At 42.2% G+C, this 72,089-nt stretch overlaps 2 long non-coding RNA genes across 2 annotated transcripts; both read right to left on the bottom strand.

Annotated features, from left to right (window-relative positions):
* Positions 1 to 11,984: 11,984 nt before the first annotated feature.
* LOC141110348 (uncharacterized) lies at positions 11,985 to 20,748 on the bottom strand. Its single transcript, XR_012236278.1, has 4 exons — positions 20,598 to 20,748; positions 15,324 to 15,379; positions 15,175 to 15,216; positions 11,985 to 12,274 (listed from the first exon to the last, which is right to left on the bottom strand). It is a non-coding gene; the product is annotated as an uncharacterized lncRNA (long non-coding RNA).
* Positions 20,749 to 31,060: 10,312 nt separating this feature from the next.
* On the bottom strand, positions 31,061 to 38,028 carry LOC141109795 (uncharacterized). The gene is made up of 3 exons (XR_012236197.1): positions 37,897 to 38,028; positions 34,113 to 34,190; positions 31,061 to 31,716 (listed from the first exon to the last, which is right to left on the bottom strand). It is a non-coding gene; the product is annotated as an uncharacterized lncRNA (long non-coding RNA).
* Positions 38,029 to 72,089: the final 34,061 nt, after the last annotated feature.

Consider the following 72,089-nt stretch of genomic DNA (forward strand, 5'->3'; position numbering starts at 1 on the left):
TCCGGTAAGTGGCGAAGACGACTCCCACCCCCGATAAAAGTGATCTGGCAGCGAATCCGCCTCAGAGACCACTTTTATCAGAAAGAGGACCGTTCACCGTTTAAAAATATACCGGGGTTATGGCAGCTATCTGCTGCCATAACCCCGGTATTCTACATCAAAGTACTGATGTATAACGATGGCGGGCGGTCCCCAAGTTGTTATAGGTGAAGTACAGCCAAAGCTCATTTGCCTCTACTTCTCCTGTGAATCACAGGAGTGCAGTTCGTTCTGCACTCCTGTGACCCTTTTTTAGCAGACAGCGGGCTAAAGCTAACTGATGTCATAGAGCCAATCCAAGCTCAGGAAAGATCACGACCATATGGTCGGGATCCGCCCACATGCCGAGAGCCTGAGCCAGCCATTTCCCCTCCACAGCCCAGCGATCCAGTAAGGCCCATTTCACACTGGGGCGGTTTGCAGGCGTTATTGCACTAAAAATACCGCCTGCAAACCGCCCCTAAACAGCCTCCGCTGTTTGTTCAATGTGAAGCGGTGCGCTGGCAGGAGAAGAAAAAATCTCCTGTCAGCCGCATCTTTGGAGCGGTGAAGGAGCGGTGTATTCACCGCTCCTAAACCGCTCCTGCCCATTGAAATCAATGGGACAGCGCGGCTATACCGCGGCAATGCCGCGGCAATGCCACGGCTATAGCCGCGCTATACGAGTGGATTTAACCCTTTTTCGGCCGCCAGCGGGGGGTTAAAACTGCACCGCTAGTGGCCGAATACCGCAGTAAAACAGCGCTAAAAATAGCGCTATTTTACAGCCGACGCCCCCTACCGCCCCAGTGTGAAAGGGGCCTTTGTGCTGGTGGCAGAGCAGAGAGCCGGTGACTGACAGTCACCAGCTCGCTGCTAAAGGATCGCTCGGTTCTCAGCCTTAGAGCCAGCGGGGGGGACAGATGCAGCATCCACCTACACTTCTCTTTTAATGACTCTTCTCCTTACTCATTTCTCTGCTCTCCCCTCCTGCCTTTATGTTCCTTACACTGCAGCACAACTGACAGGCTGCTTCTTCCTCTATTACTTTGCGCTTTGCTACAGAAGGATTTCAATAGGCAAATACCAACACACATTCAGGTATTTACACTGCTTGCATTTAAACGTACCAGCAGACCTGCATTGTAAGTGAAGACACCAAGAGCCCACCCACAACTCAGAGAGTCATAGAGAAGAGAGGAGCAAGGTAAACAGTAAAAAAAAAACTATTTTTTAACGTACTCAAGCAAAAAATAGCATTTAACCTTTGCAGTGGGGAGGGGAGGGGGAGGGGGCTACTGCAAGGATAACTTTTGATTTTACGTGGAGTTCAGTATAAAATACTTATTTAATTGCTCACTCACCCAAAGTGACAACAAGAAGTATGTTGGTGGTTCTCATCTTTCTGCCTTTAGGTATCTAAAAAAAAAAAAACATAAAAATGAAATATTAAATCTGTTTCCAGAAACAGGTGTAAGTTATCCCTTTGCTAAATCTTGCCTGTTGCTGGAATTCTCCTGCTTCTGTTGCTCTTCTCTCTGTTGGCTGTCATTCAGTGTCATTATTATATAATGATAATATATAGTACATACATACTGTACATACATACAGCAGAATTAACACAGTTATAAAAAAACTTATCATTGAACAGTGACGGCCTGTCCATACGGGGCGCCCCCCCAATCCATACGCCTGGCCCCTAATCTACATGCAAGGTGCCAGATGCACGTTTTTCAATGTTTTATTATTTTTTTATTTTTTATTAGAGCCTGAGGCTCTAATTGGCTTAATAAAATGGTGGGCTCGGGACGCCTGGCCCCTAATCTAGATGCAGGGCACCAGACGCATTTATTTCAATGTTTTTTTTTTTTTATTAGAGCCTGAGGATCCAAATGCCTTAATAAAAGGGTGGGCTCGGGACGCGGAGCCCTGCCTTCCCATCCACCTCCCACACAGGGGGGGGGGAAGCTGGTGGCGCTGGTTTTCCGCACCCCCCCCCCCCAAAATATTGAGCACCAGCTGTCACTGTCATTGAAACTTTATATATTCAATCCAACCTAATGGAACTTTCCTATCATTCTGTACTCTGTTGACTGCAATTCAGTAATAAATATATATAATTATTCTGTACATTATAATTCTTTACTTGTCATGTAGCAGTCTTAAAGTGGTTGTAAAGGCCCAAGGCTTTTTACCTTCATGTAGCAGCCCCCCAGCCCCAGCCCCCCTAATACTTACCCAAGCCCCAGCTTGATCCAGCAATGTGCATGAGAGCAGTGGCTCTCCCAGGTCTCTTCCTCCTCATTGGCTCCTGCTACTGTCATTCACAGCCAGTGAGCCAATAAGGAGGGAGCTGAGGTGGGGCAGAGCCAGACTCCATGTGTGAATGGACACACAGAGCAGCGGCTCGGGAGCAAGCCTAGCAGACAACGGTCATGAATGAAATCCATTCATTACATCATTGTTTACTACTGTGTGTGATCTTTGATTGGTCACCAGCGATCACATGGGTACCTGGGCCAATCACAGTACCCTGTATCATGTGATAGGTGTGGCCAATCACAGCCAGAGCCAGATTTAGACCTTGGGGGGTCTGGGGCACTTCAGGTTTGGGGGGGCTTATACGCAGAGTTGGTTTACATTCTCAATGACAGTCACACATTTTTAAAATGCATGACACAACATAATTCTGAGGTCACACATGTCCACACACACACACACACACAGTCATAGTGGTCTATGTGTGGTTTGTGTAAGCTGTCAAAATTCATTTTTGAAAAATGATAATAACAACATACAGTACCAGTCAATAATTTTACTGAATATTACTTCCCAAGATACATTTAATAAAAGAAAATATTATTATTATTATTATACAGGTTTTATATAGCGCCAACAGTTTGCGCAGCGCTTTACAATATGAGGATACCACTTTTATTATACATTTTATATCGTTTTTTTTATTATCATTTAGTTTTTATCATTTCATATTTTTTTTATATTGTTTTATATATTTTTTGAATAGAGGTGGTGCCTTCTGTCAGGGGGTCCCAGAGCAATTGTTCCTTTTGTCCCCTTTTAAATCCAGCCCTGATCACAGCATCACAATAGTAAACAAAGAGCCATGAATGAAAGCCATTCAAATGATTGCTTGTTACAGTGATCATCACTGTAACAAGCAATCACTGAAAAAAAAAATCCCTGATCACCCCTACCAGAGTAGTAATGAAATACTCTGATGAGAGTATGTAAAAAAGAGAAATTGCAAAAAAGAAAAAAAAAGTAAAAATAAAATGAATACATTTAATATTTATTTTTAATGTATTTATTTTTTACATACTGTCACCAGTCAGAATCCCTGATCACCCCCCACACAAGTCATATGATGACACTGTACTGTACTAGTAACAGTATGTAAAAACAAAAGTGAAAAAAAAAATTTGTTTAATCTCTACATTTTCCAAAAAAAGTGACAAAAATTACAACTCAAAAAACTTGCCAAGCCTCTTACTAAATACCTTGGACTGTCTACTTTCCAAAAAGGACTTCTGAGGGGTGTTTGTACTGTTCTGGCATTTTAGAGCCTCAAGAAATGGGATCGGTTGCCAGTACATCAGGACTGATCGATTTTCATATATATATATATATATATATATATATATATATATATATATATATATATATATATAATTTGTAATTATAATAATAATTTGTGTACTCTATAACTTTTCTACCTACTAAATCATATACACTGAGTTATGTTATCTCAGAAACTTAGGCCCCGTACACACACGATCTGATTTTCCGACGGGAAATGTTGGATGTGAGCTTGTTGGCGGTAAGTCCGACCGTGTGTACGCTCCAGCAGACATTTGTTGTCGGACTTTCCACCAACAAATGTTGACTAGCATGTTTTCAAATTTTCTGCCAACAAATGTTTGTTGTCGGATTTTCCGATCGTGTGTACACAAGTCCGTCGGACAAAAGTCCAAAGTACAAACACGCATGCTCGGAATCACGCATCACTATTGTACTTCCTTTTTATCGGCTCGCCGTACGTCTTGTACGTCAATACGTTCGTAGTTGTTGGCCAACATTTGTGTGACCGTGTGTATGCAAGACAAGTTGGAGCCAACACCCTTCGGACAAAATTCCACAGTTTTGTTGTCGGAAAGTCCGATCGTGTGTATGAGGCTTAAGACTTTGTTTTTTTTTTCCCCCAAAATGTTTGGTCTTTTTTCATTTATCTAACAGAAAATAAAACCCCCCGTGGTGATTCAATACCACCAAAAGAAAGCTTTATTTGTGTGGGGAAAAAAAGATCTAAATGTAAATAAATTTGGGTACAGCGTTGCATGACCGAGTAATCGCCAGTTAGAGTAGCGCAATGCTGAATATCAGAAATGCCCTGGTTATGAAGGGAGTAAAATCTAATTAAGGTCAAGTGGATAAAAACAATAAAAAGCAGTCAGAAAGCTGACAAAATCATAGAATTCTATTAGAAGCTGTTTCAAGAAACTTTTTAACTTAAAAAGTGAAAAATCTGATGCAGTGATGCTGTGTGGAGTCATTTTTTAAAATGACAATCTGCTACATCTTGTTACAAATTACTGATTTTCTTTTGTAAATATTTACTATAAATAAACTCAGTGAAAACTCTCAGACTTTAATAGAACTGATAGAACAGAATTCTAGTCTGGAAATTTCTTTGACATGTTACTTTGTTTCCAGTAATTACAAAATAAGATCTCCCCCATAAAGAAAATATCTATATTGTCATAGAGAACAATGGAAAGGTAATAGAAGAATGTCTCATATTGAGGGAAGGGTTTGTACCTGAAGGTGAGTGTGTACTTACAGTCACCAAGTGGTGTTCTCTCTGTCCCTCTAGGTAGGAAAATGACAAACTCAGTATTTATGTGATTTTATATTAGGTATGGGGGGGGGGGGGGTAGAGGGATCCAGTCCAATTGGGGTGAGATGGATTATTTGCAAGTTCATTGGGCAATTTCTAGCCTGAAGAGGTGGAGTATAAAATAATATATTTATAAAATGTAACCCATTACTATCTATCTATCTACTCCATATTTATCATTTACCTATATTTCTATCTATCCCAGCTAAGGGGATGTATATTACCTAAAACTGAATTGCTGATGGAAGTAGTAAAAAGTATATCCGCTACAAAATATCTATCCTTCTATCTATGTCATCTATCTATCTATCTATCTATCTATCTATCTATCTATCTATCTATCTATCCCATTTTATCTATCTATCTATCTATCTATCTATCTATCTATCTATCTATCTATCTATCTATCTATCTATCTATCTATCTATCTCTCTATCAATCTATCCCATATCTATCTATCTATCTATCTATCTATCTATCTATCTATCTATCTATCTATCTATCTATCTATCTATCTATCTATCTATCTATCTATCTATCTATCTATCTGTCTATCTGTCTATCTGTCTGTCTGTCTGTCTGTCTGTCTGTCTGTCTGTCTGTCTGTCTGTCTGTCTGTCTATCTGTCTATCTATCTATCTATCTATCTATCTATCTATCTATCTATCTATCTATCTATCTATCCCATCTTTATCTATCTATCTATCTATCTATATTTCTATCTATCACAGCTAAGGGGATGTATATTACCTAAAACTGAATTGCTGATGGAAGTAGTAAAAAGTATATCAGCTACAAAATATCTATCCTTCTATCTATCTATCTATCCCATCTTTATCTCTCTATCTATCTATCTATCTATCTATCTATCTATCTATCTATCTATCTATCTATCTATCTATCTATCTATCTATCTATCTATCTATCTATCTATCTATCTATCCCATCCTTATTATCTATCTATCTATTTATCTATCTATCTATCTATCTATCTGCGTTTCATCATACATGACGTCACCAGGGGACTAGCCAGTCCCCTGATGATCGTGTCTATATTCCTATATAAAAGAAAAATTGCAGCTCAAAAAGCTCCAAACCTGTTAAAGACACCCGCCCTATTACGATCCTGCAGGTGCTGGCTCTGCTCAAATTTGGAAGAAAGGAAAACATCCTGGACTGCCGTATACTGCTAAAAGCATCTTTATTTAAATGATAAAAATCCAAAGACAGTCACATCTTGTGCATAGAAGACAGGGAAAACCAGCTAACGCATTTCATATCATGGACAGATGCTTAGTCATAGCTATGGTTAAACCCTGGGGCGACCCCACTTTCCAAATTCCGGCAGCTCACCTCCTCATAGAAGGTTAGTAGATTGGTGTGGCAAGAATGATTTTTCATAAATCCATGCTGACTTCTGCTAACGATACCGTTTTCCTTACTAAATTCTTGTATTTAGTCCCTTATCACTCCCTCCAAAAACTTGCATACTATTGATGTTAGGCTAACTGGTCTGTAGTTCCCAGGGATGTATCTTGGTCCTTTTTTAAATATTGGTGCTACATTGGCTTTTCTCCAATTAGCTGGTACCATTCCAGTCAGTAGACTGTCAGTAAAAATTAGGAACAATGGTCTGGCAATTACATGACTGAGTTCCTTAAGGAACCTTGGGTCCAAGCCAACTGGTCCCGGTGATTTATTAATGTTAAGTTTTTCAAGTCTATTCCTAATTCTATCCTCTGTTAGCCATGAGGGTGCTTCCTGTGTTGTGTCATGAGAATAAACCTCACAGTTTTGGTTACTGAAGCCCCCCGTTTCCCTTGTGAAGACTGAGGAGAAGAATACATTCAAAACCTTTACCATCTCACATCCTTTGTAACCAGATTCCCTTCATCATTCTTTATGGGGCCAATATGATCTGTCCTCCCTCTTTTACTATTTATGTACTTAAAGAATTTCTTGGGATTTTCTTTTACTCTCCTCCACTATGCGCCTTTAGTGTTCTACCTTAGCCACCCTGATTGCACACTTACAATTCTTATTGCATTCTTTGTACACTTGGAATGCTGACGATGATCCCTCAGCCTTGTATTTTTTTAAGGCCTTCTTTTTTGTTTTTATATGCATTTGTACATTGGAGTTAAGCCACCTAGGACTTTTGTTAGTTCTTTTAAATGTATTACCCATTGGGATGCACTACCTAATACCCTTATTTAATATGCCCCTAAAGCAAACCCATTTTTCCTCTGTGTTCATTGTTCCTAGTATTGTATCCCATTTAATATCTAGCAAGGAGCGTAGTTTATGGAAGTTGGCTCTTTTGAAATTCAATGTCTTTGCACTCCCCTTATGTTTCCTATTTGTGTCATTTATACTGAAACTAAGTGACCTGTGATCATTTTTACCTAAATTGCCCCGTATTTCCACATCACATATTTACCAGAGATTGACTTGCTTTGAAGCATCTGCCTGTTCCCATGGTGTATGGTGATACTGTGGATTATAATTGTGAATGCACAATTTTCTCTTAATAAAGCAGCTTGCTATTTACATACTATATTATAGCTTGTGCTTTCTGCTTTGGTCTGCTCTGGATAATTTCTGATGATGATTGGTACTGGAACCTATTTACTGGAGGCAGTATTTGTATAAAGTACCATTTTAAACCTAATGGTAAATAAGATCAATAAGATCTGGTAAGAGGCTTAATAATTGGCTCTTACATGATTGGAGGTGCTGGAGTACACACTGGAAGTTCCCTCGTTCACTCTGGAGTGGGACCACTTGAGTTTGCCATTTCTGGACACTGTTTTTTATATGTAGTATAATTTATTATAATTTAATTGGTTAGAGATTGGTTACTATTCACAGAATGGTCAGTGTATGGGCGATTTGCACTTTATATGTTTTTTTTGTATCATTGTCATTTTTGAGTACATTTTTTTCACGATCATTTATGTTATTTGGAGTCATACAGACATAATGTGTAACACAGTATATGAGCATAGTGCTACACTTTTTGATTTTTGAATTTTGGTATCACAAATTTTGCAGATTTTAACTGATTGCAAAACCCCTAAAGTGGTTCTAAAGCCTGAAGTTGTTTACCTTAATGCATTTTCCCCATTAAGGTAAACAACCTTCACAGTGTGCAACTCCCCCTCCAGCCTCCCCTTACCTGAGCTCGATCACGATCCAGCAATGTGCACGAGAGCAACGGCTCTTGGCGCTTTCTCTCCTCATTGGTCAAAGAGGCAACAGCTATTGGCCACTGGCTCCTGCTGCTGTCAATCACAGCCATTAAGGAGGGACTGAGGGTGGGGCTGAGCCATGCTCTCTGTCTCAATGGACACACAGAGTCTGCTCAGGAGTGAGCATGCACGAGTGCCCCTCATAGCAAACTGAGGCACTCGGCAGAGGGGAGGAGTGGAGAGCGCCAGCGAGGAACCCCAGAAGAAGAGGATTAGGGCTGCTAGGTGCAAAACCATTGCACAGAGCAGGTAAGTGTAACATGTGGTTCTAAAGGCTCAAGGTTTTTTACCTTCATGCATTGTATGCATGAAGGTAAAAAACCATCTGGGTGCAGCTCCCCATCTCCCCCTTATACTTTCCTGACCCCGATCCCGATTCAGCAATGTGCATGAGAGACATGACTCTCTGGGGTCTTGCTCTTCTCATTGGCTCACACAGCAGAGGGAGCCATTGGCTTTTGCTGCTGTCAATCACAGCCAGTGAGCCAATGGGGAGAGAGTGGGGGAGGGGCCAAGCCACACTCTGTGTCTGAATGGACAATGTCCAAGCAAGCCTGCTTGAGTGCCCCCAATAGCAAAAGGTTTGCTAGTGGAGAACTCAATGGGGGGAGGAGCCAGGACTGCTGACAGGGTACCCAAAAAGAAGAGAATTGAGGTTGCTCTGTGCAAAATCAATACACAGAGCAGGTAAGTATAACATGTTTTTTTTTTTTTTTTTTTTTTTTTAATCTTGCCTTTAGAAACACTTTAATATCACTTTAATTTAACCCTAACCTGAGCAATCTACATGGTGAAATTTTAAGATAACATTAATTACATATTATTGAAAGCAAAAACGGTAATTTTGCCTCAAGGTCAGGATCACCCCGCTCATGCCTTTTTTAACCTCCCTGGCAGTTTTCCCGAGTGGGTTAAATTTTAGTACCATTAGCGGTAACCCCGAGCCACACTCAGGATTACATTGCAGGATCCTGGTGCAGTGTACTTACCTTGTCCCCAGGATCCTGCAATGTCCCCCCCGCTGTGTCTGCGGGCTCTGTCCTACGCCCCGATGTCCTGTTTGCCAGGCTCCGCTCCCTGCGAGCGTCGCGACGCACGGGGGTGGAGCCCCGTGGCAAATTAAAAAAATTGAAAATTCATAACACATACAGTACACTGTAATCTTAACAGATTACATTACTGTATGAAATTATTGCACATCCCTTTCACATCCCTATTGCTTTGTCCAATGCCCTGCATGCAGTTTTATATGATATATACTGTTCCTTCTGCCTGGAAACTTGAGATTGTCCATAGCACCTAAAAAGTGTTCCTTTACATCAAAAGTGGTTTTAAACCAGCTAGAAAACAGCGATAGTAAATTAGAACACTTGCAAAATTGAGCGCTAGTGAATCGTGGGGAAATTTATTTTATTATTATTATATTATTATTTTTTATAATTATTTATGGTTATTTATTATATTATCATTTATGGTTTTATGTTTCAAACTTCATCATACCCAGGATATCTGCTAGACTAGACAGATTTAAGTGTTATTGCTAAGAATTACAGACCTACAATATAAAACGCCAAATTTCCATGCAAAATAATTGTACCATTTTGAGATGCAAAAATCTGACATAATCATACCGCCAGGGAGGTTAATAATAATAATAATAATAATATTAATAATAATTATGTAGCTGTGTTAAGTCTTCAGTTTCCATCTCAGACATCATGGACTATTCCAGACAGAAGAAGTCATATTTTATACAAAGTAAAAAGATTTATTTTTAATCAAAATTCAGCTGTCCAGATATCAGATATGCTTTGTATGCGATTGTGTAATGAGAAGGGTGGCTGGGACCTGTTCCTAGATAAACTCTCTCAGAGTCAGGTCATGATAACCCGACCTTTAAACATTTGCCACAAACTAATCATGATTTATATCATTTTACTGATGCAAGCAATAAATGTTAAGATGACAGTACACTGATAATAATGTGATTTGTTTTTCATGCTTCCCAAGTGATAGTCTGTAGGGACAATGATGTCGATATACTTCACTGACAAAGTTTCAGCTCTATACAATCACATAGGTACAGTTGTCCTCATAAGTTTACATACCCTGGCAGAATTTATGATTTCTTGCCCATTTTTCAGAGAATATGAATGATAACACAAAAACTTTTCTCTCACTCATGGTTAGTGTTTGGCTGAAGCCATTTATTATCAATCAACTGTGTTTACTCTTTTTAAATCATAATGGCAACAGAAACTACCCAAATGACCATTATCAAAAGTTCACATATCCTGGTGATTTTGGCCTGATAACATGCACACAAGTTGACACAAAGGGGTTTGAATGGCTATTAAAGGTAGCCATCCCCACCTGTGATCTGTTGGCTTGTAATTGGTGTGTGTGTGTAAAAGATCAATGAGTTTCTGGACTCCTGACAGACCCTTGCATCTTTCATCCAGTGCTGCACTGACGTTTCTGGATTCTGAGTCATGGGGAAAGCAAAAGAATTGTAAAAAGACGGGGAAAGCAAAAGAAAGGATCTGCGGGAAAAGGTAGTTGAACTGTAAAGAACAGGAAAGGGATATAAAAAGATATCCAAGAAATGGAGAATGCCAATCAGCAGTGTTCAAATTCTAATCAAGAAGTGGAAAATGAGGGGTTCTGTTGAAACCAAATCTTGATCAGGTAGACCAACTAAAATTTCAGCCACAACTGCCAGGAAAATTGTTTGAGATGCAAAGAAAAACCTCACAAATAACTTCAGGTGAAATACAGGACTCTCTGAAAACATGTGGTGTGGCTCTTTCAAGATGTACAATAAGGAGGCAGTTGAAGAAAGATGGGCTGCATGGTCGAGTCACCAAAAGAAAGCCACTACTGCGCAAATGCCACAAAGTATCCCGCTTACAATACGCCAAACAGCACAGAGACAAGCCTCAAACCTTCTGGCACAAAGTCATTTGGAGTCATGAGACCAAAATTTAGCTTTTTGGCCACAACCATAAACACTACATTTGGAGAGGAGTCAACAAGGCTATGATGAAGGTACACCATTCCTACTGTGAAACACGGAGGTGGATCACTGATGTTTTGGGGATGTGTGAGCTACAAAGGCACAGGAAGTTTGGTCAAAATTGTTTCCAAGATGAATGCAGTAAGTTATCAAAAAATACTGGAGGAACATTTGCATTCATCAGCCAGGAAGCTGCACATGGGACGTACTTGGACATTCCAACATGACAATGATCCAAAACACAAGGCCAAATAGACCTGTCATTGGCTACAGCAGAATAAAGTGAAGGTTCTGGAGTGTCCATCTCAGTCGCCTGACCACAATATTATTAAGCCACTCTGGGGAGATCTCAAACGTGCCGTTCATGCAAGACAGCCTAAGAATTTACAGGAACTGGAGGCTTTTTGCCAAGAGGAATGGGCAGCTTTACCATCTAAGAAGATAAAGAGCCTCATCCACAAATACCACAAAAGACTTCAAGCTGTCATTGATGTTAAAGGGGCAATACACGGTATTAAGAACTGGGGTATGTAAACTTTTGATCATGGTTATTTGGGTAGTTTCTGTTGCCATTATGATTTTAAAAAGAGTAAACACAGCTGATTGATAATAAATGGCTTCAGCCAAACACTAACCATGAGTGAAAGAAAAGTTTTTGTGTTATCATTCATAATCTCTGAAAAATGGCCAAGAAATCATAAATTCTGCCAGGGTATGTAAACTTATGAGCACAGCTATATATGTCTATATTTTTGCCCTACAAAAAAACATAGGAAGAAATAAATCTGATGACAGGTCCACTTTAATGGGTATTGTGCTTGGAGATCATGAAGAGATTCACCATTAGTATCACAGAGGATTACGGTCTAGTGTGGGCATAGATCCGCTTGCATTGCTTCCGCAGAACACAAACGCGGGACTTCTCATTTAGAAACACGAAGGGATGGCGGCAGAAACATCCGGACTCGCATACCAGCCCACAGAACGGTGGAGGGTAATCTATGTTGTGACAGTTCCTTGGACAAGTACTTCCACACTCCTTCCACACCTGGTGCAGTAAAGGGCATCGTTTATCTGCAAGAAAAAGTGTAAATTTAGCTCTACAATTTGAGTATAAGCTCTTAGGTCTTGTTGACCACATGGCGATGGTGATCAATGGCGTTGCAACTGGCAAACATTGGGAGCCTTCGGCACGAGCGGAGCTTTTCTTTTTTTTTTCGAGTCAGCGGTATCGTTGGGTGTCATGATTGATGATGAATCAACACCAGTGGACATTGTTTTTTTTTTTTTTTTTATATAGTAAAGGACATGTCAAAAACTGTCTCTGTGTTTTTATTTCTCTTTGACACTTTTTTGGTGAATGAGTAGGGGTACAATGTACCTCTACTCATTCACATGGGGGGGGCTGGGATCTGCAGGCCCCCTTGTTAAAGGGGGCTTCCAGATTCCGATAAGCCCCCCCGCCCTCAGACACCCACAACCACCAGCCAGGGTTGTGGGGTAGAGGCCCTTGTCCCCATGAACATAGGGACAAGGTGCTTTGGCCCTACACTTGTGGCTGTAGGGGGGAGGTAAAAAATAGATGATGGCGGTCTATGACATAGCAAGGGGGCGGTGCCACGTGGCCCCGCTCTTTAGTTATTTAAGAACTGTCAGACGGCAGAGCTGGCAGGCGCTGAGAGCCTTCAGCGCAAGCGGAGCTTTTTTTTTTTCTTTTTCGAGTCTGGCAGTGTGGTGGGCATCGTGATTGATGATGGGACAGCAAATTGACACTGTTATGCAAGCTGTACACTCACTACTTTACATTGTAGCAAAGTGTCATTTCTTCAGTGTTGTCACTTGAAAAGATAGAAGAAAATATTTACAAAAATGTGAGGGGTGTACTCACTTTTGTGAGATACTCTATGTGAACTGGCTCCAAAGAAAGCCAGTTTGGTTCACATGTTATTTAAATCAAATGCGGTTCAAAACACATCCAATTTGCATATACAGTATGTGAATGAAGCCTTAATAAAGCGCAGTGTTATGTGCTACTACACTATGGCTTGTGCTCTCTGTGTTCTATCTTGGTCTGTTGTGGTGGATACCTTCTGATGACAAGTAGCACTGGAACCCAGGTCTTATTGGAGGAAGTATCTGGATGGACCATTTTAACCTAATGGTCAATAAGATCAAGAGTGTAAGCCCTTAGGCCTTGTCTGTAGGGGGGGGGGAATAAGTGGTTAACCACCTCAATACAGTGCATTTTCGCCCCCTTCCTGCCCAAGCCATTTTTCAGCTTTCAGCGCTGTCACATTTTGAATGACAATTGCGCGGTCATACAACACTGTACCCAAATAAAATTGTTATCATTTTTTCCCCACAAATAGATCTTTCTTTTGGTGGTATTTGATCACCTCTGCGGTTTTTATTTTTTGCGCTATAAACAAAAAAAGAGTGACAAGTTTACAAAAAAACACAATAATTTTTACCTTTTGCGATAATAAATATCCAATTTTTTTTTTAATTTAAAACACATTTTTTCTCAGTTTAGGCCGATATGTATTCTTGTACATATTTTTGGTAAAAAAAATCGCAATAAGCGTATATAGATTGGTTTGCGCAAAAGTTATAGTGTCTACAAAATAGGGGATAGATTTATAACATTTTTATTTTTTTATATTTTTTTACTAGTAATGGCGGCGATCTGCGATTTTTATTGTGACTGCGATATTGCGGCGGACATATCGGACACTTTTGACACATATTTGGGGCCATTCACATTTATACAGCGATCCGTGCTATAAAAATGCATTGATTACTGTATAAATGTGACAGGCAGGGAAGGGGTTAACACTAGGTGGTGATCAAGGGGTTAACTGTGTTGCTAGGGAGTGATTCTAACTGTAGGGGGCGGGGACTCACTAGGGGAGGAGACCGATCGGTGTTCCTCTGTACTGGGAACACACCATCGGTCTCCTCTCCTCTGACAGGACCGTGGATCTGTGTGTTTACACACACAGATCCACGGTCCTGCTGTGTTACCGGTAATCGCGGGTGCCCGGCGGACATCGCGGCCGCCGGGCGCGCGCACTGGGTGCCCAGTGACACGGCGGGCGCGCGCGATCACCGTCGGCGCCGTGCGTGCGCCCCCTGGTGGGCTGGGAAAGCAAGGCCGTCATATGACGCCTGCCCGCCACGAGAGCTGCGCCGCCTGGCCGCCAATTGACGGCCGGCGGTCAGCAAGCAGTTAAGGAAGAGGTTTTACTGCCACCCCTCTTCCCCTGGCTGCTCACCTTAAACTAACATGGGCAGCACAGTGGTGTAGTGGCACCTACCTGCCTGGAGTTTGCATGTTCTCCTTGTGCCTGCGTGGTGTTTCCTCCAGGTACTCCGGTTTCCTCCCACACTCTAAAGACATGCTGTTAAGTTAATTGGCTTCTGACCAAAATTGGCCTTGGTGTAAGGGTGTGAGTTGGGGACCTTGGATTGTGGACACCTTGGGGGTGGGGACCGGTGTGGGTGTGTGTGAAGCGCTGCGTAGATTGATGGCGCTACATGGGTACATTAAATATATATTAAAAAAATAATAATATAGTGGATGGGCATCTTGATGGGGACAATTGTGGGCGCTCACTCAGGTTGAACCGGATGGACTGGTGTCTTCATTCAACCTTACTAACCATGTAACATGCCAGCCAGGCCAGGGTGCCCCACATGCCATGGCGACATTTTTACCCCATGTCGCATAGGCAGGCAGTACCACCACCAAATGTGACCCATTAAAGTAAATCAAGTCAACCACACAGAAGCACACAGTTGTGCCATGGTGCTGTGAGATTTCAAGGGTTAAAACAAGCATCCAAGAGCTTACATTTCGCCTCCCAGCCGCTTGTCACCTGCCCTAAGAAAAAGTGGCACCGTAAATGTAACCAAGCTCTTTAGGCATATGTAAAGCCAAAACTGCTGACATAGCAGTTTAGTAAGTAACTTACCTGTGTGTATTCTGTTACCCTGGACAAGCAGAGCGTTCAGCACTACAGATTAACATAGATATAAAATAAAGTTAAGTAATGAAATACATGCTGGAATCAGAGTATCATAAAACAAGTTTTTACATCAAAGTACATAAAAAACAAAATACCCAGAATAAGGAGAAAGGTCGTGCACACCCGCAGCATCTTCTCACTGCCTCCTAACCTGAAATGAAGAAGAAAACAATAATAAATTAGGGATGAGCGACATTTCCCTGATGCAGTGTAGTCAATGGATATGGCAAAATCAGGGTGTTTTTTGAGGGGACAATGAACCTTCAACGGCTCCTGAGGGTCACAGACGTGTCCTGGATCTTTTATCAAAAAAAAGCCCTCATTAGCCCTATTTTTCTTTTGAAAAGAAAAACAACCACCACACTCCACCGCAAAACAGCTTCTTGTGACCGGAACCAATGCTCTGGCTCAGGTGACTCCACACTGTTACAATCACTCTTACAATCTTACTATTACAGTATATCTTTTTATTTTGTTGTTGTTGTTTAAAATAAAAAAAGTAAAAATAATGTTAAAATTAAAAATAAAGCTACTGTATATTACACTAACACGTTACGTCTAAACCTGATTAAACTACAGTGAAACCTTGATTAACGAGTAATGCGGTTAATGAGTGTTTTGAAAGATGAGCAACTTTTTTTTTTTAATTCTGACTCGGTTTGTGAGTGTTGTCTCGCAAAATGAGCAGAATTCAAGCTAATTGTGGCGTGCAGTACCACATATGGCCAGAGGTGCGGGGGCGCCGGTGACCCTAGGAGCGGTTCGGAGCCATTCGGAAATACTCAGAATCACTCGGAAGTACTCGGAAACACTCAGAAATACTCAGTTCCCGAGTGTCTCAGAGCCTTTCCAAGGGTCTCTGAGTTCAGCCGAGCTGTCCCCGAGCATTTCTGAGGCTCTCTGGCGCCCCCCACCTCTGGCCACATGCGGTATTGCATGCAATAGAAGTCAATGCAAAACAAATTATCTTCGTTTCCATTGACTTCTATGTGGAAAATCGCTTTGATATGCGAGTGCTTTGTATTACAAACATTCTCCTGGAACGGATTATGCTCATAATCCAAGGTTCCACTGTATCATACCATTAGAGTGGAACCTCGGTTTGCAAGTAACGCAGTTAACAAGCGTTTTGCAAAACGAGCACTGTATTTCTAAAAATCCTAACTCAGTTTGCGAGTGTTGTCTCGCAAAATGAGCAGGATTCAGGCCAAAGGCGGTGTGCAGTACTGCTTTTGGCCTGAGGTGGGGGGCGCCGGAGCCGAACAGCGCCGATCGTCGGTGTTCGGAAATGCACAGAAAGGTCTGAGAACAGTTTGGCTGACCTCGGTAAACCTCAGAAAGGCTCGTGAACGGAGTCTTTCCGAGGTTTGCCGCGATCAGTTGAAGTGTGCTCGGGCTTTTTCGGCCGTTTCCGAGGCTCTCCGGCGCCCCCGTCTCTGGCCACATGCGGTATTGCATCCCATTGAAGTCAATGCGGAACTAATTATTGTCATTTCCATTGACTTCGATGGGAAAACTCGCTTTGATATGCGAGTGCTTTGGATTACGAGCATACTCCTGGAACAGATTATGCTCGTAATGCGAGGTTCCACTGTATATCACTATTTTTGTTTCCATAAACAAAGAAGACAGTAAAAAATCATTTAAAACTGTAAATAAAAAAAGAAATGTGCACAAATAGTGATCGATGGCAAAATATGAAAAATAATAGAATAGAAAAACAAATAGAGAAAAAAACAAATACAAAAGAATGCTAAATTAAATAAACTAAACAACTAGAAATGCATAAATAAAGAAAAAAAAAACTGTACATATATATATATATATATCACATGAAAAGATTTAATAAAAAATTTACAAAAATGTGAGGGGTGTACTCACTTATGTGATATACTGTATATGTGTATATATATATATATATATATATATATATATATATATATATATATATATATATGTATACACACATATACAGTATATCACATAAGTGAGTACACCCCTCACAATCACGCTAGGTCTTATTTTCAGGGAAACAGGGTATATATATCCCTAAAAATAAGACCTAGCGTGATTGTCAGTGATGGCTGCAATATAAGCCCTACCCCCCAAATAAGCCCTACTCTGTTTCCCTGAAAATAAGCCCTACCCTGAAAATAAGACCTACAAGGACCTTAACTAGGGCTTATTTGGGCAGGGTTGTAACCTTGTCAGGTTTTTTTTTTGCCATCTACATTCCATTGGAGAGATTTCTCTTCATTTCCCATCCCATAGACAAAACAGGAAGTGAGCGGAAACCCCTCCAAAGTGAGGGAATCCCTGGGGTTGTCACCAAAATGAGTGTCCCATTGGAAGATTTCTGCTCTATTCCAGTTCTGGTAACAACTCAAAATTTGAGATTTTCTTTCATTTTCGATGAATCGATGATACCGGTAAACAGGACAAAGAGGGTGAATCTCCTTAACGGGGGCACAGACAGCAATAAAAGCTTAACAGGGGTTCTAATCCCTCTCCACTCTATCCAAAATGTAAAAAAAATGTTTTGCCTTGAGGCTCCTTTCACATGGGCAAACCAATCAGGTCCAGCAGTCAGTTTTTCAGGCGGACCTGATCGGACCCTACAGTTTCTTCTATGGAGTGGCGGATGTCAGCGGACAACACGCCGCCATCCGATCCTGGCCGCCAAAAATAGATGGATGGGGGACCTATTCCCCATCCGTCTGGTGGATCAAATCCGATGGCATTGGATGGAAACGAACAGGCAGTGCGTTTCCATCCGACTGCCCCATAGGCAAGAACTGGTTGTGTCCATGTCCGCTCTGCATAGCAGAGCAGACACAGACCGGCCATACGCCTGCTCAGTGAGGATTAGCAGAGAGATCCCCCGCTGAGCAACTGGATCCAGCTTCGCAGAGTCACCCATGTGAAAGAGGCCTTATTATAATTTCATTTCTTTTACATAATTACATAGTTAGGTTAAAAAAAGACACAAGTCCATCTAATTCAACCATAAAAATAAATAAATTAATTAAAAAATAATATCAAACAATCCCATTTACCCAATCCTATACCCACAGTTGATCCAGAGGAAGGCAAACAACCCCATTTTATTTTGATTGAAAACCACAGAAAACCCCACAAGATCTTGATACAAAAAAGAAAACTGCATACTATGATATTTCCTGATTATTAATTAATCATATTTATAAGCAACTTATACAATGTAATGCGGAAAATGTCTGATGGAGGCTACACACCGTCGGATTTTACGACGGAAAATGTTCAATGGGAGCTTGTTGTTGGAAATTCTGACTGTGTGTAGACTCCATCGGACATTTTCCATTGGAATTTCCGTCACACAAAATTTGAGATCTGGATCTCAAATTTCGGACAACAAAATCCATTGTCGGAAATTCCGATCGTGTGTACACAATTGTGACGCACAAAGTTCCACGCATGCTCGGAATCAAGCAGAAGAGCCTCACTGGCTATTGAACTTCATTTTTCTCCGCTCGTCGTACGTGTTGTACGTCACCGCGTTCTTGACGTTCGGAATTTCCGACAAGATTTGTGTGACCGTGTGTATGCAAGACAAGTTCGAGCCAACATCCGTCGGAAAAAAAACATGGATTTTGTTGTCGGAATGTCCGATCGTGTGTACGCGGCATAAGAATAATTGTAAGCTCTCCGGAGCAGGGCAATCCCAAACTTCTTGTACTGAATTGTATTGTAACTGGACTGTCTCCCTTTGTATTGTAAAGTGCTGTGCAAACTGTTGACGCTACAGAAATTCTGTATAACCGCTTTGCGACCGCCTCATGTAGGAGTATAGCAACAGAGTGGCTCTCCTGCACCAGATCACGTACCTAGAGTTAAAGTTTTGGACCAATTTTTGGAGATCCTGGTGTGCTGGTGATATTACTTCCTTAGATCACGTACCTAGCACCTGGCACTTCTGGGTAGATGACAAGCATATTTTTTAGCACTGATCACTGTATTAGTGTCACTGGTTCCCACAAAAGTGTCTAAAGTGTCAGATTGTCCACCGCAATATCACAGTCCCTCTATAAGTCGCTGATCGCTGCCAATACTAGTATAAAAAAATTCCAGGATATATCCCGTCGTTTTTAGACTCTATAACTTTTGCGCAAACCAATTAATATACGATTATTGGGATTTTTTTTACCAAAAATAGGTGGCCTAAATTTATGAAGAATTTTAATCTTTTTTTAAAAAAATTATTGGATATGTTTTATAGCAGAATGTAAAAAAATATTTTTTTTTGTTTGTTTTTTTTAATTGTCTGTCTTTTTTTGTTAAATCAAGAAATGAGGGTCTGAAGGTAACAGGCCTCGGGACTTTAAAGGTGTTGTATATATTATATATTGTTTAGGAATATCAATTCACCAAATGACATTGAATAAAACATATAAATTTTATTACAAATATTTAAAAAAATGAAACAAACTTGAATTAAAAATTAAATTATTCCACTGAGATATGATGCTTCCTCAGGAGACTTTGGGTGTGGCATCTATTATGCTATAAATAACAAAAGATTTGATAAACGCTCAAGTTAAAACATGAGCGTTTATCAAATCTTTTGTAACCTATAGCATACATGTGCATTTATCAAATCTTTTGTTATTTATAGCATAATAGATGCCACACCCAAAGTCTCCTGAGGAAGCTCTGCCGAGCGAAACATGTTGAGAAAGTGGTATTATCTATGCATCATATCTCAGTGGAATAATTGAATTTTTAATTCAAATTTGTCTCATTTTTTTTTTAATATTTGTAATAAAATGTATATGTTTTATTCAATGTCATTTGGTGAATTGATATTCCTAAACAATATATAATATATACAATATCTTAAAAGTCCAGAGGCCTATTGCATCCAGCCCCTTATTTCTTCATTTATTCTATTAATTGGGATGTGATGTTCTTTTTTTGATTCCTCTTTTCCATTTTTTTGTCTTTTTTTGTTGTTGTTTATAGTCAAAAAAGACCAGAGGTGATCAAATACCACCAAAAGAAAGCTCTATCTGGGAAAAAAGACATAAATTTAATTTGTGTACAGTGACGCATGACCGCTCAATTGTCTGGTCGGGGGGGGATCTACTGGAAGGAAAAAATAGTAATGGTAAATAATAATAATAAACAAGAAACCTCCTTTTGTGCCATAATCAGCTAAAGACAAACATTTCTAAATTGTCATCAAAGCTGCAACAAACATGATACATTGTAGAAATATCACAAAATAATTCCAAAGCAAATGTTGCTAATCTGATTGCTACAATTGTTTCCACAAACATCCTAAATCATTATAACTTCCAATGCCCCAAAAAACAAACATTTTGGTTACTTACACTCTTCTCCGTGTCAGTGTGGTATACACACCAGTCTGAATGCGGATGGCGGATGGGTTGCCAGTGGACAATAAATTGGTAATAATGTTTTTTCACGAAACAGGAAGAACAAGAACGGATTGAGCGTTTGGTTCATTATCACCAAATAAGGATATCATAAAATGAGCCATAGGGAAGGGTGGCATTAATTACATGGAGTAATACTTCCAAGGTAGGAATTCCTTCTGAGTCATATCACAGAGTGTGACCCAGATTTGTTGTTGCGTTTTGAACCGCGCCTGATTTACATGACATGAACCAAACTGGCTTTCTATGGAGCCAGTTCACATACGGTATCTCACAAAAGTGAGTACACCCCTCACATTTTTGTATATATTTTATTCTATCTTTTCATGTGACAACACTGAAGAAAAGACACTTTGCTACAATGTAAAGTAGTGAGTGTACAGCTTGTATAACAGTGTAAATTTGCTGTCCCCTCAAAATAACTCAACACACAGCCATTAATGTCTAAACCGCTGGCAACAAAAGTCAGTACACCCTTAAGTGAAAATGTCCAAATTGGGCCCAATCAGCCATTTTCCCTCCCCGGTGTCATGCGACTCGTTAGTGTTACAAGGTCTCAGGTGTGAATGGGGAGCAGGTGTGTTAAATTTGGTGTTATCGCTTTCACTCTTTCATACTGGTCACTGAAAAATCAACATGGCACCTCATGGCAGAGAACTCTCTGAGGATAAAAGTAAAAATTTCCAAATTGGGCCCAAAGTGTCAATATTTTGTGTGGTCACCATTATTTTCCAGCACTGCCTTAACCCTCTTGGACATGGAGTTCACCAGAGCTTCACAGGTTGCCACTGGAGTCCTCTTGCACTCCTCCATGAGGACGGATCGTCGGATCACGGAGCTGGTGGATGTTAGAGACCTTGCTCTCCTCCACCCTCTGTTTGAGGATGTCCCACACAATGCTCAATAGGGTTTAGGTCTGGAGACATGCTTGGCCAAACCATCACCTTTACCCTCAGCTTCATTAGCAAGGCAGTGGTCATATTGGAGGTGTGTTTGGGGTCGTTATCATGTTGGAATACTGCCCCGCGGCCCAGTCTCCGAAGGGAGGGATCTTGCTCTGCTTCAGTATATCACAGTACATGTTGACATTCATGGTTCCCTCAATGATCTGTAGCCCCCCAGTGCCGGCAGCACTCATGCAGCCCCAGACCATGACACTCCCACCACCATGCTTGACTGTAGACAAGACACACTTGTCTTTGTACTCCTCACCTGGTTGCCACCACGCATGCTTGACACCATCTGAACCAAATACGTTTATCTTGGTCTCATCGGACATGTAATCCCAGTAATCCATGTCCTTAGTCTGCTTGTCTTCAGCAAACTGTTTGCAGGCTTTCTTGTGCATCATCTTTAGAAGAGGCTTCCTTCTGGGACAACAGCCATGCAGACCAATTTGATGCAGTGTGCGGCGTATGGTCTGAGCACTGACCGATATGTTTGGCTGTCACGTCGGTCATGTGATCTGAAAACTCCCAATCGTTGCTTGCAATTAGGTGCTGGTAACTGTGCCAGGATTTGTGCAGGACGCACGCTCTCAGCACAGCTGTATTGACTGCAATTCATGCAATATGCAGCCTCTCAGCACCAAGGACCAGGCGCCGAAAGGCTGCATATTTCCTTGCGCCCTGTGCCAAGGGGTTAACAAAATGACCATTCCTTTTCAATCTGCAGCCGCTGTAATTTTCTGTAAAATGCAATATGGCCACATGGAAGCGCTCTGTACAAAGATGGTATACAGAGCGCCCCCCCAGAAATGTAATTTTCTGCTTGTGTGATTGGCTCACTGATTTTCCCAGATGTCTGCACTAAGATACAAGTCAGATTTTGGGCCTCTCCTGCAAATAAAATGTCATTGTTTGTGAGATACTCCCAAAGGGAAATCACGTCTAAAGGGATGCAGATCCTGCCACTTTCCTCCTTAGAGCCCTGCAGGTGCAGCAGCTGATTAATAATTATAAAATGACTCCCATTCCCATTCACTTTGCACATGGACACAGAGAAACAAGAAGTTATTTCTCCAGAATAACAAAAGGTAGGAATCTGCAACAAAGTACAGAGATCACCCAGAGGGGAGTGTTTCTGTTGTTTTCTTCTCAACAAAAGTGGAGGTAATCTTTAGCTCTGGTTCACATTGGTGCGATTTGACATGCAATTTGACATGTCAAATCGGCGGCTATTGCCGGCAATGGCACAATCCTAATTGGTGCAGTTCTTAATTGTGTTTGCGAATGTATGACACAGATCAGGCCCCCCCCCCCCCCCCCCCCACTGCAGCCTCTCACCTTGTAACAATGTACAGCCTGAGTGATCACCAGCAGAGAGAAGACTGAGGAAATGTTTCCTCCTGCCTGCAGAAAACTGGTGGCATCAACTCAGCCTAGGCAAAGGCATTAAATGATGTTCCGGGACGGCTTTTTAATGACTAAAGGTGGAACTTTCAGGAATGAACCATCTCAAAGCATTCCTCATGGCAGTAGCAGGCCACTGTACATTGGAGCCCATCCAATCTAGGCTAGACAATCTGTGCAATTATATACAGTAAGTTGACACCCTATGTTTAAATGTACTGCTGTCTGTGTTCTCCCGTCCTGGTGACAATTGCAACCCCACCCTATTTGCTTCCCTGGTCATATAGGACCAGGAAGTAAGGGAAACAGACAGTAATAAAAAAAACTGACAGATAATATCAGGTTCCACAGTTAAAGCCAAACCGCCGGCACTAAAACGTTCAATTAAATATATTTGCTTTATGTGCACCAAATGCCTTTATACTGTAATCCCGGATATTACCCTGTAAAAATAGATGTGACATCATCAATGTGCTGTACATAGCCTTTGCAACAAATAGAGCTGTAGGAGAGGCTCAGCAGTCTCCACCCACTGGTCTTGTCTCTGCCCCCCTCCTGTAGTTTTCTACAGGCAGTCAAATTGTGGGTGGAGTCTGCTTAGCCACTCCCACAGCTCTGCCCTCCCCCCCTTATGCAGGGTTACTGGTCTTGCCTCTGCCTCATTCTGTAGTTTTATACAAGCAGCCTGTAGTGGGTGGAGCCTGCTGAGCCCCTCCTACAGTTATGCTCTCTCTGCTTCTGCAGGATGACTTGTCTTGACTCCACCCCCTCCTGTAGTTTTCTACAGGCAGCCTGTAGTGGTGGATCCTACTGAGCCCCTCCCACAGCTCTGCTCTCTTCCCATTTGCAGGATGACTGGTCTCTGGTCTTGTCTCCACCACCTCCTGTATTTTTCTACAGGCAGCTGGTAGTGGGTGGGGTCTGCTAAGCCCCTCCTACAGTTCTGCTCGCTCTGCTTCTGCAAAATCATTTGTCTTGTCTCCACCCCCTCCTGTAGTTTTCCACAGACAGCCTGTAGTAGGTGGAGCCTGCTGAGCCCCTCCTACAGTTCTGCTCTCTCTGCTTCTGCAGGATCACTTGTCTTGTCTCCACCCCCTCCTGTAGTTTTCTACAGGTAGCCTGTAGTGGGTGGAGCCTGTTGAGCCCCTCCTATAGTTCTGATCTCTCTGCTTCTGCAGAATGACTTGTCTTGTTCAGTCACCCGACACAAGGAGAGAGAGAGCTGTGGGAGGGGCTCAACAGGCTCCACCCACTACAGGCTGCCTGTAGAAAACTACAGGAGGGGGTGGAGACAAGACAAGTGATCCTGCAGAAGCAAAGAGAGCAGAACTGTAGGAGGGGCTCAGCAGGCTCCACCCACTACCGGCTGCCTGTAGAAAACTACAAGAGGGGGTGGAGTCAAGACAAGTCATCCTGCAAAAGCAGAGAGCGCAGACTTGAAGGAGGGGCTCAGCAGGCTCCACCCACTACAGGCTGCCTGTAGAAAACCACAGGAGGTGTGGAGACAAGACCAGTCACTCTGCAAATAGGAAGAGAGCAGAGCTGTGGGAGGGGCTCAGTAGGCTCCACCCACTACAGGCTGCCTGCAGAAAAATACAGAAGTGGGCAGAGACAAGACCAGTCACCCTGCACAAGGAGAGAGAGCAGAGCTGTGGGAGGGGCCCGTCAAGCTCCACCCACTACAGGCTACATACAAAAAAATATAGGAGGGGCGGAGACAAGACCAGTCCCCCTGCACAAGGAGAGGGGAGAGCAGTGACCAGTCTTTATTACAGAAGACTCACACTGGATTACTGCACAGATCTGGAAGAAATACACAGAGCTCACTGAGATACAAGGAAGTGTATACACTCACCGGCCACTTTATTAGGTACACCTGTTCAGTTATTATTATTATTATTTCAGGTACTTATATAGCGCCGTCAATTTACGCAGCGCTTTACATATACATTGTACATTCTCATCGGTCCCTGCCCTCAAGGAGCTTACACTCTAAGGTCCCTAACTCACATTCATATACTAGAGCCAATTTAGAGCCGGTCCACACTGGGACGACTTGTCAGGACGCCTGACAAGTTGCATTCCGTTCTGTACAATGGAACTGTTCTAATAGGAGCGACTCAAGTCACTCCGACTTAGAGAAAGGTTCCTGTACTACTTTGGGGGCGACTTGAGGGGACTTGCATTAACTTCTATATAGAAGTCGTTTTGCGAGTCGCCGCTGCTGTCGTGTGCAGGTCGCCTGAGGCAGTCGCGCTGCAAGTCGTGCTGCCTCAGTGTGAACCGGCTCTTAGACAGAAGCCAATTAACCTGCTTGGGTAACACAAATTGCTAATCAGCCAATCACATGGCAGCATCTCAATGAATTTGGGCATCTAGACGTGGTGAAGACGACTTGCTGAGGCTCAAACTGAGCCTCAGAATGGGGAAGAAAAGGGGATTTAAGTGACTTTGAATGTGGTATGGTTGTTGGTGCCAGACGGGCTGGTCTGAGTATTTCTGGGATTTTCACACACAACCATCTCTCGGGGTTTACAGGGAATGGAGGGAAAAGGAGAAAATAACCAGTCAGCGGCAGTTGTGTGGAGGAAAATGCCTTCTTGAGGTCAGAGGTCAGAGGAGAATGGGCAGACTAGTTGGAGATGATAGAAAGGCAACAGTAACTCAAATAACCACTCGTTACACCCAAGGTATGCAGAATACCATCTCTGAACGCACAACACATCGAACCTTGAAGCAGATGGGCTACAGCAGCAGTAGACCACACCGGGTGCCGCTCCTGTCAGATAAGAACGGGAAACTGAGGCTACAATTCGCACAGGCTCACCAAAATTATTAATAGAAGATTGGGAAAACGTTGCCTGGTTTGTTGATTTCTCAATTTCAGCTGCGACATTCAGACGGTGGGGTCAGAATTTGGCATAAACAATATGAAAGCATGGATCCATCCTGCCTGGGAGATTCCCATCATGGATGGGCAGCTGACAAATCTGCAGCAGTTGTGTGATGCTATCATGTCACTATGGAGCAAAAATGTTTAAGGAATGTCTCCAACACCTTGTTGTCTCTATGCCACCAAGAATGAAGGCAAAAGGGGGTCCAACCCGGGACTAGAAACTGTACCTAATAAAGCGGCCGGTGAGTGTACATGATGGATAGATTTAGATATTTGCTGATTTTAATTTGTAAAGGGAAAGGAAGATCATATTGATAGAACATCACATCCTGAACAGTGTAGACGGGGACAGGGCGAGGTGACCGTTTTCTTGGCCCAAACTAACCAACCTTGACTTTGTAGATTGTAATGATTTTTTTTTTGGCTAAGCAAATAAAGGAAAAAACATTTCACAAATCCCTCTGATCTGCCAACATATTTGTGCAATGAATTCGTGTGCGACGAGTCACAGGTTCATGTAAAGTGACTTTTCTCCAATAAATTAACCACTTGCTTACTGGGCACCTAAACCCCCCTCCTGCCCAGACCAAATTTCAGCTTTCAGTGCTGTCACTCTTTGTACCCAAATGACATTTTTATCATTTTTTTCCCACAAATTGAGCTTTCTTTTGGTGGTATTTGATCACCTCTGGGTTTTTTATTCTTTGTTAAAAAATTAAAAAAGACTGATTTTTATATAAAAAACACAAAACCGTTTTATATTTTGTCATCAAAGTTTTCCAACAGGTAATTTTTCTCCTTCATTGATATACGCTAAAGAAGCTACACTGATGGGCACTGATAGGCTGCACTGATGGGCACTAATAGGCGGCACTGGTGTGCACTGATGAGGTGGCACTGGTGGGCACTGATAGGTGGCATTGGTGGGCACTGATGGGTGGCAGTAATGGGTGGCACTGATGGGCGGCACTGAAGGGCATTGATAGGTGGCACTGAAGGGCACTAATAGGTGGCACTGATAGCTGGCACTGATGGGCACTGATGGGTGGCCGTGATGGGCACTGATGGGTGGCAGTGATGGGTACCTATCGAGCGGCACTGGTATGTGACACTGATAGGCAGCTCTGCTAGGTGGCACTGATGAGGCACTGATTGGCACCACTGGTGGGCATTGATAGGTGGCACTGTGGGCACTGATAGGTGGCACTGATTGCTGGCACTTACCACTGTGGGCACTGATTGGGAGCACTGTGGGCACTAATAGGCGGCACTGGTGTGCACTGATGAGGTGGCACTGGTGGGCACTGATAGGTGGCATTGGTGGGCACTGATGGGTGGCAGTAATGGGTGGCACTGATGGGTGGCACTGAAGGGCATTGATAGGTGGCACTGAAGGGCACTAATAGGTGGCACTGATAGCTGGCACTGATGGGCACTGATGGGTGGCTGTGATGGGCACTGATGGGTGGCAGTGATGGGTACCTATCGGGCGGCACTGGTATGTGACACTGATAGGCAGATCTGCTAGGTGGCACTGATGAGGCACTGATTGGCACCACTGGTGGGCATTGATAGGTGGCACTGTGGGCACTGATAGGTGGCACTGATTGCTGGCACTTACCACTGTGGGCACTGATTGGGAGCACTGTGGGCACTGATTTGTGGCACTGGCAGGTGGCACTTGCAGGCGGCACTTGTGGGCATATATGAAGCATCTTTTCGGGACCAATGTCCCTTCAAACAGAAGCCGGCGATCTGCTTTTTTTTCTTCTCACGATTACCGATCCTCTGTTTACATCACATGGTCAGCTGTCATTGGCTGACAGCTGATCACGTGGTAGGGGCCGGGATCGTAAGGAGGGATGGAGGTGCGAGATCCTCTGCTCTCATGCACAGCGCTGGATCGGGAATGGGCCCAGGTAAGTATAAGGGTGGGGGGTGGATTCTTTGACACAGAAGGTTTCTTTACCTTTCATGCTTAGAATGCAGGTAAAAAAACATTCAGCTTTAGAACCACTTTAAAGGAGAACTCCGTAGCAGAAGCCACTTTTCATGTGTCTTCTCCAAAAAAAAAAAAGTAGTTTTCCCCTCTTTCCTAGCAATACTCTTGTACATATGTACAGTGCCTTGAAAAAGTATTCATATCCCTTGAAATATTGTAGCTAGTCTGGTTAAAAAAAGACACAAGTCCATTTATTGCAAGTAATATGCAGTGATTGTGGTGTGAACAAGCTCTTACAGATTCTATGGGGGGTCTTGTACATGCACCACATGCAGTGCCTTCAAAAGTATTCATACCCCTTGAAGTTTTCCACATTTTGTCATGTTACAACCAAAAACGTAAAAGTATTTTATTGGGATTTTAAATGATAGACCAACACAAAGTGTCACATAATTGTGAAGTGGAAGGAAAATGATAAATGTTTTTCCACATTTTTTACAAATAAATATGTGAAAAGTGTGGGGGGGGGGCATTTGTATTCAGCCCCCTTTACTCTGATACCCCCTAACTAAAATCTAGAGGAACCAATTGAATTCAGAAGTCACCTAATTAGTAAATAGAGTCCACCTGTGTGTAATTTAATCTCAGTATAAATACAGCTGTTCTGTGAAGCCCTCAGAGGTTTGTTAGAGAACCTTAGTGAAAAAACAGCATCATGAAGGCCAAGGAACACACCAGACAGGTCAGGGATAAAGTTGTGGAGAAGTATAAAGCAGGGTTGGGCAAAAAAAATCTCCCAAGCTTTGAACATCTCACGGAGCTCTGTTCAATCCATCATCGGAAAATGGAAAGAGTATGAAAGAACTGCAAACCTACCAAGACATGGCCGTCCACCTAAACTGACCGGCCGGGCAAGGAGAGCATTCATCAGAGAAGAGGCAAGAGGTCCATGGTAACTCTGGAGGAGCTGCAGAGATCCACAGCTCAGGTGGGAGAATCTGTCCACAGGACAACTATTAGTCGTGTTCTCCACAAATCTGCCCTTTATGGAAGAGTGACAAGAAGAAAGACATTGGTGAAAGAAATAAAAACAAGAGAGCAATTGGGACTTTAAATGAGGTTGTAGGGGGCGTTCAAATCCCCTCCTCCATCCCGGTTCAATATATAAAGAAAACAAAGAAAAGAGCAAAGGGCGGGACTTTGAATGAGGCACACGGGAGCAAATGCAAAATTTTAGTAAAAAGCAGGTTTTAATTTATTCAAAATGATCATATATTTACATAGTATTATTGCACATAGCTAATATTAATACTCTATTTTTCATCAAGATATACATTCCAACAAGGACTTGTTTGCAAATACATGAAAAATTAAATATCTGAGAAACACAAATGATATGGAAATATGTGACACATTAAAGTGTCAATTGGGAAGGGTTACAAAGGAAAACACAGATACAGATGGAAAGTCACTACATGATTATGAATTGGGTACACCTATCTGTAGTTGTAAGCTCTACGCGTTTCGGGACCTTTTAGCCACTCGTCAGGAGCAAAACCGCAATGGTAACCTATGGATATGGAAAACAACCATATTGTAAAAAATGAAGGGTTCAGAAAAAAAGGGTGGGCAATGTAGAATATGTCCCTCACATAACTACACTTAACCCACAAACTTACACATATATCTGCGCAATGGCGGCGCGGCCACGTGAGTCAGGCCAGCCAAAGATGCCACATCCCGGAGCTGAGGGGGCCTATCAGGGCGACACATATCCAGCCCAAACGACATGCCAGGTGGGTCACAGATGGGAGGGACAATGGTGAGTGATGGGAGGAGGGGGGGCAGATGGGACGGTTTTCCCCAAGATGAGGGGGACCTGTGAAAAATAAGTGATAAGTGAGTGAAACTGGTGTTAGAGTTTTAAAAAAAGTGGAAAAGAGTGAGGGAGAAGGATGTGAAAGAAAGAATTAGAATTTTGCATTTGCTCCCGTGTGCTCTTTTCTTTGTTTTCTTTATATATTGTTGAAAGAAAGTCATAAGAAGTCCTGTTTGTAGTTTGTGAGAAGCCATGTGGAGGACACAGCAAACATGTGGAAGAAGGTGCTCTGGTCAGATGAGATCAAAGTTCAACTTTTTGGCCTAAAACCAAAACGTTATGTGTGGGGGGAAACTAACACTGCACATCACCCTGAACACACCATCCCCACCGTGAAACATGGTGGTGGCAGCTTAATGTGGTGGGGATGCTTTTCTTCAGCAGGGACAGGGAAGCTGGTCAGAGTTGATGGGAAGATGGATGGAGCCAAATACAGGGCAATCTTAGAAGAAAACCCATTTGAGTCTGCAAAAGATTTGAGACTGGGGTGGAGGTTCACCTTCCAGAAGAACAACGACCCGAAACAAACAACCAGAGCTACAATGGAATGGTTTAGATCAAAGCATATTCATGTGTCACAGTCCAGACCTAAATCACATTGAGAATCTGTGGCAAGACTTGAAAATTGCTGTTCACAGACGCTCTCCATCCAATCTGACAGAACTTGAGCTATTTTGCAATGAAAAATGGGTAAAAATGTACCTCTTTAGATGTGCAAAGCTGGTAGAGACATCCCCAAAAAGACTTGCAGCTGTAATTGCAGAGAAAGGAGGTTCTACAAAGTATTGACTCGGGGGGGGGGGGGGGGGGGGCGCTATACAAATGTACCCCCCACACTTTTCACATTTATTTGTAAAGAAAATTTTAAAACCATTTATCATTTTCCTTCCACTTCACAATTATGTGCCACTTTGTGTTGGTCTATCACATAAAATCCCAATAAAATACATTTATGTTTTTGGTTGTAACGTGACAAAATGTGGAAAATTTCAAGGGGTATGAATACTTTTGAAGTCTTTTTTCAACCAGACTGACTACAATACATAACTATGTAATAAAGAATACCCCAACATTTCATATTCCTGATATGTGTCTGTTATACCATGTACTTATGAAAGAAAATTCAAGCTTATCTCTCCAAAATGACGTCCTTATGTCGGTAATTCTCAGGGTGTGTTATTTCATATGAGTGAATTGCCATTTGTCTTTTTTTAATAAAAGTATTTTTATATGCTCTACTTAGTCGGCGCCCTCTGCTGTTTCTTTATGTACCTGACAGTTTACTGAGAAGCTGCCATTAAAGTACATGGACTATTACAGACTTTTATGGACTTTGAAGTTATTTTACTAATTCCGATTATTATTTTTGTATATTTAGTAGTTGCTTCTAATGATGCTATACTCCTTCTTGCGCCATTTTTCATTTACAGGAATTTATTATTGCAGAAATGTAAAGTTACCGATAGGTCCACACTAGGGATCAGTCTCTACAATCATCAGATGTGTCTGTGTCATTGCATTTGCCCCACAACCATAGGTTTGCACTGCCTATTGCATTAGGGTGTGCACCCCAAAGCTCAAACACATATGCGTGCGTGTGCATGTGTGTGTGTATATATATATATATATATATTGACAGTGTCAGTAGAGATATGGACACTGTCAGTAGTTTTTATTTTTATTATTTTATCTTTTTATTATTTTTTACAATTTTTTTTTTTTAATTGCAATTTGTTTAGGAGCCCTGTTGGGTTTGGTGATCAGAGGTCTAAACAGGGGAAATGATGTGTTATCGCAAGCCGCAGTGCGCGCCTTGTAGAAAAAATGATCCGCACTCCGGTTGTTGCTCTTAAAATGTCTTCATTTTATTGAATAGCCACAGTGAACAAATGCAGATTAAGTCAGTTGACGCGTTTCAGCCTATAAGGCCTTAGTCATAACCACGGTGCACACCTTACATGTCTGATTGGTAACAAAGACAGTTCCTGTGAAGAAAAAAAAAATGCCTTTTTAGTTAGAAAAACGACAGAATTTTTTCAAAAATTGCCTCTTTTTCACCTCCGTATAGCAAAGCGCATATAACATATATCCACATAACATTCAAAATAGCATTTTTCTGTGTATGTGAGGCTAGGTTCATAACTATGCATGTTGGGAAATGTCCGCAAAATGGCATGCTTTCTGAACATGCCCAGAAACGCATTGCCATTTAGCAGACATGTGGACTTGTCATTAATAGTCAATGACACCCCCATGCATCAGCAAATGCGTTTTTTTTTTTTTTGCACAAGCCATGTGGTTCTGTGGTTCGGTGCAGCGCATTTTCCGGAAAAGAGCCAGGGACTTCTTTTACCCATCGCTCGCATGTAGGGCGGCCAATTGTAACGTGACGCATGGGAGCGCACTAACATAGAACCCCCCAAACATTATATATATGGGTTTTTTTAGCAAAGACCCTAGAGAATACAGTGGCGGTAGTTGCAACTTTTTCTCTCGCACGGTATTTGTGCAGCAATTTTTCGAACATGAAAAAAAACTGTTCCACACTTAAAAAAAAAAGTTAGCCCAATTTTTTTGCATAATGTGAAAGATGAAGTTACGCTGAGTAAATAGATACCTAACATGTCACGCTTCAAAATTGCACACGCTCGTAGAATGGCGCCAAACTTCGGTACTTAAATATACCCGTAGGCAACGCTTTAAAATTTTTTACTGGTTACATGTTTTGAGTTACAGAAGAGGTCTAGGGCTAGAATTATTGCTCTCGCTCCAACGTTAACGGTGATACATGTGTGGTTTGAACACCGTTTTCATATGTGAGTGGGACTTACATATGCGTTCGCTTCTGCGTGCGAGCACACGGGGACAGGGGCGCTTTAAATTTTTATTTTTTTATTGTTAATTTTACTTTTCTTTTTTAGTTTGACACTTTAAAAAAAAAATAAAAAAATTGATCACTTTTATTCCTATTACAATGAATGTAAACATCCCTTGTAATAGGAATGTGGCATGATCGGTCCTCTTTACAGTGAGATCTGGGGTCAATAAGACTTTTATTTCAGGCTTTCCAGCCACATCTCACCTCTAGGCTGGGAAGCCTGAAATAAAAACAAAAACAAAAAAAACGATCTCGGTTTTGAATGCAGAGGCCGGGCGTGACGTCATAACATCGCACCCATCCTCTGAATGATCATAGAGACTCCGGCGGACCAAATCTCTATGGTCACCATCCAGTAGAAGCACCAGAGAGCGGCGGGAGGGGGGGGTCCCCTCTTGCCACCCGTAAGAACGATCAAGCGGTGCAACAGCCGCTCTGATCGTTCTTTTTCTTTTTTGTTTCACATATTTAAATCAAATTTGATCATTCTTATGGTGTAGGAAAACAAGAGCTAAACAAGACGATATCTGAATGATGCCTATAGCTGCATCCATCATTCAGATATACCCCCGCAAAGTCAAGGTACGTCATATGACGTACCTTGGGCGGGAAGGGGTTAAATGAATCTGAAATAATGAAACGAAATTTCAGATCAAATTCTATTCGAATTTGACCATTTTCGAATTTGATTCAAATTCAAATTTCCTGAATAGAATAAAATAGAATAGAAAAATAAGGCAAAAGAATAGAAAAGAAAATCAAAGAATAGAAAAAATAGAAAAGAAAATAAATGAATAGAAAAGAAAATATAAGAATAGAATAGAATAGAATAGAATAGAAAGACTTTAACCATCTTCCGAATTTCAAATAGAATAGATTTGAATAGGAATAGAATGGAATGTAATAGAAAAAAGAATAGAAAAGAATAGAATAAAAAAGAATATAACCATCTTCCGAAATTCGAATTTCGAATGGAATAAATTTGAATTTGAATTGAATAGAAAAGAATTGAGTGCAAAATAAAAGAACAGAATAGAATAGAAAAATAATAGAATAGAAAAATATCATATAAAATAATAATAATAATAATAAAGTCACTATGAGCCTGGGGTCACACCGGAGCAGTGTGGGAAACCGCATGCGATTTGGACAGGAATCATACTGCATTCCTGTTCAAGTCGCATGCGATTTTTCGCAGTGCTTCTTGAGCTGATTCATTTTGTATGGGATCAAATCGCACCCCAAAGGTGTCGGTTTCAGGCATCTGAGCATTTACAAAAATCCTCGTGCAAATACTTGGTATCGGCACAGATACCAATACCGGTATCAGTGCAACTCTAGTTAGGTGTCTATTGCTAATCTCAAAATAAATAAAACAAATGCCCCTCACCCCTAAACTCCCCCAAAAAAAAAGTAAATGCAATAATTTTTTTTTTTGTTGCTCCCTGGCTTTTATGTCGAAATCATTGAGTTTCCTTGTGAGACGTGGTGGACGTGACTCACCACAGTCTTGGTTTTTGGTGATGTCATCTTCAGAGGAACCTCCATGCTTTAGAATTATTGCCGACACTATGGGTAGAGCTGCAGGAAAAAACATACTGGTTAACGTACATGCAAGAGAAATTATAACAATAGGAGCTGTATGTGGCCACTCCTCTTCAGCATGCAGATGTCAGTAGTGGGTGTGGAGCCAGACACCCTCATCTGCACATGGTTATGCTGATACCGCAGATCAATTTGACTCCTTTTGTGAAATTTTTTTCTGGTTTAATTATGAATCATAGGCTTAAGCCCTGAGGAAGTGGGAGGCTTCCCCCTGAAATGTGTTGGCTGCTTTTGATGCTCTTAACCACTTGCTTACTGGGCACATATACCCCCTTCCTGCCCAGGCCAATTTTCACCTTTCAACACTGTCACTCTTTGAATGACACTTGCGCGGTCATGCAACACTGTACCCAGGACCGTTTTTAAGGCAGGGCAAAAGGGGCAGCTGCCCTGGGCCCCCATCATTGTTGTGGGGCCCAAAGCAGCTGCCTCATACTTGCCAATTATCCCTGTTTAAATTCCCCTGTCCCTTGAAGTCTTAGTCCCGTGCTGTGTCCCAATATCTCAGCGTGAAGTTCTGTTACTAATGCTGCTCAGCTCTGTCCTATTGCCTTGTACAGATGAGTCACCTGCAGACCCTGTGTTTACATGTAATTAACCGGCATTAATATGTAAATAGAGGCGATATTGATATGTAAATAGCTGTGGACCGACGGCACCGGCAGCACCATCACTTCTTTTTTTTAGGGCCACTGCCGGCAGTGGCCCTTAAAATCTTCTCCCTTACCACCTGGAGTCTGTTGTCGTGAGACCGATGGCCATCATCTGAAGGCTTTTTATATTGCGTTTTTCTTTCACATGTTTGTAAGTAGTTTTTAGTGTATATGCAAGCCAACATTTTTTTTTAAATCAATTTCGGAAATTAAATTGTCGCACCTCCTATAATACAAGGTAGCTGCAGCACTCCTCTTCTTTATTAATCCTTTAACCACTTCAGCCCCGGACCATTTGGCTGGTCAAAAACCAGAGCACTTTTTGCGATTCGGCACTGCGTCGCTTTAACTGACAATTGCGGGGTCGTGCGACGTGGCTCCCAAACAAAATTGACGTCCTTTTTTTCCCACAAATAGAGCTTTCTTTTGGTGGTATTTGATCACCTCTGCGGTTTTTATTTTTTGCGCTATAAACAAAAAAAGAGCGACAATTTTGAAAAAAAAAGCAATATTTTTTACTTTTTGCTATAATAAATATCCCCCAAAAAATATATATAAAAAAAATGTTTTCCTCAGTTTAGGCCGATACGTATTCTTCTACATATTTTTGGTAAAAAAAAATCGCAATAAGCGTATATTGCGCAAAAGTTATAGCGTCTACAAAATAGGGGATAGTTTTATGGCATTTTTGTTAATAATTTTTTTTTTTACTAGTAATGGCGGCGACCAGCGATTTTTATTGTGACTGAGACAATATGGCGGACACATCGGACACTTTTGCCCTGATTTTGGGACCATTCACATGTATACAGCGATCGGTGCGATTAAAAATGCATTGATTACTGTATTAACATGACTGCCAGTGAAGGGGTTAACCACTAGGTGGCGCTCTAGGGGTTAAGTGTGTCCTAGGGAGTGATTCTAACTGTGGGGGGAGGGGCTACGTGTGACACATCACTGATCACCGCTCCCGATTACAGGGAGCTGTGATCAGTGACAGTGTCACTAGGCAGAATGGGGAAATGCTTGTTTCATTAGCATTTCCCCGTTCATTCTCTCTGTGAGACGATCGCGGGTATCCCTGCAGGACATCGAGTCCGCGGGACCCGCGATCACACTCACGGAGCTCCCGGCGGGTGCGCGCGCCCCCCCGCAAGCCGCCTCTTAAAGGGCAACGTACAGCAGGTATGTTAATATGCCCGTACGTGCCCTTCTGCCGCAGTATATCTGTGCGAGGCAGTCGGGAAGTGGTTAAGAATAACAAACTTCCAAAGTTGATATTATTATAATAATTATTATTTTATTATTATTATTATTATTAATATTATTGGATAAATATTGTATTTTTTTGTATGCGGGAACCATGGATAATTTCCAGCTGAGGACAGTGTATGAAAGACAGATGTATGGCATGCCTTTCATTTATATATATACTGTATATATTATACACAACATATAGCATTACATTTATTTTCATTTTTAATGGCAGATGCTCAGATTGGTTTGAAACTAGTAAAAGGAGAAAGGTGCACATGGGAAGGGCAACTTACAATATATTGCAAAGGGGTCTCCAGCACATTCAAGCTAGCCAGCAAGAGAAAAAAAAGAAACAAAATTTCATATATTTGCAAATACATATTGAATCCACACTGTCATGGCAAGGCACCTCTGCAATCCCTAACTCAAGACTATCAGAGTCTTCATCGATATACAGCAAATCAACTAAGAACAGGTTCACCTGGAGGCAGCACTTTCTTCCTTAAAGTGGTTGTAAACCCTTATATATACCCAGTGAACTGACTGGCCTCAGGTAATACACAGGGATGAAACAAATCCTCCTACATAAGTTGTACCTGTTTATCTGGGGTCTTCTCTTCTCTACATCCGTTCAAAGTCCAGAATCTATGAAGCTTGTCTGAGATTTCAGAAAGCAGGGGGCATGAAGCTTAAGTTACACTATACAGAGCTCCAGATTGGAGGGAAGGGACACACAGCCCTTCACCCAGCACACAAGAACAGAGCTGAGGGCTGTCAATCGCAGGCTGTGTGCTGGAGCTCCCTTCCCTACCACCTTTTTATCTCTTGGTATCAGGAAACTCTGTCAGGAGGGACTCATGGATATAGGAACAAGGTAGCAGACAGAAATGTCACTTAAAGAGGAAGTAAACCCGATGGGCTTTACTTCCTCTTTTGCTCCCCGCAAGGCCTGCAAATTAAAAGCATAATGGGCTAGTATGCATCGCATACTAGCCCATTATATGACACTTACCTGCAAACGAAGTCCATCTTCGCCCCTCTTCCTTCTGGGGCCACGGACTCCGGCATGACGTCACTCCCGCACATGCGCGCAGGAGCGGTCAGTCACAGCACATGCTGGGGAAAGAAATGGCACGGTGGTCCGTTTCTTCACAGCGCATTTGCCGATATCAGCATTGGCGCACTAAAAGTGAACTGCCTCCTAAACGGCGCACGTCAGCTATGATTAAGCGTCATTAATGGTGCGAAACGCGTCAGTTATCATCTGGACCTGTGTCTCTGATTGATGTATGGATTAAGCTTTATCCAATAAAGGCATTATTTTGGAGTGCGGCCGTCCTTTTTCCATTTTTTGGAGATATTTCCACCTTATTCTAGGCTTACCTATAGGTAAAAGTCACACGAAAGGGTTTACAACCACTTTAACCAGGTTAAAGATAAAGCAATACACCGGAAACTCAGGCATCACCTTTGCAAGACAGCTAAAGACTTCCATATTGTGTCTGCACCAAATCCAAAGAAGCAACAGTGGCCGCCACTCAGATCAGTTTGAAAAGGGTACCAGAACAAATGATTCTGGGTGTCAGAGTAAGTCTTGGGTTGGAAACAAGCATGCACCAAGTGAAATCCTGAGCTACATACTCATCAGTGGCTCAGAAATAATGGATACCAGAAACAGTCAAGCAATTATTTTCAGACGGAGCTAACAGCGATGGCAGCCATCATATTTTCTCCAATTCACTCCGGCAGTCTATATTTCCTGTCTGTCTTACCTGGTGCCAGCAGCATAGCCAGGCACTTGAGCATCATGTCCACGTCCAAGCACATCGAGATCCAATGAGAACAGCAATGCAGCACAGTCAGCACACTGGGAGCCTCGCCTGGCCGGCAACACAACAATACATTGGCTTACAGCTTACTCCCTATTTATCACATTTCCTCCTATATGTCACTCTACCTCACGCTTCATCGCACACGGCTGCAACGTGTTTTCTTTTTATATACTCCCCAACATGAAGAAAAAAAGCCAGGGCCCGCTCACATCACAACACTGCGAGCTGCAAACATTGAGTGTGTTGTATTAAACAGTCCATTCAATATGCGCAAAAACATATACAAAAATCTGCATATTTTATCTCAAAACTGCATCGGATGTATTTTTAAAAAAAACTTTGTATAGATATTCATCCAGCGAAAATGCTGGTAGATTCATTCTGTGAATGTAGCTTTCCTCTACAGCAGGGGTGTCCAAATTTTTTTTCGAAGAGGTCCAGATTTGATGAAGTGAACATGCGTGAGGGCCGATCATTTTGCCTGACATTCTTTGAACCATAAAAATTCGGTCTAAGTGTGTTCGTTCGAGCACTAATACACGGCCCAACAAGAATTCTCTTGCCTTTGTGGCTGTGTGTGGTGAAGAGATGAGCTCAGGCGTGTTAATTGTATATATATATATATATATATATATATATATATATATATATATCTTTTGTGGCCCCCAACAAATCCCTGAGTGCCGCTCAGGACTAAGGATGAGCACAGGCATGTTATTTGGATATACCATATTTATTGGCTTATAACTGGCACCTTCACTTCAGAAGGAAAGTTTTAGGAAAAAAACTTACATTTTAAATGAAGAACTGTGAAGCAAAATAAAGTTAAGTGCCCATCAATGCAGCCCAATCAGTGCCCATCTGCAGCCTTAACATGGTCATGAATGCAGCCTCACCATTGCCACGAATGCAACCTCACCATTGCCATGAATGCAGCCTCACAAGTGCCATGAATGCAGCCTCACCATTGCCATGAATGCAGCCTCACCAGTGCCTGAATGCAGCCTCACCAGTGCCATGAATGCAGCCTCACCATTTCCATGAATGCAGCCTCACCATTGTCATGAATGCAGCCTCACCAGTGCCATGAATGCAGCCTCACCAGTGCCATGAATGCAGCCTCACCATTGCCATGAATGCGGCCTCACCATTGCCATGAATGCAGCCTCACAAGTGCCATGAATGAAGCCTCACCATTGCCATGATTACAGTCTCACAAGTGCCAAGAATGCTGCCTCACCATTGCCTCACAAGTGCCATGAATGCAGCCTCACCATCGCCATGAATGCAGCCTCACAAGTGCCATGAATGAAGCCTCACCATTGCCATGATTGCAACCTCACAAGTGACATGAATGCAGCTTCACAATTGCCATCAGTGCAGCCTGATCCATGCCCATCTGCAGCCTCAGAGGGGACAGGGAGGGGGCAGGATAGGCATATAGGAGAATATCCTGTTTTCTTGGCAGTCTCTTTAATACAAAGTCCCGCCTCCTATGGTAGACAGAACAGTCGTCCAATGGCAGCCCAGGAGACGGGACTTCCTATTACAGAGGCTGCTGAGTAAACAGGAGATTCTCCTGTATGTAATCTGTTGGCACTCGTCCCGCCCACTCCCTGTCGCCTCCGAGGCAGCGAGAATGTATATCTTTTGTGGCCTTGGCCAATATATCTAAATTACCAGTGGGGCCAGGGCCAGATTTGCCACAAGGCCACCGAGGCCAGGCCTCAGGGCGGCAGTGGTGCAGGGGCGGCGCCGCTCCTGCGGTGACTTCGCGGCCACCCCCCCTTCAGGCTGCCTGTTGAGTCGATTAAGGGCATCGGTGCCCTTAGAAATGATGGCCGCGAGCCGCCCACTACTGCGCATGTGCCGTTCCGAAGCTCGTACGTGCTCGGCTGGGCGGCGCATGCGCAGTAGCGTGATTACGCTGCCCGGCGCCATTTTTGAAAAGATCGAGGAGTAATGTCAGCGGTGCGGCGGCGGGGGTGAGAGATGACATCTCTCATTGCCCGCACCGCTGTTCCACCCTCCTCCATCTGGTGGCAGCCAGGCAGCGTGACAAGTGACATCTCCATAGGGTGGCAGTGTGGCAAGTGACATCTCCATAGTGTGGCAAGTGACATCTCCATCTGGTGGCAGTGTGGCAAGTGACATCTCCATAGTGTGGCAAGTGACATCTCCATCTGGTGGCAGTGTGGCAAGTGACATCTCCATCTGGTGGCAGCGTGGCAAGTGACATCTCCAACTGGTGGCAGCGTGGCAAGTGACATCTCCATCTGGTGGCAGGCAGGCAGCGTGGCAAGTGACATCTCAATCTGGTGGCAGGCAGCGTGACAAGTGACATCTCCATCTGGTGGCAGGCAGCGTGGCAAGTGACATCTCCATCTGGTGGCAGGCAGCGTGGCTAGTGACATCTCCATCTGGTGGCAGCGTGGCAAGTGACATCTCCATCTGGTGGCAGCGTGGCAAGTGACATCTCAATCTGGTGGCAGGCAGCGTGGCTAGTGACATCTCCATCTGGTGGCAGCGTGGCAAGTGACATCTCCATCTGGTGGCAGCGTGGCAAGTGACATCTCCATCTGGTGGCAGCGTGGCAAGTGACATCTCCATCTGGTGGCAGCGTGGCAAGTGACATCTCCATCTGGTGGCAGTGTGGCAAGTGACATCTCCATCTGGTGGCAGCGTGGCAAGTGACATCCCCATCTGGTGGCAGCGTGGCAAGTGACATCCCCATCTGGTGGCAGGCATAGTGGCAAGTGACAAGAGATGGTGGCAAGTGACACGCTCAGGGCTCCCAATGATCCTGCATTATGGTGAGTTGAACTATTTCATTTTACATTACAATGTAATGATAGAAATAATGCGTTTCATTCATCCTGACACCATAACAACCATGGTTCCGGGGATGATTGAAGCACTAACACCAGCCATTGCCTTGAAAATTTGCCTGCGAAAAATCCTTACCCCTCGCGCGCTTACCCTGAAGTATTTTTAGTCTGTACAATTAAAGCCAGTTATTTTCAGTGTTCTCGTGTGTGGAGATATGTTTTTAACTCATCTATTGTAGCAGTCATCGATAAAGGACAAGAATGGTGGTGTGTGTGTGAGTGTGGGGGGGGGCGGCATTGAAGGACCCGGCCTTGGGGCGGCAAAGGAAGTAAATCCGGGCCTGAGTGGGGCCATATGAAATGCGGGTCAATTGCGTCCAGACTTTGAACATGCCTGCTCTACAGGTTGAATATTATTCATTCACAAAAAAAATAGAACAATACTATACTATGGCCACTAGAAGGAACTGAGGATCATAGGAGCATCCTATGATTCTCAGTTCCCTCTAGTGGCCCTGGGGCTTAAAAAAGAAGCAGTTGGCTTTGAAACACTCTGCCACTCGCCTTGATCTGCCCACAGCATGTAATGTCACTGCTGGTGTTTGCCGTGCTGTCATTCAAGCTCTCATGCATTGGCAGGGTCTGTACTCAGCACCTGTTAAGCCCAAAGGCATGAGAAAGAAACCGTCGGCTTCAAAACACGTTACCACACCACTTGATCTGCCCACAGCATGTGATGTCACCACTGAAGTTTCCCGTGCAGTCATCCACCCTTACAAGCATTGGCAGGGTTGGCACAGCGTTAGATAAGCCCTAAGGTACGAGAAAGAAGTTGTTGGCTTCAAAACACGCTGCCACACCCCTTGATCTGCAAACAGCATGTCATGTCACAACTGGAGTTTCCCTTGTGGTCATCCATGCTCACACACATCGGTAGGGTCTGTCCACAGTGACAGTTAAGCCCCAAGGCATGAGAAAGGAGCCATCGGCTTTAAAATATGTTACCACACCCCTTGATCTGCCCACAGCATGTGATGTCACCACTGAAGTTTCCCATGCTGTCATCCATGCTCCCATGCATCGGCAGGTTCTGTACTCAGTGCCAGTTAAGCCCCAAGGCATGAGAAAAAAGCCATCGGCTTTGAAACATGTTGCCACACCCCTTGATCTGCCCACAGCATGGTCTGTCATTGGTGGAGTTTTCCGTGCAGTAATCCAGGCTCCCAAGCATAGGCAGGGTCTGTACACAGCGTTAGATAAGCCCCAAGGCATGAGAAAGAAGTCGTTGGCTTCGAAACACGTTGCCACACCCCTTGATCTGCCCAAAGCATGTGATGTCACCGGTGGAGTTTCCCGTGCTGTTATCCCCACTCCCAAGCATTGACAGGGTCTGTACATTGCATTAGATAAGCCCCAAGGCACGAGAAAGAAGCCGTTGGCTTCGAAACATGTTGCCACACCCCTTGATCTGCCCAAAACATGTGATGTTACCACTGGAGTTTCCCGTGCAGTCATCCACACTCCCATACATCAGCAGGGTCTGCACACAGCGCCAGTTAAGTCCCAAGGCATGAGAAAGAAGCTATCAGCTTTGAAACGCATTGCCACAACCCCTGAGCCACCCATGGCATCGGTGCTGCCAAGCATTGGTGGGGTCTGTACACAGCTCCAGTTCCTTCTACACATTGGCAGCATTGCTGAGTGAGGCTGGGGAAGACACTGGTTCCAGGAATGAGGTTGCATTACATGCGCTCCATGTGATTGGCCATTTGTCATTTACATTTTATAATAAAGTTGTTAACACTACACTATGATTGCGCTCTCTGGCTTGTGTTCATCTTGTTCTTGAGCAGCTGCAGCAAGTGATTTGTAATGGAGCTGAAGTAACCCTTTCTGCCCTGGCCTAGGACTTTTATGGACTTTTCTGGTTGATTATTTCCTAATCCTTATTTATATCTTTTTGTTTGAGCATTTAGGTCATTTCTTGTGCCATTCTTCACTTGTTTCATATGTATAGGTCTTTCGAGGAATATATTTAAATGAAAGTTTTCTGTTTCTTGAGTTCAGCTTTAATCTTAGTTGTCCTATAATTGTTCCTTTGTTCTGTTTGTCTTGAAAAAAGCCGGTTCTGCTTTACACCTTGGCACTTTTAGAGTTTGGTGACATCAAGGTCAGGCTGCCCCGCATACGGCTTTATCAATCGCTCCTCCTGTCTTGGCATTGTTTATTTTTTTATGTCATTCTGATTATACTTCCACCTTAAAGTGGTTGTAAACCTCAGACATTAAATATGAACAAAGCATATCCCTCTGTAGTGTGTACTTGTCTCAATCCAGAGCGCTAAGTGTCATTTCTGGCTGCTGCGTTCCTCTGTTATCAGCATGAATCACTCCTGACAAGTTTTCCTGACACTAAGAGAAAATTGGTGACAGGGGAGGGAGCTCCAGCACACAGCCTGTGATTGACAGCCTCAGCTCCATTCCTGTGTGCTGTGTGAAGGAGGTGTGTCCCCTTCCCTCTAATCAGCTCTGCAGGGTGTAACTTAATTTCTCCGCCCCCTGCTTTTCAGACTGCACATAAACAGGTACAACTTATGTAGGAGTTGTTTCATTTCTGTGCGGTTTACAACCACTTTAAATCCAAGGAGCAAAATTCTCTTTTGTTCGGAACATGAAGTGAACCTAAAACATGCACTTCACATACATCAGTAGGGCCTATGATAGCATTACTAAAGCACATAATTACTTTAGGGTAGCTGAAGTCAGATAGTGCCCGTTTTATTTTCTGTCCGGAAGACGTCCAGCGTCATCTAGTCTTTCCTTCTGATCCTGACTGTCCCTGGCCCTTTCATTCATTTGATATCAGTTCTTTCAATTATTTAGGCTCAGCATCACATGTGGGCATTTACATGCAAATACAGCTTGCCTAGGAACACCCACTCCTTCAGACTGACACCCACCCATTACAGCATTTTGATATTTGCATAACTCCTCCCATTGTTTGCATTAGGGTTGAGGGCCCATTTTAGTATTACTGAGGCAGGGTGCTGTGATGTTTTCAGGAAACTATGTACAACACCCCACCGGCCCCTCCCACCAGCCGTGATCTGCCTGCCTTGCATAGGCAAAGGACTTGACAAAGAGGCTGCCACCTCGAAACACGTTGTCAGGGAGACCATTCTGATGCTCATCCCCACCTAAAAGCTTCTGTGATGTCCAGCGATAAGATCAGTTCTGGTTTCTGGTTTGCACACCGGTGGACCAGTGTAAGATGCACCGCCATGGTTTACAGATCTTTTCTTTTTTGGGCTGTTTTCTATTATCTCCATCACTCCTGTTGCCACAAACACTTGGGAGCATTCAGTTCAACACCACAGGAGCACAATCTAGTCCAGGGTTGAGACGCCGGCTCAGGGATGACACAGTCATGTAAGTCCTGATGCCTGTGCAGTTCCTGGCTGTGTACTCAAAAACGCCTGACACAGATCAGTCCCTAGTGAAGTGGTGAAGCCTCTCCTTATGTGACTTACTACAAAGTTACAATGTACAGTCTGATCACTTGGAAAAAAGGAGACTGAGCAAATCTCATTATTTAATTCATTCTACAGCAAATACTACATTTCAAGATAAGCCATTTCTTCTCAGTCACTGGAAACTGACCTCTTTTCACGTGAGCTTACAGTCTGAGTAAACCAGACCTGCAGCATCTGAAATGATGTATTTACTGCAGGGCCTCATAAAGGATTGGTCTAATCGGATGGAACCGCCTGATGTGACTTAGGTTGTCATCATTAGATTTTATTATTAAGAAATCTCAGAGTATTATCGGAATGCCCCAGACTTGCCGAGTCACATATTTGAAGGAGTTTTATCAATGGAGAGATATTTGGATTATAAAATGCCATCACCACCTACTATATAACAGGTTAGATTAAGCACGCAAGATCCTCTGGAACTGAGGCTGTGAAACGTGAATTCCTGCAGATGTGTAGGATGTAAAAAACCAATAGAAGCAGTCAGGATCAAATCTAAAGATGCCTTAGTTGACTGATGGTCAACGTTCATAATATAGGGAGCCTCAAGTGTGGTTACTGACATCATCAAATGGCAATACATTAAATTTAGTGAATATAACGCTACAGTAAGCTGTCAGTGACTGCAAACATACCATAGGAGGTGGTCAGAGATTGTAGACTTACTACAGGAGATGGTCAGAGACTACAGACATACTACAGGCGTCCGCAGAACTTTTTTCAGGGGGAGGGCATCATTTTAATGTCGCTCCGCCCCTTTTTGACAATTTCATGAAGGGGAGGGGAGAGGGAAAGGGTCAGTCCAAAGGGTCACTTGACCCCCCTTGCCCCATCCTGCGGACGCCCATGACTACAGGAGATGGTCAGGGACTGCCGACTTACTGCAGCAGATGGTCAGAAACTGCAGACATACTACACAGGAGTTTGTCAGAGACTGCAGACATACTGCAGGAGATGGTCAGAGACTGTAGACATACTACACAGGAGATGGTCAGAGACTGCAGACTTACTACTGGAGATGGTCAGAGACTGCAGACATACTGCAGGAGATGGTCAGAGACTGTAGACATACTACACAGGAGATGGTCAGAGACTGCAGACTTACTATGGGAGATGGTCAGAGACTGCAGACATACTGCAGGAGATGATCAGACACTGCAGACTTACTACAAGATATAAGGAGGCTTCTAGCTTGCAGGGACTGCTGGCGGTTATGCAGGGAACCATTTGAAGTGGAATTGGTGGTGCCGGGGATGAAGGGTGCACTGTGAGCAGACTGCATATGATCTCCACCAAGTATAGACTTGTCTACTCTGGTTTACATCTCATACTGCATTACGCAGTCACTTAAAGAAGCAGAGCAAGGGCAGCATAGGAGAGTGTCTCTGCCCACCTAAAACTGGAAACGCATCACCTACAATTATAAAAGCCAGAGAAGACCAGCCTGCATGGTTCATTGTGTTTCCTCAGATCTACAGAAGGAGGACTACCATGAAAGCTTTATGCATTTACGCTGATTACAAGTCAGACGAAAGCTACACACCAAGTAAAATCTCGGTCAGAGTGGGAAACAACTTCCCCAACCTTCAAGAGATTCGTATTTTACACTATGGAAGCTTTTATTTCTTTATGGGGATCATGTGACAATATATCTCTTTGAGTGGTGTAATCCAGGAAGACGCTGTGACCATTTCTGTCCTATCAAAGGCCCGGGCTGGATATCAACCCGAAAGCATGTATGATCTCCCGTGATAGGAGATCATTGGAGGTCGGTAAGCGGCAGTGTGTTTAGTGGTGGAAGTCATCTTTCTCCTATTACGTTCTCTGGGTGCATCGTGTGTTATTCTCACATCATTTTCTTCATCTTATATTGGATGGACTTTATTCATTTATTTGTGACATTCATTTTTTTCAACTTTTTTTTTACTGTTTACATTTACTAATGATTCAGGATTGTAGCGCAACTTATTTATTGAAAGGTTACTACAAGATATGACCATTAACTACTAAAACCAAGTCTAAAGGTTTCATTTTCAATCACTGACCGTGGTAAGAATGGTCAGTCTAGGCAGTAGGCTGATACATGTTAGAGTTGGTCCAGGTATGGTCAGTAAACATGCTGGTTGGTCCAGGCTGCAGGCAAAGGTATGGTCAGTAGCAGGGGCGGACTGACAACACTCAGGGCCCCCGGACCAAATAAAGCAAGGGCCCCCTGTCAGGCCCCACCCATGACCCACCCCTAACCCCTCCCATGGCCCACCCCTAAACTCGCCCCTACATTTTGCACAAAGTACAACTTCTGCCATTTTTTTTAATGGGACCTGGAGGGGGGTCTCTCGCTAACAGTGTCCATTAGAGAGTCTCTGTTAGAGAGAGAGACCCCCCTCCAGGACCTATTAGAGACTACAAAGGAGTATAATAGGACCTGGAGGGGGGCCTCTTTCTACCAGAGTGTACAGTGAACACCTTCATTCACTCTGGTCCTCACAGGACCCCCTCTTTTTGCCATGACTCTCACCCCTGCCTCAACCTCTCACAAAGTAGAAATAAAATTGGCACTGTGCCATTCCTCTTACCTTAACTATGGGTACTGTAGCTGTGGCTGATTCCCGCATCCTCTGTGGCTAGCTGGTTCCCACGTCCTCTGTGGTTGTCTGGCTCCCTGGTTTGGGTGGGTCACCGTGAGTGGGTGGCTGGCACCCTGGCCTTGCTGTGGGTGGGTCACCGTGGGTGGTTGGGTGGCATGCACCCTGGCGCTGCTGTGGGTGGGTGGCTGGCTGGCACCCTGGCTGGTGTGTCCTCTCCTCTTCCACCATTTTGGGCACTGTTTTCTGAGGTGAGGGAGGTGCTTGGAGGGAAGTGGTGATCTTTTCCCTATCCGGGACGGTAAATCTAGAAGGTTTGCAGCAGGCCCTGTGCACGGAGACATGTGGCGCAACACATAATGACGCTGCCTGCGTGTGCGGGTCCTCTCTGTGCCCATTTTGAGAGTCTATGTTAGAAAAAGCCCTCATCAGTACCCATCAATGCAGCCTCTCCAGTGCCTCTCAATGCAGCCTCACCAGTGCCAATCAGCACAGACTCAGCAGTGCCAATCAGCGCAGACTCAGCAGTGCCCATGAATGCAGCTTCACCAGTGCCCATGAATGCAGCCTCACCAGTGCCCCTTAATGCAGCCTCACCAGTGCCCCTCAATGCAGCCTCAACAGTGCCCCTCAATGCAGCCTCAACAGTGCCCCTCAATGCATTCTCACCAGTGCCCCTCAATACAGCTTTACCAGTGTGTCCCTCAATGCAGCCTCACCAGAGTGCCCCCTCCATGCAGCCTTACCAGAGTGCCCCTTCCTTGCAGCCTCACCAGAGTGCCCCCTCCTTGCAGCCTCACCAGAGTGCCCCCTCCTTGCAGCCTCACCAGAGTGCCCCCTCCATGCAGCCTCACCTAGAGTGCCCCCTCCATGCAGTCACACCAGAGTGCCTCCTCCATGCAGTCACACCAGAGTGCCCCCTCCATGCAGCCTCACCTAGAGTGCCCCCTCCATGCAGCCACACCAGAGTGCCCCCTCCATGCAGCCTCACCTAGAGTGCCCCCTCCATGCAGCCACACCAGAGTGCCCCCTCCATGCAGCCTCACCTAGAGTGCCCCCTCCATGCAGCCTCACCAGAGTGCCCCCTCCATGCAACCTCACCTAGAGTGCCCCCTCCATGCAGCCTCACCAGAGTGCCCCCTCCATGCAACCTCACCTAGAGTGCCCCCTCCATGCAGCCTAATCAGTGCATGGGAGATAGCCGCCGGATCACACAGAGTGGGTAACTCCCGCTGTGAAACCTGGTGACCGCTGTCATCGGATGTCCCGCTTCCTTTGTTAGACATTACATTTCCTGGCATTGGACCAGTGAGACATCTATCAAAGGAGGCGGGACATCGGGTGACAGCGGTAAGCACAGGGCCACTGTTAGAAATCATGGGGCCCCATACAGCTTACCTGACAGGGCCCCTTTTAACCTCGCCCTTGACCCCATCCTAGGCTCCTCCCCTGATCCAACCCCTTTAGATTTGTCCATGTTTACATATGCACGCATACTGTGTCCCAGGAACTGGATGTCGCTGCTCACATCCTTAATGGGACCCCTGATGGCACGGGAGAGCCCAGTAAAAAGGTGATGGCGGGACGGTGGTGGAACCCCCTTCCACTGCCTGTAAAAGTAATCCAGGGGTTTCTTAGCAACTAGGATTACTTTTACTTAAACTTAAAATAATATTTTGATCATTGCTGCAGCAATGAACATGATATCACCCTTCCAATCAAGCAATGTACCAGTATGTTGCTGGACAGGAAGTGGTTAAGGGGGGTGGTTGGGGGGCACATGTTTACTGCCCCCCCCAAAAGCAAGTGTAAAGTAACATCACAATGCTTATGATTAACAGCATTATGAAAATTGTGCAGGCAGCACAGTCAGCATGTGCTCTGTCATGGATCTGTCACAGTGTCGCATGGCTTTTGGGTGCTGACTTTGTTCATTTATGCCTGTACTGTATATTACAAACTTTAACCCAGTACAGGCATAACAAAGTCAGCACCAAACAACAATATGACACACTGTGACAGATCCGTGACAGAACACATGCTGACTGTGCTGCCTGCCCGAGTATCATAATGCTGATAATCATGATCTGCTGCTATGCTGTGTGTAAGCCCAAGTGAGACAGTGAGGATTCTATCCTCTGTTCTCCACTCACTCTGCAGTGCAGGTGCAGCCACGCTGTCCCCCCAGGTTCTTGCTCTCTCTCATCCACTGAGCCGCCTGTCGCCTCACCTCAGTCTTGGCAGTCGGCACCTGAAAACGGGAGGCGGAGCCTCATCGTATCACTCCGCCAGGGAAGGCAGCGGCAGCCGGAACTAATTAACTAGCAGAGCAATGTGCGGTGCGGCTTTTTCTACATGCGCCCGAAAAAGGAGAAATAGTCCGACTGCTGCACTCACCTCCTGGGCCCCTCTGTAGACATGATGGGGCCCAGGAAAATGTCATTACAACCCCTCTTAGTAGCGGGGGTATGGTTTTTAAATCTCTCGGTTTTTTTTATGCATAAATTAACTGGAAAGTGATCACCAGCCCTAAAGGGTCCAGCAGATGACACTGGCGGGCCCCCTTTAGCGGCCGGGCCCTCGGTCCATGTCCGAATGGACCGACTGGTCAGTCCGCCCCTGGTCAGTAGATAGGCAAAGGGTCAGTCCAGACAGCAGACAGAGACATGGTCAGTAGAGAGATGAAGGATCAATCCAGGCAGCAGGCAAATATTTGGGTGGTGAACTGGCAAATGGTCAGTCTATGTGGTAGGCAGAGACATGGTCAGTAGACAGGCAAAATGTCAGTACAGGCCACAGGCAGAGATATGATCAGTAAACAGGCAAAAGGTTTGTCAAGGTAGCAGACAGATGTATAACTCTCCTGCACTCAGGTGTTCAGGGGAAAGAAAGGTGCATATCTTACTCCTTAATGTCATCGCCTAGAGTCTTTCTGTCCTCTCATGTTAAAAGACAATGAAAACAAGAGAGGGATGAAAACAAGATCCACCGACCTAGTGCAATTCCATTATAAAAATGTATTGAAGAATAAAAAGAATAAAAAGTGTCACACAAGATACTCACAAACGTATGTTCTAAAATCGCATGTAAAAGCACAATGCAAGAAAATTGCCTCTAGGACTGCTGGAGTGCTCCAATGCTGCAAGGAGACCAGAAGGCATCTGTGATGCCTAGGTTGATGCGTTACGAGGGAGAACCCTCTTCCTCTGAGACGTCTTCCTCAGTAAACAGACAAAGGGTTGGTCCAGGTGGCAGGCAAAATCATGGTCAGTAGACAGGCAAAGGGTCAGTCCAAAGGGCAGACAGAGACATAATCGGTAAACAGGCCAGCCATACACAGAGCAAATTTCTTTCCTGCAAGCACGGGTTGCAGGAAAGAAATGCACCTGATTCCCTCATGAACACAGACAGTTCTGATGCGGGAATCCCTCCTGTTAAGCCATTGTCTTCTCCTAGCGGGGGGGCAGGGGAAGCCGTACCCCCCACCCCCCGAGAGAAGACAGTGATTATTGCTAGCGGCTATAGCAGCCTCTAACGATAATCATAGGTAAAACCCACCATGCTGGTTGTACCCAAGCTGATTGATCGATCAACTTGGTACATTCAGTCTGCCCATACACGGTTCAAATCTCGATCGGTTCCTGCTGAACCAGCAGAGATACAAACCATGTGTGGCCTGCCTTAGGGTCAGGCTAGACAGCAGGCAAAGTTTTAAGTGGTAAACTGGCAAATAGTCAGTCAAGACGATAAGCAGAGACATGAAGGAGCTGACAGAAGGATGGACCAAGCAAGGCATAAGGAGAGGGGCAGGCATTGGGAGGCAACAGAACACTGAAAAGCTCAGTTTTGTGCAGAGTAATGAATGGTAAAACTCATATCAGGTTTTTTTTTTGTACTTTTTTCCCACTGGCGAGATCCACTTCAAATTCCCACAGGTACAAGAGGCTGTGGGCATCATTCAACCTTGAAGGACATCTTGTGGCAAAGAAGAGGTACCGCAGAGGGCATAACTAAAGATGAGGGAGTATCACAGCCAGAGCTGCCCCTTTATTGTCAGTACTAGCGTGGGCACCTTTTTCTTTTTTACAAAATTTTGGGCAGGAGTTGGGCTTTAATACCATAAATTTGGCTAGATGGGGAGTAACATGGGAAGACTTTTTGAAAAAAAGAAAAGCTTTTGAAAAGAAGAAAACATTCGTCAATTTTAGATAATCAATAAACTTGGGTAAAGACAAGGGTCCTTTTATCCAGCAGACTTAAGAAGGCCTCCTCTTTTGAAATAAGAACCTCAGAATCTTGCTCAACCAGGTTTTGAATATGTTTGCTCTAGTTTTTGATACAAAAATCTTATTCCTGTTAATGACAATATAAGCTTTTATCCTTGTGATTTGTATCGTTTGTGTATAAACGCGTTGATCCTGTGATTGCTCTTAGTCCTTCAGGGCGTCAATAAAAATCTTTAATCCAATGGTTTCTATCCCGCCTGTGAAATAATTGCACACAAATGTGGACGGTTTAGCCTGTCTATGGGATAAAAATGTTTTTGTTGATCACGCCAGGCTTCCAGTTATAGATGTACACCTTTTCTTTCTGGAACAATGGCAACTATTTTGAGAACATGAGATAGATAAAAATATCACTTGTTTATGATGTACACTGCTTTACCAGGTTAAATGTTTCCTAGTTAGAGGTTATATCTACTTTAAAGGGTCTATTTATAAAAAAAATGAATCCAGTGAATCCACATGTACATTTATTCTGTGTAAATTGGAAAAAAGCAGATGTTCTTTAGGATATTTTCCAAATCTATTCCTTTTATTATGGTAAAATGTATGTTCTTTTTGTTATGGCAAGTATTGAAACACTGCAATATGACCACTTGATGAAGATGAGGAGCATAGGAAATGCATACAGTATGTTTTTGTAACAAGAGATACAATGTAACAGTTCTAGAGAATGCTAAAGATAATTAAAGCAATGCAACCAATGATTTCATTGTATCTCTTGTTACAAAGGCATATGTATTTCAAATTATCCTCAGCGCCATCTAGTGGCCATAATGTGGTATTTTACTACTGCCCATAATAAAAGCACATTTGTTCAGTGTAGAAAATTGCCTAAAAATTTTCATTTTTTTTTTTTGCCCATTGCCAACAGAATGAATGTACATGCAGATCCAAGGTACGAATGTCAACTTATTTTCTAAATAGACCCCTAAGACTTATCACTACAATAAAGGCATTTTTTTCTGGAATACTAATAGTTCTCTTCAGATGGCCACAGACATGGAGGTGGTAATCTAGGAATCCGTGTTTGTAACGCATGAAAGTAATTCTCAAACATATCCACTGCCAGCACCATTTTAATAGCATCACGGGCCTTACCAGCCTGCATTACATGTCCCCATCACAAGGCCCCCGTACATCATATTCTGCTATCACAATGCCTATATACATCACGTGTCCCCATAACAGTTCCCATATATTGTATATCAGGTATACCCATCACAGTGGCCCACTTACATAAGGTTCCCCATGACACCAGGTTTCTTCTATTATAATGTTCCCATACATCAGGTGTCTCCATCACAGTGTCCCCATACATCATGTGTCCCCATCACAGTGTCCCCATTCATCAGGTGTCTCCATCATAGTGTCCCCATCACAGTGTCCCCATACATCATGTGTCCCCATCACAGTGTCCTCATACATCAGGTGTCCCCATCACAGTGTCCCCATACATCAGGTGTCCCCATCACAGTGTCCCCATACATCAGGTGTCCCCCATCATAGTGTTTCCATACATCAGGGGTCCCCCATCACAGTGTCCTCATACATCAGGGGTCCCCCATCACAGTGTTTCCATACATCAGGGGTCCCCCATCACAGTGTCCTCATACATCAGGTGTCCCCATCACAGTGTCCTCATACATCAGGGGTCCCCCATCACAGTGTTTCATACATCAGGGGTCCCCCATTACAGTGTCCCCATACATCAGGTGTTTCCATCATAGTGTCCTCATACATCAGGTGTCTCCATCACAGTGTCCCCATACATCAGGTGTTTCCATCACAGTGTCCTCATACATCAGGTGTCTCCATCACAGTGTCTCCATACATCAGGTGTCCCCATCACAGTGTCCCCATGCATCAGGTGTTTCCATCACAGTGTCCCCATACATCAGGTGTTTCCATCACAGTGTCCTCATACATCAGGGGTCCCCCATCACAGTGTCCCCATACATCAGGTGTGCCTATACATGAGGTGTCTCTCATAACATGTGTCCCCATCACAGTGTCCCTATACATCAGAAATCCCCATCACAGTCCTCATACATTAGGTGTCTCCATCACAGTGTTCCTATACATCAGGTGTTCCCCATCACAGTGTTACCATCCATCAGGTGTCCCCATCCATCAGGTGTCCCCATCACAGTGTCTCCATACAGCAGGTTTCCCCCATCACAGTGTCCCTATACATCAGATGTCCCTCATCACAGTGTCCCTATACATCAGATGTCCCCATACATCAGGTGTCTTCATTACAGTGTCCCTATACACCAGGTGTTCCCCATCACATTGTTCCCATCCATTGGGTGTCCCCATCCATCAGGTGTCCCCCATCACAGTGTCCCTATACATCAGGTGCCCCTCATCACAGTGTCCCTATACATCAGGTGTCCCCATCACAGTGTCTCCAACACATCCACATACCATCCAGCCTACTATATACATGGTCATCCACTGGCCTCACTGGCAACAAGGTACCTGGGTTTGATTCAAGGAAGGTACGGCCAACAATACTAACATTTGGCTGCTGAATGTGCACCATGTTGAAGTTAATGGGAACTGAAAGTAAAAAAGTAATGGCCATATTCTGGGCTAACTGGTAAGAGATGATCAAACAAATGATATGGGGGGGGGAAGACATTTGCAAAGCAATTTTTTTTTTTTTTTACATTTTAGTTTTACTAAAATGTTAGCATTTTAATAATGCTTAAAGTGAAACATTAAAAATAAAATCTCATTAAAAAAAATCTCAAATATATATATATATATATATATATATATATATATATATATATATATATATATATATATATATATATATATATAAAACGTGCTGCCTAAATTACATTTCCCAGCCCAACTTGTTTGGTTTGTAAACAAAGTGACTGGGGGTTCCATTCATCCTTACCAGACCCTTATTCTGTATGAAGGTATGCATTTTGAAGGGAACTCCATGCAAATTAAAAAATGGCATGAGCACCCCCCCCCCCCCAACCTCTTAAGTATATATCATATAACAGCTACTGGAGAGTGACTCTTTGGTCACTAATATACATTCATGTAATCAACAAAAAGGGCAGCACAATATTTTAAATACTGTTATTTTATTGAAAGCTTAAGCAGAAAAAAAATATATAAAGTGCAGTTAAATAATATATTGTGTCACACAAACCACAGCGATTTTCTTGTTCATTTATTAAGGTTTGAGCTATTGGAGACTCCGGAAGCCAAAAGGGGTATGAGTAATGGATTGACTGACCTCCCCCTTTGAGGACACAGAATGGGTCTGATGCACTGGCCATTATACTGGACGTAGCCCTTATTGCAAATGCAGCCAGGCTGGCACATCTGTGGGCAGGCCCTGCCGGCCTGCAGGTAGTTTTCACAGGTTTCTTGGCAGTGGGACTCGCAGTCCGACCACTGAGCATTGGGGCCGCAGGAATTGCACTGGGATTCGGGGATGCAGGTGTTTGCCGTTGGCGTGGCCAGAACATAACCGGGTTTGCAGTAACACTCGGGCTGGCAGCTCTTCAGACAAGGGATGGGCTGGTTTCCACAACTTTTTGGACACGGTTTGCATTGGTAAAAAATCTTATTGGGCTCACAGAAGGCATCTGTTTAAAAATGAATAAACATATAAAAATGAGTAGCTGCATCAATGCTTGAAATACAGCAATACATACAATGAAGAGATGTAAACATACATTTTGCATATCAAAATTAATATTAACAACAAATAAAATAAAAAATTATATGCAAATTAATTCTAGTCTAGTAAATTCTATATGTTATGAATTTATCAGTATTGTTGTTACTTTATGCTCATTTTAATATTAATGAAAAACTCTTTTTGGATGAAAAAAAAAAATTCTATATGTCATATTGCTAAACACAAATTTAAATTATCTATCTACCTATCTATCTATCTATCTATCTATCTATCTATCTATCTATCTATCTATCTATCTATCTATCTATCTATCTATCTATCTATCTATCTATCTATCTATCTATCTATCTATCTATCTATCTATCTATCTATCTAAAAGTGAGTACACCCCTCACATTTTGTAAGTATTTTATTCTATCTTTTCACGTGACAACACTAAAGAAATGACACTTTGCTAAATAACTCAACACACAGCCATTAATGTCTAAACCACTGACAACAAAAGTGAGTACACCCCTAAGTGAAAATGTCCAAATTGGGCCGAAAGTGTCAATATTTTGTGTGGCCACCATTTTTTTCCAGCACTGCCTTAACCCTCTTGGGTATGGATTTCACCAGAGCTTCACAGGTTGTCATTGGAGTCCTCTTCCACTCCTCCATGACAACATCACGGAGCTGGTGGATGTCCTTGCACTCCTCCACCTTCCATTTGAGGATGCCCCACAGATGCTCAATAGGGTTTAGGTCTGGAGACATGCTTGGCCAGTCCATCACCTTTACCCTCAGCTTCTTTAGCAAGGCAGTGGTCGTGTTGGAGGAGTGTTTGGGGTCGTTATCATGTTAGAGTACTGCCCTGCGGTCCAGTCTCTGAAGGGAGGCATTCATGGTTCCCTCAATGATCTGTAGCTCCCCAGCGCTGGCAGCACTCATGCAGCCCCAGACCATGACACTCCCACCACCATGCTTGACTGTAGGCAAGACGCACTTGTCTTTGTACTCCTCACCTGGTTGCCGCCACACAAGCTTGTCACCATCTGAACCAAATAGGTTTATCTTGGTCGCATCAGACCACAGAACATGGTTCCAGTAATCCATGTCCTTAGTCTGCTTGTCTTAAGCAAACTGTTTGTGGGCTTTCTTGTGCATCATCTTTAGAAGGGGCTTCTTACTGGGACAACAGCCATGCAGACCAATTTGATGCAGTGTGCAGCGTATGGTCTGAGCACTGACAGGCTGACCCCCCCACCCCTTCAACCTCTGAAACAATGCTGGCAGCACTCATACGTCTATTTCCCAAAGACAACCTCTGGATATGACGCTGAGCACGTGACCTCAACTTCTTTGGTCGACCATGGTGAGGCCTGTTCTGAGTGGAACCTGTCCTGTTAAACCGCTGTATGGTCTTGGCCACCATGCTGCAGCTCAGTTTCAGGGTCTTGGCAATCTTCTTATAGCCTAGGCCATCTTTATGTAGAGCAACAATTCTTTTTTTAGATCCTCAGAGAGTTCTTTGCCATGAGGTGTCATGTTGAACCTCCAGTGACCAGTATGAGAGAGTGAGAGCGATAACACCAAATTTAACACACCTGCTCCCCATTCCCACCTGAGACCTTGTAATACTAACGGGTCACATGGCACTGGTGAGGGAAAATGGCTATTTGGGCCAAAATTGGACATTTTCACTTAGGGGTGTACTCACTTTTTTTGCCAGTGGTTTAGACATTAATGACTGTGTGTTGAGTTATTTTGAGGGGACAGCAAATTTACACTGTTATACAAGCTGTACACTCACTACTTTACATTGTAGCAAATTGTCATTTCTTCAGTGTTGTCACATGAAAAGATAGAATAAAATATTTACAAAAATGTGAGGGGTGTACTCACTTTTGTGAGATACTGTATATATAGAGATATAGATATAGATCTATATCTATAGCTAGATATAGATATCTAGATATACATCTATATATCTACATATATAGATCTATAGATAGATCTTTCTATAGATAGATCTATCTATAGATCTATATATATACTGTAGATTTAGCTTTTTGGCTAATAAATCAATACAATTTACCAGCAAAATGTAAAAAATGTCCCTTAAATAAAAAAGAAATTATGATAATTAAAAAATATATCTAAATAAATGTATATATAAATGGGAGCGTAAACATTAGCCTGAAAACTTACCATAAGCTGTACATTTCATTTCTACTTATATTATTATTATTATTATTATTATTATTATTATTATTATTAAGATTATTTGAGTTACTACATTTTTAAATATTGTTGAATTAGATTTTAGGAAAAATAAAAAATACCTAAATAAAAATACTTTACATTACAATATACTTACATGTTGGGTGAAAATGTGCAGCTGAATTTTAATCACATGAGAACTTACCAAAAATGCATATAAGCTGTACATTTAATTGCTACTTCTATAATAATAATATTATTATTAATTTAATAATTATTAATATTATTACTTTAGTTACTAAATTTTTAAATATTGTTGATTTTGATTTTAAGAAATATAGAAAATACTTGAAACAATGACTTTACATTACATGTTGGGTAAAAATGCTATTTAACTATATAATTTATCATTGCTAAAGTTGTTTATAATGTAATATAAAATGTTTTTTTTTTTTTTTTTAATTACCTGGCTGTAAAGCTGCTGTCTCTTGTGAGGTCACAAACATAACACACATTTCTGAAAAAAAGAAAATATATGTAAGTGAGAAGTCCAGAATATCTGGTAAATTTTTTCTCCTTTTTTCTGTTATTAATCAAAATTGCTTTATGAGCTTTCTTAACCATATTTATCCTAATCTGTGACAAGCATTAATTAGTAACAAGCATTTTGTGATCCCATTTAGGTGTATAAAGCATTTCCCCCATAATATTAATCAAAGCATTTTCTAAAGCTTTCTTTCACAATGGATGGAACTAGGTGTTGTGTTTTAACATAATTTCTCAAATCATCAGGCCTTCAAATATTAAAACAAATATTTATTTTCATTTTAATTTCTTATTTAAAAAAAAATACTAACATAAGGAGATAAGGAGTCATTATATAATGGAGAAAACACATATGCGAGAGCACCCAAGGCTGCACAACCCAAAAGTATAATACAAAAAAGACAAAACAAAAATTCCCCAGGGGGTTTTTTAGGCAGCAATACATTGAATATTATTGTAACAATAAAGTAAATCAAGTTTATAAGGAATTCGAATATACAACAAATTTATTATAAAATACAGACTCTGGTTCACGTGTAACAAACATCGGCATAAAACATCAACCATGGCTAAAAGGGCCCCCAGATGAATGGCGTATCATCAAATTATTATCCACATGAATACCCCGATGCATTTCGACCCATTGGTCTTCTTCAGGGGGATTTAGATTCATTGAGTGGATGATATGGTGGAGATGCACCACACGAACCAGATTGTTTAAAAACATGAAGGCCCAGAGATCCCAGAGACCACACGTATCCCTCCGTGCCCCACAGGCACATCTGCAGTCCATCGGACTTACAAGGGGCCACACACTTGGACGGGGGAGAGGACGGGGGGCGAGGCACCTAGTGTTAGATAACTCTCAATAGAGTGGCAGCTTCCGGAGGAGTCATTATATAAGATGCTAGCAAATCAGAAAACCTTGTATTGCAGAAAAAATTGTATTATACTTTCATTTATTCTTGCTAAACAATATCAAATATTACAATTTATTGAAATATATAAAGTATTTGATATGCAAACTTATTGTTTTTTTTTTTTTGTTTTTGTTTTTTTGTGTGTAAATTTTGTTTCTTCACACATGCAAACTTATTGTTTTTTTGCTTTTTTTTTGTGTAAATTTAGTTTTTTCATTTATTTTGATTTTTAATAAATGAGAAACGGAGATTTAAATAACACTTTGGCCAGCTATGGGTATAAATATAAAAAAACATTCAGGCTATTTGCATCAAAGCAGTCAATCACACTTCAGAAAACCTGGAGTGTTGCACGTAGATAGTGGTCATTATGAATTATGTATAAACTTTTTTTTTTTTACACTGGTGTCCCTTCATTTTATTTATGCATATTTTTATACTAACATGAAAACTAATGGTACTTTGGCCTGTGTAGTTCATACATTTCTGTTGCAATGTTGTGTTTCATGTGCCCCTGCGTGGGCTTTTAGTCGAGCCTTATATGTTAGGCAATGCCTATAGCGTTTCTTTTTCACGTTACATTTGTTTTATACACATTATTTGTCTTCTAACTTTTGTCAATAAAAGTTTCAAACAAGAATTATGTATAAACAATATTTTATTTTTACTTAAATTAATATGAATTAAAATATTAAAAAAATATATTTTTATGTTCTGAACATAATAGGTAAACTAGGAAGAGATATATATATATATATATATATATATATATATATATATATATATATATATATATATATATATATATATATATATATATATATATATATACATATATATATATATAACACTAGTAAAAAATAATCTATTTACTGATCTAATATATCACTTATTAAGCCCTTTTAGGATACACTAGTAATATAGAAATATTGCTTCTGTCTTCTTCAGAGACAAGAAATGACAAAAGATTATCTTGAGGGGAGGAGGAACAACAATAGAGACCTAAAAAGAGATCATAACCATTTTCTGTGTAGCAGAGAATGGAATTAAGCCCTAACTAGCATGTGGTTAAAACATCTCACAAACATCCCTGAAGACATTTGATGAGTAATGGAAAAACTGGTCCTCAAATTTTGTTACATCTGTCAACTTTGAAATACATATGGAGATTGGTTTTCTATTATTTAAGTTATTTCCTGTCTTAACATGTAGAATGGGAGCTGAAATGTTCACACTGACACCAGGAATAAAAAATAATATAAGTAAAAAAAAAAAAAAATGTAAACAAAAATAGAAAAAACAAGAGTAATAAAACTGTCAACTTTTAAAGAAACAGCACCAAAAAATACCTTAGGTAGTTTATTTTAGGTGATATATCTAGTTATTTTTTTTTATTTTGCCGCTGGATAATATTCAGAGCTATTTTTTAAATCTTCTAAATAAAAGAAAATCTTTCATTTCCCATATTTACAATTCATGTAATAGTCTATGTTCTATTACAATAATTGTTTAGAGTAGTCTCATCATTTCTTTAATATCTCCAGACATTTTCTTAATTAATTTAAAAAAAATATATATATATATATATATATATATATATATATATTAGACATTTTAAATAAGTTTACAGACTATAGCGCAGAAAAGGCTACTGCTATGAAAAACACTTAATGCTTAGAAATTTAATAAGAAATATTTCATTTATTTTCTGTAATTAGTTAATTTTTGGTTCATTTTTTTAAATGTCTAAATACACAAAAAATGTTCCTAATTTTTCCTAATTTATTTTTATTTTTTACATTACTGGAACTTAGTATTGTAAATGTGTAACTATGTTAAGTTTTAAGGATATGGTACTTATTTCTAATTATAATTGTTACAATGTTAAATGCTGCTACAATGTTAATTAAAATGGCAATACATGATTTTTTAAGGGCTATGATGCTTGAATAAATTATTTTCACCCATATATATGCCATAATGATCACCTGAATTATCGCCTAAACCTTTATAAGTATACATGCATATATTTTTGTCCTTAGTACATAGTTAGGTTACCAAAATGCAGCTAAATAATTCGTATTCATTATATTTTTTATGTACTTACCAAGTGTTAGAAAGATCTTCACGGCAACTGTTTTCATCATGTTGATCTGTGGATTGCAAGATTTTTTTTATTTAGAACATATGCATAAAAGTCTCAAAGTCTCATATTTTAAATGTAAATATTCCAAAACTCTTACCTTTTGGAATGTCAATGTAATCCGCTCTTGTGGTTGTTTGACCTGCTTATGTGTTTTGAAGTGCTTTGAAGTTGAAGGATATTTATATGGTTAGGGAACATAGGTGTGGATCTCAATAAATGAAGGGATTTGTGAATATACGCAGACTGGGTGACATCATCACTGAGATCTATGCATTTCTATGGCATCCGGCAACACGCATCAAGGATCGTTAAAAAAAAGTCTAGAAAATTCTTGCCCTGCAGAATTTGGGATTCCTAACCACACCTGGTATACAATGAAAAAGTGATGTTGGGTAACTGGTGGATAACTATTTTTTTAAGTTTTATGTTTATGTGACAGTAAATAGAGTCATTGTTTACAAAGAATATTTGATTCTCAACAACTTATAATGAAAGATTTGTCACAACTACCAAAGTTGAACGCTTGGAACATATCTTGCTGTTCCCAACCATCCTGCCTGTATTTTTACACGGACTTCAGCCCAAAATTTTCCTTGGCCAGACTATGGACTCAATTTTTTGTGGGGCACTGCAAGACATGATGTGTCAAGGAATGCCTGAACGATTAATTTAGTCAGCTAAATCAATTGTTTAATCGATTGATCAACCACAGTGCCTCCAATACAAGAATCGTTTATAAAATTAATTTAACTGACTTAAATAATTATTCTGAGTTATTTTGCCAAGCAGAAATCTTTAAATAACATAATAAGATCGTTGTAAGTGAAGACTGTAGACTATCAATGAGTCACTTACAAACACCACTAACAGTTTGATTACTAGGTTGACCCACACACTATAATTTACAATGAAATTTGAAAATTATTTGTTACTGTAAAGTATATATCACTAGACATGTGCAGAACGGAAAAATTAGTTTTGTTTCAGATAGATTCGTTATGTTACTAATTTTGTTTCGTTGATTCATTTTATAATTTGTTTAATTTAATTTGTTTCCCTTAATTTTCGTTTTGTTTATTAATTTTCTAACAAATTTAAAATTTTCGGAACGATTCAAATTCTGTGTGAAGAATAGCTGGTTGTTAAGGAGCGGGCCGGGAAGCTGGCCGCTGCATCCTTAACAACCAATGACTCATCAGCTGTCAGCGGGCTTCCCCACTGACAGATGAATCTGAACAAAACAATGCCAGCAATAAAAAATTCTGAAAAAAAACAGTGTGGGGCCCCCAAAATCCATACCATACTTTTATCCTAGCATGCAGGACAGGAAAGGAGGGGTGAGTGAGCAACCACTTCCTGAACCATACCAGGCCACATGCCCTCAACATAGAGGGGTGCCTTAGGGCAGGGGAGACTTTGCCCCCCCACCCCAAAGCACTTTGTCCCCATGTTGATGGGGACAAGGGCAGGAGCGGTCTGTGCATAAGGAGTGCAGGGGCACCTCCCCCCTTGTTTGCATGGGAGGATGCATGCGAGGCAATGGACCCATAGGTTTCTATGAGTTCGTTTTTTTTTCAAGACACATGAATAGAGCCAGAGGCTTTACTTGACCTGAAAAAGGTTAGGCTCTGCACCCAGAACCCACCCACTTGTGACACTAGCGAATCAATATTCACTATTGTCTCCCGGCTTCTCCTCCTGGCCAATTAGGACAGGAGGTGAATCAGTTTGGCCAGAGGGGAGAACCCGAGGAAGCCGTGAAGGGGCTGAGTGTGGGGGTTCCATGAAGGGGTGAGTGCGGGGGTGACCATGGAGGGGTGAATGCGGGAGGGACTGTGGAGGGGTGAGTGCAGGAAGGACCATACAGAGGTGAGTGCGGACCTGGGGGCTTTTTTTGCCACCCCCCCAAAAAGTTTAGCCCCAGCCGCCACTGGACAAGGGCCTCTTCCCCACAACCCTGGGCAGTGGTTCTTGGGGTCTCCGGGTGGGGGGCTTATTGGAATCTGGAAGCCCCCTTTAACAACGGGGCCCCCAAATCCTGACCCTCCCATGTGAATGAGTGAAAAGTGAATAAAGACAGTACGCAAGTTTTTGACAATTCCTATATTAAAAAAAAAATTAGCGGTGCGACTTCAGCATGCACGGACCGACCTCCACTCATGCTGTGCTTAGATGATACCATTTGCCTGTGTTTTTTTTTTACAGTATAGCACTATGAGTCTTCTTCCTTACTTTTAATACATGAAACTGCACGAGTCGAAAGACGAGATCCATCCTGATATATAATGGCCATCCTGGAACAAGCTGTGATTTCTCGGTTGGGAATATTTCTATGCGCTAGGATTATTTCTGCACAAGAGTACTTTTTTTTTTTTTGCACATGGATGAACTTTTTTGGAAACATTTTTTTTTGTATGCACTTTGAAGAATTGAATTTGGATTTCATTTGGATTATATTGTTTACAGATGAATTAATAGTTATTAATGGTTGCACTTTAAGAATAAGCACATGGAAAAAAATGGATGTATATTATTTGCATTTGAATATTTGAGTTCAGCACATAATTGGCACTTTAAATAGTGGTGGTACATCTAAAGGTAGCATTATTTAATGCTACAGGTATTTATGATTTTTATATCCACATTTTAATTGCCTTGAGACAGCGCATCATTAACACGTTTTACATAATTCGTATGGTCTTACTATTTAAGGTACACTTTGGTGCAGCAGTCTCAATTCAATTGTGGCTAAGCGCGAACTTGAGGAATTTTTTAACTTCTGGAGGAACTCTAAGGTTCCAAGGAACCCTGGTTGAGAATGGCTGGTATAGGGTGACTCAAACTTGGCTCTACAGGTAGCACTGTTTTTTTTTACATCACAATGAAGGACTAAAGCTCAGATAAAAGAGCGTCAGATATAAAGAGTCAGATGTAAAACCCAACTGAAGATGTCTTTAGGTCTAGCTTCAAGATTAAACATAAATGCTTGAGTCGCAAAAGTGCTCATACTTTGAACTAAGAACGAGGGAGCAGCACATAGACGACTCCAACTAAGGTTTACATTAAGGAAAACCTTGTAGGTCAGAAAAAGTTTATAACCTGCTATTTCCCCAAGACATGGTGGCATCTTCGAGCTTCTTTAGGAATGAGATGATTGCCAGATCTGGCCACAGTAGGTTGGAGCAAGAGAAGGAGAAGACCGTGGGGTAGATTTACTAAACTGGTGCACTCAGAATCTGGTGCAGCTGTGCATGGTAGCCAATCAGGTTCTTACTTCAGGTTTTTCAATTAAGCTTTGGCAATAAAACCTGGAAGCTGGTTTCTTTGCAGCGTTGCACCATATTTTGCACTGTACAGTTTTGGTAAATAAACCCCATGTCTAAAAAAAAGGGGACTCTTTTGCATTTCAACAGTGAGGGGGCCATCAATAAATTAATTTTAAAATAAAATAAATAAACAAAAAAGCAGCGCTACAAAGTATAAGGCTGCTTTCACAATGGGGCAGCGGGTCCGTTAGCGGTAAAGCGCTGCTAGTTTTAGCGGTGCTTTACAGTTGTTTAAGTGGTGCTTTTTGGCCACTAGCGGAGCGCTACGGAAGCACTGCCTATTCATTCCAATTGGCAGGGGCGGTTTAGGAGTGGTGAATACATCGTTCCCAAACCGCCCCAAAGATGCTGCTGTCACATGGGTCACATACCTGAGATGAGACTGAAGTAGTGGGGAGGCTTCCCTTGCACCTCAGGTCCTTGAAGCCTCTGGAGATGGAGACAGAGGCTTGGTGGACACCAAGTGGCATGGGTGCCAGGGGTGCAGAGCACTGTGCAAGCCTTAGTCCGAGATCTGAGCTGAGGTCAAGTCCAGTTTGGCAACGAAGTATAAAAGGGTTTATCAGAAGACAAATGGTCAAGATCCAAGCAGGGTCAGTTCCAATCTGGCAGCTGAGTACAAAAGGGGCAAAGAAGTAGAATGGTCAAGGTGCAAATCCGAGGTCAATGGCAAGCAGCAATCAAGAGTAGTCAAATAGGTTTCCAGGTCACAACAAGTTTAGACAGATCACACACTAGCACAGGAACAAGGGGGGACTGAAGATAATCCAGCAATTTGGCAGTGTTTGGGCTGGGCTTATATAGGGAAGTTTCAGGTCACTTCCTGTGCGCCTCCTGGGCATTTTTCCCGCCTTTTTCCATCAGGTTGAGGTCACTTCCTGTGCGCCTCCTGGGCATTTTCCTGCCTTTTTCCATCAGGTCTTCTGCACAGGTGTGGGTTGGCGCACTGAGGTGTCTTGGGCGCATGCTCAGTTGGCACAGATTTCCTCTTGCGGCAACGCGCCATTGGTGTATATGTAGTAAGCCCTGGACTCTTACAGCTGCTTGCAGGACTTTTTTTCTCATCCTGCAAGCACACCGCCCCAGTGTTAAAGCACTCTGGCTTTCACAGTGGGGAGGCATGAGAGGCAGTTTCCAGGCGCTATTATTTCTAGCGCTAAAATGCCTGAAAACTGCCTCAGTGTGAAAGGAGCATAAGTGCATATGATCCCAACGAATAACTGTTAATAAAGCACAAAAGTGCAATCAATCAAAAATTTAAAACATCAAAATATCAAGTGCAAAGAAATAAATTCTCTAAATATAAAGTGCAGAAAAAATGAATCATGAAGATATAAAGTGCAAAGGTGCAACTAATAATGCATAGATAAGTCCATATATCAAAAATTTATTACATCAGTCATTCAGAAATATGTGTATATAGTCCAATAATAAATACAGTCCCATCACAGAACATCCAAAGTGTTTAATCCCAAAAGGGATACCTGCCAGTCCCCTGAAGACGTCACTGCTGATGAAACGCGTGGCCTGTTGTGACGTCATCACGTACGACCTGCCTTGATGTAATGAATTTTTGATGTATGGACTTATCTACGCATTATTAATTGCACCTTTGCATTTTGATAATTAATTTTTTTTTGCACTTTATATTTTGAGGATTTATTTCTTTGCACTTTATATTTTGATCATTTAAATTTTTGATTGATAGCACTTTTTCACTTTATTAACAGTTATTCGTTAGGATCATATGCACTTATACTTTGTAGTGCTGCTTTCTTGTTTATTTATATTAGGTACTGGTATCACAGTTTTTTAGCAAGCTGCTTATCTTCTTTTTTTACCCATGACTTAGCGCGGATTTACACATACAGTGGAACCTTGGTTTAGGAGTAACACGGTTAATGAGCGTTTCGCAAACCGAGCACTGTATTTCTAAAAATCCTAACTCAGTTTGCGAGTGTTGTCTCGCAAAACGAGCAGGATTCAGGCCAACAGCGGTGTGCAGTACCGCTTTTGGCCTGAGGTGGGGGGGCGCCGGAGGCGAGCAGAGCCGAAAGTCACCAATCATCGGCGTTCGGAAATGCACAGAAAAGGCCGACGACAGTTCGGCTGACCTCGGCCAACCTCGGAAAGGCTCGTGAACGGAGTCTTTCCGAGGTTTGTTGAGGTCCGCCAAAATGTGCTCGGGCCTTTTCGGACATTTCCGAGGCTCTCCAGGGCCCCCCCCCCCGCCTCTGGCCGCATGCGGTATTGCATCCCATTGAAGTCAATTCGGAACAAATCATTTTCGTTTCCATTGACTTCAATGGGAAAACTCGCTTTGATATGCGACTACTTTGGATTACGAGCATACTCCTGGAACGGATTATGCTAGTAATCCGAGGTTCCACTGTATATTGTAATACATTCTTTTTCTCACTGTAGTATTTTAACAAGCCTTTCTTGTGGTGGTTAACATGGTTGCCTTATAATTTCCCTTTACCAAAAAATAATACATAAGTTAAGATGAACAAAAATGGAAAAAAAAAATGAATGGAAAATCCAAGACAATCATTTCTTTTGTACTAGGCTTCTATGTTTAGTTCATATAATGAATTTTAAATGTGAATTGTTAAACATTTGGGAAATACTAAGCAATGACATTAGTGTCCTTCTCCATTCATGGATCTGTCACATTCTACGTACCTCAGCACACAGACACCTCTATGGTGTCTCATTCACAGACACCCAACATTCAGTGCAAGTGAATGACGCAAATCTAAACCATGTGGAGGATTCATATGTATTATTACATCACCTTCTATCATTGTATCTAGCACAATCCAGATCCATCCAGAGGATTCCCTCTGCTGTGAGTAAGATGAGGAACAAAGGTGTAACAAAAAAAATTATATATAGCGATGTAATATTTTTAATTATTGAGCTGACTGGGTCCCTTTCCCCCAAGGTAACTAGAAGCCCCTCCTAAGAAATATGCATACAAGAGATTTAGGTTTATTTTATTTTTATGTATTTTTTAAAAACTAAATAATTAAAGAGAATTTAACACGTTTTGCTGCATTACAAAAGATCTGCCTCGTTTACATAGGCAGACCGCCGTTCTGCCTCTCTCGCAATGATCGCTGGGTTTCCACAGTGGGAGCGGGGCTCTGGCGGCGCGCACCCCATAGCTGAAGTAAAGATTTACATACAGGAAACGTGATTTTGCGCTTAAGGGCCACCCTGCCTCAGTATATGTACGTGGGGCGGTCCTTAAGCGGTTAAAAAATTATTTAAGGCGTGAAAATCAGTCAGCACCCCCCAAAACATTATATATTTTCATAATGCAATGGTTTATCAAGCACAAATTACATTAACCTCTTCAGCCCCGGAAGGATTTACCCCCTTCCTGTCCAGACACTTTTTGCGATACGTCACTGCGACGCTTTTACTGACAATTGCGCGGTCGTGCAACATTGTACTCAAACAAAATTGACATCCTTTTTTTTACCCATAATCAGAGCTTTCTTTTGGTGGTATTTGATCACCTCTGCGGTTGTTATTTTTTGCGCTATAAACAAAAAAAGAGGGACAATTTTGAAAAAAGCAATATTTTTTACTTTTTGCTATAATAAATATCCCCAAAAGATATATAAAAAAAACAAATTTCTTTCTCAGTTTAGGTCAATATGTATTCTTCTGCATATTTTTAATTTAAAAAAATTGCAATAAGTGTATATTTATTGGCTTGCACAAAAGTTATAGCGTCTACAAAATAGGGGATAGATTTATGGCATTTTTATTATTATTTTTTTTTAGTAGTAATGGCGGCGATCTGCGATTTTTATCGTGAATGCGACATTATGGCGGACACATCGGACACGCTTGACACTATTTTGGGACCATTGTCATTTATACCGCGATCAGTGCTATAAAAAAAGCACTGATTACTGTCTAAATGACACTGGCAGGGAAGGGGTTAAACACTAGGGGGCGATCAAGGGGTTAAGTGTGTCCTAGGGAGTGATTCTAACTGTGGGGAGCGGGTGGGCTACCACTGACATGACAGCGATCACTGCTCCCGATGACAGGGAGCAGTAGATCTCTGTCATGTCACTAGGCAGAACAGGGAAATGCCTTGTTTACATAGGCACTTCCCCGTTCTGCCACTCCGTGACACGATCGCGGGCCCCCAGCGGACACACACGCCCATAACGCCACGATTTAAAGGGGGGCGTACCTGTAAACCCATTTTCCCAGCCAGGCCATTGTGCCGACTTACATCATCGTGCGCTGGTTGGCATGTGGTTAAAGTTGGCTTTAGGGCACACAAAATGCAATATATAACCCAATTTTATGGCAAGATATAAAAGATGAGTTTTCACCGAGTAAATAGATACCCAACATCTCAAGCTTTAAACTTTGGTACCCTACATTTTGCATAGGCAACAACTTTAAAAGCTCTTCCAGGTCAGAGTTTAGAGTTAACTGTGAATAATGGGAATAGAATTATTGCTCTCACCATAACCTGCATTGTATTATGTAACGTATAGTGCAAGTGATGTTTTCATACGTAGGTGCCCCCTACATGTAAAAAGGGCATGGTGGGGTGGGCTTAAAAATTGGAGTGCTTAGGTATAACTTTAATTTTTTTAACACTTTTTTCACCAAAACTTTATTTATATCACATAGGGGACCAAAAGCCCCCTATGTGATAGTATTTCTTTGTGGTGGGTTCTCTTTAATGAGACATCAGAGGTCTTTTAGAGCCCTGATTTCTCACCTGCCCTCCACTGAAGCTAATGGAGCGTAGAGCATGCTCCATTAGCCTCTTCATTGGGTGGGGTAAATTTCAGCAGAAATCGGAAGTGACGTTATACGCCTCACTTCTGGAAACTTCCTAGGTAATGTCCCTCCCCTCTGCCTGGCACCATGCACAATGTGGGTCCCAGGCCTGTAGGTGGGGCAGTGGAGCCTGGGATGCCATGTAAGTGGGGGCACTTCCACAGGTCCATAAATTCAATTGGGCAGCTATACAGCCAGGATGAATTAGATGCATTTCTCCAACTTGCTGACCCACTTTAGGGCTACATCCAGTATACATATATTTATATATTAGAGCTGCGCAATTAATCGTCAAAAATCGTTATCGTGATTTTTTTTCCCCATTGCGATCTTGACAAAGGGTTTCCCGATCTTCCCGATCTTTGGTATGCAGAGAATTTTCTCTCTGCTCTCAGCCGCCCAAAGTCTGGGCAGTCTGCCAAGTTTTAAAACATTCTGTCAGTGGAATGTAAGTCTAAACATTGTATCAATGTGTCTTTTACATCAAAGGAATAGACTTCTGTATGTAAATTAGGAACGTTTAAACACTAAACCTTTTTCTGACAGTTGTTGTTTTCAAGTTAAAATCATTTTTTTTGCTAGAAATTGCTAGACATTACTTAGAACCTCCAAACATTATATATATTTTTTTTTTAGTAGAGACCCTAGAGAATAAAATGGTGGTTGTTGCAATATTTTATGTCACACTGTATTTGTGCAGCGATCTTTCAAATGCAATTTTTTTGGAAAAAATTACTTTAGTGAAAAAAATAAAAACTAACCAGTAAAGTTAGCCCAACTTGAAACGTGAAAGATTTTACGCCGCGAGAATCGTGAGTTGAATTGTGATCTTTATTCTAAGCAAAAAAATTGTGATTCTCATTTTGGCCAGAATCGTGCAGCTCTATATTTATATATATATATATATATATATATATATATATATATATATATATATATATATGTACTAAGCCATGCACTGAATGAATTTAGGCATCTATTTCCATTCTGCTTTCACAGAGAAAGAGCAATAGGAGAGAAAAGAACAGGGGTCCAGAAGGTTACCAAGATTAGCTATGGATCAAGGAATTCTTCATTTATACAGTAATATTTACAGTACCCTGGTCTGAACCTGCGACCTCTTCTGTGTCTGGCAAAGTCTGTTCTTGCTGAGCCACCTGGGATGCTGGACACCTTCCTGGACAGTCCCTTGGATAATCTTGCCTTGTACCTTGTTTCTCATGAACCTTGAACTCTTTGCTCCTCCCATGAGCTTGTTACTTAAGTCGTGCCTTTTTCGCCTCCTGTTTGCCAGATTATTGTGCTCTCTCCAGCCAATATCTCACTCTTGTCACTCCTGTTGCCATCTGTATGTTCACTACCACTTGTTACCGACCTTTGGCTTGTTCCTCAACTACGCTCCTGCTTGATCCCAACTTGCGACCACTTGCTACCTACCTTTGGCTTGTTTACTGACCATGCTTCTGCTTGATCCCCACCTGTTATATCTGCTACTGGACCTCCTGGTGGGGCGATCCTGAGAACCTGGTACTAACATGCAGCAAAACCCAACTCCCCTACCAGAAGCTCTACTGAACAGCGGTTAGTGCTTACATCCTTCACCTCTTGTGAGTCTGCCTTATCTGCCAGGGTGACCTGCTTGTATACCAATACTTCTGGTTGGTGGAAGCCTCTCTCTACTGCTATAGCTACTGGTCTCCAAGCCTGACCCCTGAACGTGACATATGTACTATTATCACATCTAATCTTAATAATAATAATGCTATTGTAGGTCCACTAATTTCTTAGTCTTAGAGTTTGACTCAGTCAGTGTTTTATCATTGAAATTCTATGTGTTTTTTTGGCCCAAATCTCATTTGTGGTACTGGTATTAATCTTTTGTCAAGCGGTCAATAAGGTGTGATTTATATTATACTAAATTTGATGGTCTCTTTATTTTGAAGACCATGACACTTATTTACATGTACTCCTATGTACAATAGCTAAAAATATCCCTAATTTCTCAGCCAGAGTCTTCTCTACGTAAAGGAGGGTGGACGCCCAATTTTAATTATCCCTTACTTCAACATGAGCTGTCCTGTTGTCTTGGCAAGTGATGTAACTGCAAGGAACATCTTGAACTCTCTAACTTTGTCTCTTTTAAGACGAGGTGGTGGGAAAATTTCCTTTTCTTTGAGCCATGATTGACAGCGATTAGTCGCATCCTACAAGAATTGAATTTAAAGCGTTTGTAAACCCTAACAATGAACATCTCTGATTCGCTCCCTTTTAGTCTAGAAAATGTAACACTGAAAGTATTTTGTGGTGTCTATTCCATAAGTTCAAAAAAAAAAAAAAAACTGTTGATACTGCCAGAAATCTAGTGGTCTGATACCGTCTCCTCTTTGGACTACAGAACACATATGTTATGAAAAGATTAGAAGGGGGTATTCTGTGGTCCTTTACCAAGGTGACAACTCTGCTCCTCCATAGACACGCGATACAGTGAGTGATCATTGTCACCATATAGAATATGGGTGCAGCCACCATCTCTATGGCCTGCTAGGCTGCTACACACCTGACCCACTATGGATCAATGCAATTTCCACATATTTGCTATTGATTCAGATATAACTTTATAATTACTTAAGATAACAAAGTAATACATATATAACTTTATTTTAAGGAAAACAATGCTTTATTTTGGTGATATTGTCTTGCAAAAATTATTTTTATTATGTTCAATCTATTAAAAAAAAATATGTAACAAACCTAAAATACATGGGACTTTTGTTCTACTTTTCATCAGTGTTGGTTTAATCGCTTGCCGACCAGCCTCCGTCATTTTACTGCGGCAGGTCGGCACGATCCCACGAGCCGTCATAGCTGTATGTCGGCTCGCGGGATCGGGATAGCAGGTGCGCCCGCTTCCGCTGCACAGCCGGGGTGCCGATGCTCATGGCTGGCGATCGCGATGACCGCCGGCAACGATCGATCATGGGCACGAGAGGCAGAACAGGGACGAGTGTGTGTAAACACACAAATCCCTGTTCTGTTCTGTGAGGCGTGACAGATCGTGAGTTCCTATTAGCTAGGAACCACGACCTGTCACTTCCTCTAGTCAGTCCCCTCCCACTCCAGTTAGAAACACAAACAGGGAACACAGTTAACCCCTTGATCGCCCCCTAGTGTTAACCCCTTCTCTGCCAGTGCCATTTTTACAGTAATCAGTGAATTTTTATAGCACTGATCGCTGTATAAATGCCAATGGTCCCAAAAATGTGTC

This window comes from Aquarana catesbeiana, linkage group LG10 (assembly GCF_042186555.1).
Source record: "Aquarana catesbeiana isolate 2022-GZ linkage group LG10, ASM4218655v1, whole genome shotgun sequence".
Classification (NCBI taxonomy): Eukaryota; Metazoa; Chordata; class Amphibia; order Anura; family Ranidae; genus Aquarana; species Aquarana catesbeiana.